The sequence below is a fragment of the Scyliorhinus torazame genome, chromosome 11 (genome assembly GCF_047496885.1).
Source record: "Scyliorhinus torazame isolate Kashiwa2021f chromosome 11, sScyTor2.1, whole genome shotgun sequence".
NCBI classification, from domain to species: Eukaryota; Metazoa; Chordata; class Chondrichthyes; order Carcharhiniformes; family Scyliorhinidae; genus Scyliorhinus; species Scyliorhinus torazame.
Genome location: NC_092717.1, coordinates 251,754,712 through 251,821,911, shown reverse-complemented (window position 1 = coordinate 251,821,911; position 67,200 = coordinate 251,754,712). Strand labels below are relative to the sequence as shown.

Here is a 67,200-nt window from a genome sequence, read left to right as displayed (position 1 = left end):
CTCTTTAGTTTTGCTGGCATTGAGGGAGAGATTATTGTCGCTACACCACTCCACTAGGTTCTCTGTCTCCCACCTGTATTCGGACTCATCGTTATTCGAGATCCGGCCCACTATGGTCGTATCGTCAGCAAACTTGGAGATGGAGTTGGAAACAAGTTTTGCCACGCAGTCGTGTGTGTACAGGGAGTAGAGTAGGGGGCTAAGTACGCAGCCTTGCGGGGCCCCGGTGTTGAGGACTATTGTGGAGGAGGTGTTGTTGTTCATTCTTACTGATTGTGGTCAGATGGTCAGAAAATCGAGGATCCAGTTGCAGAGTGGGGAGCCAAGTCCTAGGTTTTGGAGCTTTGATATGAGCTTGGCTGTGATTACAGTGTTGAAGGCGGAGCTGTAGTCAATAAATAGGAGTCTGATGTAGGAGACCTTGTTTTCGAGATGCTCTAGGGATGAGTGTAAGGCCAGGGAAATGGCGTCTAATGTGGACCGGTTGCAACGGTATGCGAATTGCAGTGGATCAAGGCGTTCGGTATGCGAATTGCAGTGGATCAAGGCGTTCTGGGAGTATGGAGGTGATGCGCTTCATTTTTTAAAAAATAATATTTTATTGAAAATTTTTGGTCAACCAACACAGTACATCGTGCATCCTTTACACAACATTGTAACAATACAGATAATAATGACCTTTTTTATTTAAACAAAAACAACAACAAATAAATAAATATTAAATAACAAAAAATAAAAACTAGCCCTAATTGGCAACTGCCTTGTCTCAGGCCACACACCCCCCCCATCCCCCCCCATCCCTCCCCCCCACCCCCCAAATCCTGGGCCGCTGCTGCTGCCTTCTTTGTTTTCCCCCATCTATCTTTCCGCAAGATATTCAACGAACGGTTGCCACCGCCTAGTAAACCCTTGAGCCGACCCCCTTAGGACGAACTTAATCCGCTCTAACTTTATGAACCCCGCCATATCATTTATCCAGGTCTCCACCCCCGGGGGCTTGGCTTCTTTCCACATTAGCAATATTCTGCGCCGGGCTACTAGGGACGCAAAGGCCAAAACATCGGCCTCTTTCGCCTCCTGCACTCCCGGCTCTTGTGCAACCCCAAATATAGCCAACCCCCAGCTGGTTCGACCCGGACCCCCACTACTTTCGAAAGCACCTTTGTCACCCCCATCCAAAACCCCTGTAGTGCCGGGCATGACCAAAACATATGGGTATGATTCGCTGGGCTTCTCGAGCACCTCGCACACCTATCCTCCACCCCAAAAAATTTACTGAGCCGTGTTCCAGTCATATGTGCCCTGTGTAATACCTTGAACTGAATCAGGCTTAGCCTGGCGCACGAGGACGACGAGTTTACCCTGTTTAGGGCATCTGCCCACATCCCCTCCTCAATCTCCTCCCCTAGCTCTTCTTCCCATTTCCCTTTTAGTTCGTCCATCATAGTCTCCCCTTCGTCTCTCATTTCCCTATATATATCCGACACCTTACCGTCCCCCACCCATTTCTTTGAGATGACTCTGTCCTGCACCTCTTGTGTCGGGAGCTGCGGGAATTCCCTCACCTGTTGCCTCGCAAAAGCCCTCAATTGCATGTACCTGAATGCATTCCCTTGGGGCAACCCATATTTCTCGGTCAGCGCTCCCAGACTCGCAAACTTCCCATCCACAAATAGATCTTTCAATTGCGTTATACCTGCTCTTTGCCACATTCCATATCCCCCATCCATTCCCCCCGGGGCAAACCTATGGTTGTTTCTTATCGGGGACCCCCCCAGTGCTCCGGTCTTTCCCCTATGTCGTCTCCACTGTCCCCAAATCTTCAGTGTAGCTACCACCACCGGACTCGTGGTATAGTTCCTTGGTGAGAACGGCAATGGGGCTGTCACCATAGCCTGCAGGCTGGTCCCCCTACAGGACGCCCTCTCTAATCTCTTCCACGCCGCTCCTTCCTCCTCTCCCATCCACTTACTCACCATTGAAATATTAGCGGCCCAATAATACTCACTTAGGCTCGGTAGTGCCAGCCCCCCCCTATCCCTACTACGCTGTAAGAATCCCTTCCTCACTCTCGGAGTCTTCCCGGCCCAAACAAAACCCCATGATACTCTTTTCTATCCTTTTGAAAAAAGCCTTCGTGATCACCACCGGGAGACACTGAAACACAAAGAGGAATCTCGGGAGGACCACCATCTTAACCGCCTGCACCCTCCCTGCCATTGACAATGCTACCATATCCCATCTCTTGAAATCTTCCTCCATCTGTTCCACCAACCGCGTCAAATTTAGCCTGTGCAATGTGCCCCAATTCTTAGCTATCTGGATCCCCAGGTAACGAAAGTCTCTTGTTACCTTCCTCAACGGTAGGTCTTCTATTTCCCTACTCTGCTCCCCTGGATGCACCACAAACAGCTCACTCTTCCCCATGTTCAATTTATACCCTGAAAAATCCCCAAACTCCCCAAGTATCCGCATTATTTCTGGCATCCCCTCCACTGGATCCGCCACATATAGTAGCAGATCATCCGCATATAAAGATACCCGGTGTTCTTCTCCTCCCCTAAGTATTCCCCTCTATCCCTTGGAACCTCTCAGCGCTATCGCCAGGGGCTCAATCGCCAGTGCAAACAATAATGGGGACAGAGGACATCCCTGCCTTGTCCCTCTATGGAGCCGAAAATATGCCGATCCCCGTCCATTCGTGACCACACTCGCCACTGGGGCCCTATACAACAGCTGCACCCATCTAACATACCCCTCTCCGAACCCAAATCTCCTCAACATCTCCCACAGATAATCCCACTCCACTCTATCAAATGCTTTCTCGGCATCCATCGCCACTACTATCTCCGTTTCACCCTCTGGTGGGGCCATCATCATTACCCCTAACAACCTCCGTATGTTCGTGTTCAGCTGTCTCCCCTTCACAAACCCAGTTTGGTCCTCATGAACCACCCCCGGGACCCATTCCTCTATTCTCATTGCCATTACCTTGGCCAAGACCTTGGCATCTACATTGAGGAGGGAGATTGGTCTGTAGGACCCGCATTGTAGCGGATCCTTTTCCTTCTTTAAAAGAAGCGATATCGTTGCTTCTGACATAGTCGGGGGCAGTTGTCCCCTTTCCTTTGCCTCGTTAAAGGTCCTCGTCAGTAGCGGGGCGAGCAAGTCCAAATATTTTCTGTAAAATTCAACTGGGAATCCGTCCGGTCCCGGAGCCTTTCCCGTCTGCATGTTCCTAATTCCTTTCACCACTTCTTCTACCGTGATCTGTGCTCCCAATCCCATCCTTTCCTGCTCTTCCACCTTGGGAATTTCCAGCCGATCCAAAAACTCCATCATTCTCTCCCTCCCATCCGGGGGTTGAGCTTCATACAATTTTTTATAAAATGTCTTAAACACTTCATTCACTCTCTCCGCTCCCCGCTCCGTCTCTCCATCTTCGACTCTCACCCCCCCTATTTCCCTCGCTGCTCCCCTTTTCCTCAATTGGTGTGCCATCAATCTGCTCGCCTTCTCTCCATATTCATACTGTACACCCTGCGCCTTCCTCCATTGTGCCTCTGCAGTGCCTGTGGTCAGCAAGTCAAATTCCACATGCAGCCTTTGCCTTTCCCTATACAGTCCCTCCTCCGGTGCTTCCGCATACTGTCTGTCCACCCTCAAAAGTTCTTGTAACAACCGCTCCCGTTCCTTACTCTCCTGCTTCCCTTTATGTGTCCTTATTGATATCAGCTCCCCCCTAACCACCGCCTTCAACGCCTCCCAGACCACTCCCACCTGAACCTCCCCATTGTCATTGAGTTCCAAGTACTTTTCAATGCATCCCCTCACCCTTAAGCACACCCCCTCATCCGCCATTAGTCCCATGTCCATTCTCCAGGGTGGACGCCCTCTTGTTTCCTCCCCTATCTCCAAGTCTACCCAGTGTGGGGCATGATCCGAAATGGCTATAGCCGTATATTCCGTTCCCCTCACCCTCGGGATCAATGCCCTACCCAACACAAAAAAGTCTATGCGTGAATAGACTTTATGGACATAGGAGAAAAACGAGAACTCCTTACTCCTCGGTCTACTGAATCTCCACGGGTCCACCCCTCCCATCTGCTCCTTAAAATCCTTAAGCACCTTGGCTGCTGCCGGCCTCCTACCAGTCCTGGACTTCGACCTATCCAGCCTTGGTTCCAACACCGTGTTAAAGTCTCCCCCCATTATCAGCTTTCCGGTCTCTAGGTCTGGGATGCGTCCTAGCATTCGCCTCATAAAATTGGCATCGTCCCAATTCGGGGCATACACGTTTACCAACACCACCATCTCTCCCTGTAATTTGCCACTCACCATCACGTATCTGCCCCCGTTATCCGCCACTATAGTCTTTGCCTCGAACATTACCCGCTTCCCCACTAATATAGCCACCCCCCTGTTTTTTCGCATCCAGCCCCGAATGGAACACCTGCCCTACCCATCCTTTGCGCAACCTAACCTGATCTATCAGTTTCAGGTGCGTTTCCTGTAACATGACCACATCTGCTTTAAGTTTCTTAAGGTGTGCGAGTACTCGTGCCCTCTTTATCGGCCCGTTAAGCCCCCTCACGTTCCACGTGATCAGCCGAGTTGGGGGGCTTCCCCCCCCCCCCCCCCCCCTTGCCGGTTAGCCATCATCTTTTTCCAGCTTCTCGCCCAGTTCCCACGCAGCTGTATTTCTCCCAGACGGTGCCCCCCCCGCCCATCCTTTCCCGTACCCACTCCCCCCTTTCCCCAGCAGCAGCAACCCAGTAATTCCCCCCTCCCCCCCCCCCCCCCGCTAGACCCCCCGCTAGCGTAATTACTCCCCCCATGTTGCTCCCAGAAGTCAGCAAACTCTGGCTGACCTCGGCTTCCCCCCGTGATCACGGCTCGCCCCGTGCGGCGCCCCCTCCTTCCTGCTTCTCTATTCCCGCCATAATTATCATAGCGCGGGAACCAAGCCCGCGCCTCTCCCTCGGCCCCGCCTCCCATGGCCAACGCCCCATCTCCTCTCCCTCCCCACCTCCCCCCATCACCACCTGTGGGAGAAAGAAAAGTTACCATACCGCAGGATTAATCATACAATCCCTCTTCGCCCCCCCCCAACTCGTCCCACCACTTTGTCCAAACGTTCATTTTCGTAGTCCAATCATTCCAATTTTTCTTCTACAATAAAAGTCCACGCTTCATCCGCCGTCTCAAAGTAGTGGTGCCTCCCTTGATATGTGACCCACAGTCTTGCCGGTTGCAGCATTCCAAACTTTATCTTTTTTTTGTGAAGTACCGCTTTGGCCCGATTAAAGCTCGCCCTCCTTCTCGCCACCTCCGCACTCCAATCTTGATAGACGCGGATCACCGCGTTCTCCCATTTACTACACCGAGTTTTCTTCGCCCATCTAAGGACCATTTCTCTATCCTTAAAACGGAGAAATCTCACCACTATGGCTCTGGGAGCTTCTCCTGCTCTCGATCCTCGCACCATAACTCGGTATGCTCCCTCCACCTCCAACGGACCCGTCGGGGCCTCCACTCCCATTAACGAGTGCAGCATCGTGCTCACATATGCCCCGACGTCCGCCCCCTCCACACCTTCAGGAAGGCCAAGAATCCTCAAGTTGTTCCTCCTTGCGTTATTTTCCAGTGCCTCCAACCTCTCCACAGATCGTTTCTGGTGTGCCTCCTGTATCTCCGACTTCACCACCAGGCCCTGTATATCGTTTTCATTCTCTGCTGCTTTCGCCTTCACGACCCGAAGCTCCTGTTCCTGGGTCTTTTGTTCCTCTTTCAGCCCTTCAATCGCCTGTAATATCGGGGCCAACAACTCTTTCTTCATTTCCTTTTTTATCTCCTCCACGCAGCGTTTCAAAAACTCTTGTTGTTCAGGGCCCCATATGAAACTGCCACCTTCCGACGCCATCTTGGTTTCTGCTTGCCTTCCTTGCCGTTGTTCCAAAGGATCCGCTGCAATCCGGCCACTTTCCTCTCCTTTTTCCATCCGTGTCCAGGGGGAACACCCTTCTGGTTTACCGCACGGTGTTTTCAGCCGTTAAAATTGCCGTTGGGGCTCCTATCAAGAGCCCAAAAGTCCGTTTCACAGGGAGCTGCCGAAACGTGCGACTCAGCTGGTCATCGCCGCACCCGGAAGTCGGTGTCGAGCTTCTTGAGTGTTGTTGGAGCCGCACTCATCCAGGCAAGTGGGGAGTATTCCATCACACTCCTGACTTGTCCCTTGTAGATGATGGACAGGCTTTGTGGAGTCAGGAGGTGAGTTACTCACCGCAGGAATCCCAGCCTCCCGGCCATATTATGGTCTGCACTGCCTGAGACTGATGGAGGCAGGTTCAATCAAAGCTTTTCGAAGGGAATTAGACTTTGATATTGAAAGACTGGATGTGCAGGATGATGGGAGAAGGCAGGAGAATGGACCATATGATTTGCTCATTCAGAGAGCCAGGACAGACATGCTGGGCCAAAAGGCCTCCTGTGCTGGAACGTTTCTGACTCATAGCATTTACAGTGCAGAAGGAGGCCATTCGGCCCATCGAGTCTACACTGATCCTCTGAAAGATCCCACCTAGGGCCAATCCACCTAACCTGCACATCTTTGGTCTGTGGGAGGAAACCGGAGCACCCGGAGGAAACCCACGCTGACACGGGGAGGATGTGCAGACTCCGCACAGTCACCCAAGGTGGGAATGGAACCCAGATCCCGGGCGCTGTGAGGCAGCAGAGCTAACCACTGTGCCACCCCTGATTCTGTGACATTTTACTGCAGCTGTACAGGACAGCAGTGAGACGGCACCTGGAATATTGTGAATGGTCGTGATCTCATTGTAAAAAAAGTATTGCGTTTGAAGCAGTACAGAGAAGGTTTACTTGACTCATTCCAGGGGTAAAGGTCTTTTCCCAAGAAGAAATTGATTAATCCTATCCCACTGCTCATTCCCAGGTCTAGAACAGCTGCTCCCTGGTTGGTTCTAGAATGTACGGCTCTAGAACGTACGGCTGTAATAATTTCTCCTGCCTACACTCTGAACTCACATTCCAGCTCCCTTTGCAACTGTGACCCCCACGGCGGGTCAGAGAATCGCCGGGGGGGGGGGGGGGGGGGGGGGGGGGGGGGGGGGCGCGAGAATCAGGCCACGCCCGCCCACCGATTCTCCGGCGCCGATTCTCAGGCGCCCGCGGGATCGCCTCCGCGCCGGTCGGGGGCCATTGAAAGCCCCCGACGGGGGCCCCGGCCATTCTTCGGGCAGAGTCCCCTCCGGTGTGGGTTACGTATGTTCCCGGAGTTCTGTCTGCGGGGGCCGTCCTGGTGGGGGGGGATCCGACCCCTGGGGGGGGGCCTCCACGGTGGCCTGGCTCGCGATCGGGACCAACCGATCGGCCGGCGGGCTAGTTCCGTGGGGGGCATATGTTCTTCCGCGCTGGGCCCCTGTGGGGCTCCGCCATATTGCCCGGGGGCCGGCGAGACGGGAACCCACGCGCGTGCACGGACTCGCGTCGGCTGTGGCGCACCGGCTTTCGGGCGTCGGAGCTGCGGACACCGCTGCGGCGCCATACTAGCCCCCGAGGAAGGGGTGAATACCTGCCACTGGAGGCCCGTTGTTGCCGGAGTGGCTCGCGCCACTTTTCACGCTGGCATCAAACCATGGCCGCGGGATTGGAGAATCCCGCCTATATCTTTTGAGCTAAGGTCATTTCTCATTCCTGTACCAATGACACGGCGACGAGGGCGGCACGGTGGGGGAGTGGACCTAGGTAGAGTGCTCTTTCAGAGGGTGCAGACCCGATGGGCCGAATGGCCTCCTCCTGCACAGCAGGGATTCTACGAACCCTATCCTGAGGAACGTGACTGCCGCTGCCCTGTGTTCAGCTGGTGTCTGTGCCCATCCCACCCCCCACTGTCCACTCCAATAGAGAGCAGCACATCCTGGAAACAGTCACTTTCTTATTGAGCTGCTAACTTTGATTTTTCAGTTTCTTTTTAACCCAATCCTGGCTCAGTCCTGAAAGGGACACTTCATCCAGTGAAACATCAAAGTGTCTCCTGATAAGGGCAGCACGATGGCGCAGTGGGTTAGCACTGCTGCCTCACGGCGCTGAGGAGCGGGTTCGATCCTGGCCCTGGGTCTCTGTCCGTGTGGGGTTTGCACATTCGCCCCGTGTCTGCGTGGGTCTCACCCCCACAACCCAAAGATGTGCAGCGTAGGTGGATTGGCCACGCTAAATTGCCCCTTAATTGGAAAAGAGAATTGGGTTCTCTAAATTTATGGAAAAAAAGTGTCTGCTGATGGAGACAGATTGAGCTGTTAATCTCAGTTACACCAGAGTTTTCCGTTATTCGTTTTTATAAATTTAACGCCCCCAATTCTTTGTTTTCCAATTGAGGGGCAATTTAGCGTGACCAATCCACCTACCCTGCACATCTTTGTGTTGTGGGGGCGAAGCCCACGCAGACACGGGGAGAATGTGCAAACTCCACGCGGACAGCAGCCTGGGACCTCGGCGCCGTCAGGCAGCAAGAGGTTTTCTTTATAACAACGCATTGGCTGTTCCGAGTTGGGATCCGCTCCGGATGGGGGTTCGCTCCGGATGGGGGTTCGCTCCGGATAGGGGTCCTCTCCGGATGGGGATCCGGTCCGGATGGGGACCCCCTCCGGGTGGGGGTCCGGTCCAGATAGGGATCCGCTCCGGATGGGGTTCCGGTCCAGATGGGGGACCACTCCGGATGGAGGTCCTCTCTGGTTGGGGGTTCGCTCCGGATGCGCGCCCGCTCCGGATGGAGGTCTGCTCCGGATGGGGGTCCGCTCCAGTTGGGGGTTTGCTGCGGATGGAGGTCTGCTCCGGATGGGGGACCGCTCCAGTTGGGGATCCGCTCCGGTTGGGGGTTCGCTCCGGATGGGGGTCTGCTCCGGATGGGGGCCCGCTCCGGTTGGGGGTTTGCTCCGGAGGGGGTCCGCTCCGAAGGGGGTCCGCTCCGGAGGGGGTTGACAGTACCTCAGACAGCTTTCCAGGGGTTATAATCCAGCACAAAACTGCCACCGTGACTGCGAAAAGCCACATATGGCTGTAATGAAGAGAGGCTTCAATGAGCAGTGGAAGCGACAGGGGAGCGACTCAGGATAACACTGGGGTTACAGAGACTGGGGTAGGGTTACAGAGACTGGGGTAGGGTTACAGAGACTGGGGTAGGGTTACAGAGACTGTCCCAATCAGGGTCTGCACACCACACAGATCCCGGGAGCAGGCACTTTACCAACTCAATTAATCCTTTCACCATCTACCTTCAGTCCACAAGAATTGTGTATTGCTCTTATATAAAAAGGTATCTGATGGGGACAGGGTAGAGGGAGCTTTACTCTGTATCTAATCCCGTGCTGTACCTGTCCTGGGAGTGTTTGATGGGGACAGTGAAGAGGGAGCTTTACTCTGTATCTCACCCCGTGCTGTACCTGTCCTGGGAGTGTTTGATGGGGACAGTGTAGAGGGAGCTTTACTCTGTATCTAATCCCGTGCTGTACCTGTCCTGGGAGTGTTTGATGGGGACAGTGTAGTGGGTGCTTTACTCTGTATTTCTAACCTTGTGCTGCACCTGTCCTGGGAATGTTTGATGGGGACAGTGTAGAGGGAGCTTTACTCTGTATCTAACCCCGTGCTGTACCTGTCCTGGGAGTGTTTGATGGGGACAGTGCAGAGGGACCTTTATTCTGTATCTAACCCCGTGCTGTACCTGTCCTGTGAGTGTTTGATGGGGACAGTGTAGAGGGAGCTTTACTCTGTATCTAACCCCGTGCTGTACCTGTCCTGGGAGTGTTTGATGGGGACAGTGTAGAGGGAGCTTTACTCTGTATCTAACCCTGTGCTGTACCAGTCCTGGGAGTGTTTGATGGGGACAGTGTAGAGGGAGCTTGACTCTGTATCTAACCCCGTGCTGTACCTGTCCTGGGAGTGTTTGATGGGGACAGTGTAGAGGGAGCTTTACTCTGTATCTAACCCTGTGCTGTACCTGTCCTGGGAGTGTTTGATGGGGACAGTGTAGAGGGAGCTTTACTCTGTATCTAACCCCGTGCTGTACCTGTCCTGGGAGTGTTTGATGGGGACAGTGCAGAGGGAGCTTTACTCTGTATCTAACCCCGTGCTGTACCTGTCCTGGGAGTGTTTGATGGGGACAGTGTAGAGGGAGCTTTACTCTGTATCTAACCGCATGCTGTACCTGTCCTGGGAGTGTTTGATGGGGACAGTGCAGAGGGAGCTTTACTCTGTGTCTAACCCCGTGCTGGACCTGTCCTGGGAGTGTTTGATGGGGACAGTGCAGAGGGAGCTTTACTCTGTGTCTAACCCTGTGCTGTACCTGTCCTGGAAGTGTTTGATGGGGACAGTGTAGAGGGAGCTTTACTCTGTATCTAACCCCGTGCTGTACCTGTCCTGGGAGTGTTTGATGGGGACAGTGTAGAGGGAGCTTTACTCTGTATCTAACCCCATGCTGTACCTGTCCTGGGAGTGTTTGATGGGGACAGTGTGGAGGGAGCTTTACTCTGTATCTAACCCCGCGCTGTACCTGTCCTGGGAGTGTTTGATGGGGACAGTGTAGAGGGAGCTTTACTCTGTATCTAACCCCGTGCTGTACCTGTCCTGGGAGTGTTTGATGGGGACAGTGTAGAGGGAGCTTTACTCTGTATCTATCCCCGTGCTGTACCTGTCCTGGGAGTGTTTGATGGGGACAGTGTAGAGGGAGCTTTACTCTGTATCTAACCCTGTGCTGTACCTGTCCTGGGAGTGTTTGATGGGGACAGTGTAGAGGGAGCTTTACTCTGTATCTAACCGCATGCTGTACCTGTCCTGGGAGTGTTTGATGGGGACAGTGCAGAGGGAGCTTTACTCTGTGTCTAACCCCGTGCTGGACCTGTCCTGGGAGTGTTTGATGGGGACAGTGCAGAGGGAGCTTTACTCTGTGTCTAACCCTGTGCTGTACCTGTCCTGGAAGTGTTTGATGGGGACAGTGTAGAGGGAGCTTTACTCTGTATCTAACCCCGTGCTGTACCTGTCCTGGGAGTGTTTGATGGGGACAGTGTAGAGGGAGCTTTACTCTGTATCTAACCCCATGCTGTACCTGTCCTGGGAGTGTTTGATGGGGACAGTGTGGAGGGAGCTTTACTCTGTATCTAACCCCGCGCTGTACCTGTCCTGGGAGTGTTTGATGGGGACAGTGTAGAGGGAGCTTTACTCTGTATCTAACCCCGTGCTGTACCTGTCCTGGGAGTGTTTGATGGGGACAGTGTAGAGGGAGCTTTACTCTGTATCTATCCCCGTGCTGTACCTGTCCTGGGAGTGTTTGATGGGGACAGTGTAGAGGGAGCTTTACTCTGTATCTAACCCTGTGCTGTACCTGTCCTGGGAGTGTTTGATGGGGACAATGTAGAGGGAGCTTTACTCTGTATCTAACCCTGTGCTGTACCTGTCCTGGGAGTGTTTGATGGGGACTGTGTAGAGGGAGCTTTACTCTGTATCTAACCCCGTGCTGTACCTGTCCTGGGAGTGTTTGATGGGGACAGTGCAGAGGGAGCTTTACTCTGTATCTAACCGCATGCTGTACCTGTCCTGGGAGTGTTTGATGGGGACAGTGTAGAGGGAGCTTTACTCTGTATCTAACCCCGTGCTGTACCTGTCCTGGGAGTGTTTGATGGGGACAGTGTAGAGGGAGCTTTACTCTGTATCTAACCGCATGCTGTACCTGTCCTGGGAGTGTTTGATGGGGACAGTGCAGAGGGAGCTTTACTCTGTGTCTAACCCCGTGCTGGACCTGTCCTGGGAGTGTTTGATGGGGACAGTGCAGAGGGAGCTTTACTCTGTGTCTAACCCTGTGCTGTACCTGTCCTGGAAGTGTTTGATGGGGACAGTGTAGAGGGAGCTTTACTCTGTATCTAACACCGTGCTGTACCTGTCCTGGGAGTGTTTGATGGGGACAGTGTAGAGGGAGCTTTACTCTGTATCTAACCCCGCGCTGTACCTGTCCTGGGAGTGTTTGATGGGGACAGTGTAGAGGGAGTTTTACTCTGTATCTAACCCCGTGCTGTACCTGTCCTGGGAGTGTTTGATGGGGACAGTGTAGAGGGAGCTTTACTCTGTATCTATCCCCGTGCTGTACCTGTCCTGGGAGTGGTTGATGGGGACAGTGTAGAGGGAGCTTTACTCTGTATCTAACCCTGTGCTGTACCTGTCCTGGGAGTGTTTGATAGGGACAGTGTAGAGGGAGCTTTACTCTGTATCTAACCCCGTGCTGTACCTGTCCTGGGAGTGTTTGATGGGGACAGTGTAGAGGGACCTTTATTCTGTATCTAACCCCGTGCTGTACCTGTCCTGGGAGTGTTTGATGGGGACAGTGTAGAGGGAGCTTTACTCTGTATCTAACCCCGTGCTGTACCTGTCCTGGGAGTGTTTGATGGGGACAGTGTAGAGGGAGCTTTACTCTGTATCTAACCCCGTGCTGTACCAGTCCTCGGAGTGTTTGATGGGGACAGTGTAGAGGGAGCTTTAGTCTGTATCTAACCCCGTGCTGTACCTGTCCTGGGAGTGTTTGATGGGGACAGTGTAGAGGGAGCTTTACTCTGTATCTAACCCCGTGCTGTACCTGTCCTGGGAGTGTTTGATGGGGACAGTGTAGAGGGACCTTTATTCTGTATCTAACCCCGTGCTGTACCTGTCCTGTGAGTGTTTGATGGGGACAGTGTAGAGGGAGCTTTACTCTGTATCTAACCCCGTGCTGTACCTGTCCTGGGAGTGTTTGATGGGGACAGTGCAGAGGGAGCTTTACTCTGTATCTAACCCCGTGCTGTACCTGTCCTGGGAGTGTTTGATGGGGACAGTGTAGAGGGAGCTTTACTCTGTATCTAACCGCATGCTGTACCTGTCCTGGGAGTGTTTGATGGGGACAGTGCAGAGGGAGCTTTACTCTGTGTCTAACCCCGTGCTGGACCTGTCCTGGGAGTGTTTGATGGGGACAGTGCAGAGGGAGCTTTACTCTGTGTCTAACCCTGTGCTGTACCTGTCCTGGAAGTGTTTGATGGGGACAGTGTAGAGGGAGCTTTACTCTGTATCTAACCCCGTGCTGTACCTGTCCTGGGAGTGTTTGATGGGGACAGTGTAGAGGGAGCTTTACTCTGTATCTAACCCCATGCTGTACCTGTCCTGGGAGTGTTTGATGGGGACAGTGTGGAGGGAGCTTTACTCTGTATCTAACCCCGCGCTGTACCTGTCCTGGGAGTGTTTGATGGGGACAGTGTAGAGGGAGCTTTACTCTGTATCTAACCCCGTGCTGTACCTGTCCTGGGAGTGTTTGATGGGGACAGTGTAGAGGGAGCTTTACTCTGTATCTATCCCCGTGCTGTACCTGTCCTGGGAGTGTTTGATGGGGACAGTGTAGAGGGAGCTTTACTCTGTATCTAACCCTGTGCTGTACCTGTCCTGGGAGTGTTTGATGGGGACAATGTAGAGGGAGCTTTACTCTGTATCTAACCCTGTGCTGTACCTGTCCTGGGAGTGTTTGATGGGGACTGTGTAGAGGGAGCTTTACTCTGTATCTAACCCCGTGCTGTACCTGTCCTGGGAGTGTTTGATGGGGACAGTGCAGAGGGAGCTTTACTCTGTATCTAACCGCATGCTGTACCTGTCCTGGGAGTGTTTGATGGGGACAGTGTAGAGGGAGCTTTACTCTGTATCTAACCCCGTGCTGTACCTGTCCTGGGAGTGTTTGATGGGGACAGTGTAGAGGGAGCTTTACTCTGTATCTAACCGCATGCTGTACCTGTCCTGGGAGTGTTTGATGGGGACAGTGCAGAGGGAGCTTTACTCTGTGTCTAACCCCGTGCTGGACCTGTCCTGGGAGTGTTTGATGGGGACAGTGCAGAGGGAGCTTTACTCTGTGTCTAACCCTGTGCTGTACCTGTCCTGGAAGTGTTTGATGGGGACAGTGTAGAGGGAGCTTTACTCTGTATCTAACACCGTGCTGTACCTGTCCTGGGAGTGTTTGATGGGGACAGTGTAGAGGGAGCTTTACTCTGTATCTAACCCCGCGCTGTACCTGTCCTGGGAGTGTTTGATGGGGACAGTGTAGAGGGAGTTTTACTCTGTATCTAACCCCGTGCTGTACCTGTCCTGGGAGTGTTTGATGGGGACAGTGTAGAGGGAGCTTTACTCTGTATCTATCCCCGTGCTGTACCTGTCCTGGGAGTGGTTGATGGGGACAGTGTAGAGGGAGCTTTACTCTGTATCTAACCCTGTGCTGTACCTGTCCTGGGAGTGTTTGATAGGGACAGTGTAGAGGGAGCTTTACTCTGTATCTAACCCCGTGCTGTACCTGTCCTGGGAGTGTTTGATGGGGACAGTGTAGAGGGACCTTTATTCTGTATCTAACCCCGTGCTGTACCTGTCCTGGGAGTGTTTGATGGGGACAGTGTAGAGGGAGCTTTACTCTGTATCTAACCCCGTGCTGTACCTGTCCTGGGAGTGTTTGATGGGGACAGTGTAGAGGGAGCTTTACTCTGTATCTAACCCCGTGCTGTACCAGTCCTCGGAGTGTTTGATGGGGACAGTGTAGAGGGAGCTTTAGTCTGTATCTAACCCCGTGCTGTACCTGTCCTGGGAGTGTTTGATGGGGACAGTGTAGAGGGAGCTTTACTCTGTATCTAACCCCGTGCTGTACCTGTCCTGGGAGTGTTTGATGGGGACAGTGTAGAGGGACCTTTATTCTGTATCTAACCCCGTGCTGTACCTGTCCTGTGAGTGTTTGATGGGGACAGTGTAGAGGGAGCTTTACTCTGTATCTAACCCCGTGCTGTACCTGTCCTGGGAGTGTTTGATGGGGACAGTGTAGAGGGAGCTTTACTCTGTATCTAACCCTGTGCTGTACCAGTCCTGGGAGTGTTTGATGGGGACAGTGTAGAGGGAGCTTGACTCTGTATCTAGCCCCGTGCTGTACCTGTCCTGGGAGTGTTTGATGGGGACAGTGTAGAGGGAGCTTTACTCTGTATCTAACCCTGTGCTGTACCTGTCCTGGGAGTGTTTGATGGGGACAGTGTAGAGGGAGCTTTACTCTGTATCTAACCCCGTGCTGTACCTGTCCTGGGAGTGTTTGATGGGGACAGTGCAGAGGGAGCTTTACTCTGTATCTAACCGCATGCTGTACCTGTCCTGGGAGTGTTTGATGGGGAGAGTGTAGAGGGAGCTTTACTCTGTATCTAACCCCGTGCTGTACCTGTCCTGGGAGTGTTTGATGGGGACAGTGCAGAGGGAGCTTTACTCTGTGCCTAACCCCGTGCTGGACCTGTCCTGGGAGTGTTTGATGGGGACAGTGCAGAGGGAGCTTTACTCTGTGTCTAACCCTGTGCTGTACCTGTCCTGGGAGTGTTTGATGGGGACAGTGTAGAGGGAGCTTTACTCTGTATCTAACCCTGTGCTGTACCTGTCCTGGGAGTGTTTGATGGGGACAGTGTAGTGGGTGCTTTACTGTATTTCTAACCTTGTGCTGTACCTGTCCTGGGAGTGTTTGATGGGGACAGTGTAGAGGGAGCTTTACTCTGTATCTAACCCTGTGCTGTACCTGTCCTGGGAGTGTTTGATGGGGACAGTGTTGAGGGACCTGTATTCTGTGTCTAACCCCGTGCTGTACCTGTCCTGGGAGTGTTTGATGGGGACTGTGTAGAGGGAGCTTTACTCTGTATCTAACCCCGTGCTGTACCTGTCCTGGGAGTGTTTGATGGGGACAGTGTAGAGGGAGCTTTACTCTGTATCTAACCCCGTGCTGTACCAGTCCTCGGAGTGTTTGATGGGGACAGTGTAGAGGGAGCTTTACTCTGTATCTAACCCCGTGCTGTACTTGTCCTGGGAGTGTTTGATGGGGACAGTGTAGAGGGAGCTTTACTCTGTATCTAACCCTGTGCTGTACCTGTCCTGGGAGTGTTTGTTGGGGACAGTGTAGCGGGAGCTTTACTCTGTATCTAACCCCGTGCTGTACCTGTCCTGGGAGTGTTTGATAGGGACAGTGTAGAGAGAGCTTTACTCTGTATCTAACCCCTTGCTGTACCTGTCCTGGGAGTGTTTGATGGGGACAGTGCAGAGGGAGCTTTACTCTGTATCTAACCGCGTGCTGTACCTGTCCTGGGAGTGTTTGATGGGGACAGTGTAGAGGGAGCTTTACTCTGTATCTAACCCCGTGCTGTACCTGTCCTGGGAGTGTTTGATGGGGACAGTGTAGAGGGAGCTTTACTCTGTATCTAACCGCATGTGTACCTGTCCTGGGAGTGTTTGATGGGGACAGTGTAGAGGGAGCTTTACTCCGTATCTAACCCTGTGCTGTACCTGTCCTGGGAGTGTTTGACGGGGATAGTGCAGAGGGAACTTTACTCTGTGTCTAACCCTGTTCCGCTGTGGTTCGAGGGGCAGTGAATTGAAGTGACTAGTATCCACCTTTCACTCTGACTGTTCTGTGCGGTGATGACTTTCTCCCAACTGGCTCTGCTTTTCTTTCAGAAACTGAGTGTTCCAACCGGCCTTTCTGTCACCTCTCCGGAGAAGAGAGGTTGGCTCATTAATCCTCTTGGAACAAACTCGAATTTCCCCATCTGGATGATGTTTGCCAGTGTGATTCCTGCTATCCTCGTCTTTATCCTCATCTTCATGGAAACCATGATCACTACGTGAGTATCTTATAAGCACGGAGATGGTGCTCTGGTATGATTTTACCACCTAGACCTCTGTCCAGTGGATAGGGGCCAATCCCCTGCTGGTTTCACACGCACCCTCGGAAAGGATTGAGGGCCAGTTGGAACTGAGCAATATACGCTCACTCCGAGTGGCACTAACTTGTCCTGAGGTCCTGTTCTGAAAGAGAAATTTGACAAACACAGTGAGGTACATGAAGATAAAAAGATTGTTGAAGACAAATGTAGGTCCCTTACAGTCAGAAACAGGCGAATTTATAATGAGGAACAAAGAAATGGTTGAGCAATTAAATACCTACTTTTGTTCTGTCTTCACAAAGAAGTACAAAAATAACAAAGCAGAAAGGGCGGCACAGTGGTTAGCACTGCTGCCTCAGCACTCGGGACCCGGGTTCAATTCTGGCCTTGGATAACTGTGTGGAGTTTGCAGGTTTTCCCTGTGGCTGCGCGGGTTTCCTCCGGGTGCTCCGGTTTCCTCCCACAGTCCAAAGATGTGCAGTTTAGGTGGATTGGCCATGATAAATTGCCCCTAAGTGTCCAACAGCTAGGTGGGGTTACGGGGATATGGTGGGCTATGGGCCTCGGTAGGGTGTTCTTTTAGGGTGTCAGCACAGACTCCATGGGCCAAATGCCCCCTTTTGCACTGTAGGGACTCCATGATTCTATGAAATGTTGGGGAGCACAGGGTTTAATGAGAGGAAGGAACTGAAGGAGACTAGTATTGGTAGAGAAATGGTGTTGGGGAAATTGATGGGATTGAAGGCGGATAAATCCCCAGGGCCTGAGAATCTACATCCCAAGGGATTGAAGGAAGAGACTCAACAAATAGTGGATACATTGGTGGTCATCTTCCAGGATTCTATAGATTCTGGAACAGTTCCCACAGATTGGAGGGTAGCTAATTTAACTCCACTATTTAAAAAGGGAGGTAGAGAGAAAGCTGGGAATTATAGACCCGTCACCCTGACGTCGGTAGTGGGGCCAATTCTAGAATCCATTCTCAAAGATTTTATAGCAGAGCACTTAGAAATCAGTGGCAGGGCAGTGTTGCGGCTATGCCTAGGTAGGTCACACGTTCGGCAGCTCCCACTGGGAACGGACTTTTGGGCTCTTCAGAGGGGCCCCATCGGCAGTTGTTCGACGGCTTCCAGTGTGGGAAGGTGACAGCAAGGTCCCCCCGACATTATATGGATTGGACCAGGAGTGGAGCGGCTAAAAAATGATCCTGGTGCAGCGAAAAGTGCGAGGGAGGAAAAGCAAGATGGCGGCAGGTGGAGACCAACCAGCGTGGGCGCAGTGGACGCAGGAGCAGCCGGAGTTTCTTAAGCGCTGCTTTGAGGAGCTGAAGACAGAAATGCTGGCGCCAATGAAGGCGGCGATTGAGAAGCTAGTGGAGACCCAGAAGGCCCAAGTGGCGGCGATCCGGGAGGTGCGGCAAAAAGCCTCGGAGAACGAGGACGAGATCTTGGGCCTGGCGGTGAAGGTGGAGGCGCACGAGGCGCTGCACAAGAGGTGGGCGGAAAGGTTCGAGGACCTGGAGAATAGGTCGAGGAGGAAAAATCTTCGGATTCTGGGTCTCCCTGAAGGAGTGGAGGGGCCCGATGCCGGGGCATATGGGAGCACGATGCTCAATTCGCTGATGGGCGCGGGAGCTTTCCCGAGGCCCCTGGAGCTGGATGGGGCTCATCGGGTCCTGGCAAGGAGACCCAAAGCCAACGTGCCGCCAAGGGCTGTAGTGGTGAGGTTCCACCGCTTTATGGACAGAGAGTGCGTCGTGAGATGGGCCAAAAAAGAGCGGAGCAGCAGGTGGGAGAACACGGAGATCCGAATTTACCAAGACTGGAGTGTGGAGGTTGCTAAGAAGAATCATAGAATTTACAGTGCAGAAGGAGGCCATTCAGCCCATCGAGTCTGCACCGGCTCTTGGAAAGAGCACCCTACCCAAGGTCAACAAATCTACCCTAACCCCATACCCCAGTAACCCCACCTAACATTAAGGGCAATTTTGGACAATAAGGGCAATTTATCATGGCCAATCCACCTAACCTGCACATCTTTGGACTGTGGGAGGAGACCGGAGCACCCGGAGGAAACCCACGCACACACGGGGAGGATGTGCAGACTCCGCATAGACAGTGACCCAAGCCGGGAATCGAACCTGGGACCCTGGCTCTGTGAAGCAATTGTGCTAACCACTGTGCTACTGTGCTGCCCATTCCAAGAGGGCTGGTTTCAACCGGGCTAAGGCGGTGCTCCATCGGAAGGGGGTGAAGTCCGGGATGCTGCAGCCAGCGTGATTGTGGGTCACGTTCCAAGATCGGCACCACTATTTTGAAACGCCTGATGAGGCGTGGAACTTTATACAGACTGAAAAGTTGGACTCAAACTGAGGGTTTGTCGGGGGGGGGGTGTTTATGGTGTTTACTGCGTTTGGGGAATGTTCTTTTTGTTTGAGTGCTGGGTGGGGATGGGTGAATGGATTTGATGTGGGGGCTGTGGGAGAGTGTGGGCGGCAGTGTTGGAGGGGCGGGGCCCCGCGGAGGAAGAGGGGGGGTGGAGGCCCGGGGATGGGGAGTTGGGGTAAAGGCTGCAAAAAGGAGCTGCGCCAGAGGGGGCCGGGCCGGCTCAGACGGAAAGCGCGGGCTTTTTCCCGCGTTAGGGAAGGATGGGGGCGGGGCTGGGGGTGAAGGGCGGTGCTGGAGAGGAGCGCACACTGACTGCCAAGGGGTGGGGGGATTCTCACACTGGGGGGTCGATGGAATGGCGGGAGAGGCCGGGGTCAGCAGGAGTCAGCTGACTTACGGGAGTGTCATGGGGGGAGCAAAATGGCTACATGATGATCTAGCGGGCGGGAGGGGGGGAACTGGGTTGCTGCTGCATTGGCCAAAAGGGAGCTGGAAGTAGGCGAGGTAGTCGGGGCGGGGGTCCGTCACCTGGGGGACTGGAGTGTGCGGGAGGCGTGGGCACGTGGCTGGCCTAGAAAAGGAAATGGCTAGTCGGCAGAGGGGGGGGGGGGGGGGGGGGGGAGAAGTCCCCCAATCCGACTGATAACTTGGAATGTGAGGGGCCTGAACGGGCCGGTCAAGAGGGCCCGAGTGTTCGCGCACCTAAAGGGACTGAAGGCAGACACGGTTATGCTCCAGGAGACACATCTGAAGGTGGCAGATCAGGTTAGGCTGAGAAAGGGATGGGTAGGGCAGGTCTTTCATTCAGGGCTGGATGCGAAGAACAGAGGGGTTGCAATACTGGTGGGGAAGTGGGTGTCGTTCGAGGCACTGAATATTGTGGATAATGGAGGTCGATATGTGATGGTGAGTGGTAGGCTGCAGGGGGTGCGGGTGGTACTGGTAAACGTATCTGCCCCGAATTGGGATGATGCCGGATTTATGAAACGCATGCTGGGTCAGATCCCGGATCTGGAGGTAGGAAGCCTCCTATGGGGGGGGGGGGGGACTTCAACACGGTGCTGGACCCAGCATTGGATCGCTCTAGGTCCAGGACGGGTAAGAGGCCGGCTGCGGTCAAGGTGCTCAGGGGGTTTATGGACCAGATGGGGGGAGTGGATCCATGGAGGTTTGCCAGGCCGCTGGCCAGGGAATTTTCCTTCTTTTCCCACATCCATAGAGCCTCCTCCCGGATAGATTTTTTCATTTTGAGTAGGGCGCTAATCCCGAAAGTGGAGGGAACGGAGTATTCGGCCATAGCCATCTCGGACCACGCCCCGCACTGGGTGGAGCTGGAGTTGGGGGAGGAGAGGGACCAGCGCCCGCTGTGGCGCCTTGATGTGGGACTGTTGGCGGATGAGGGGGTGAGCGGGCGGGTGCGGGGGTGCATTGAAAGATACTTGGAGGCCAACGACAACGGGGAGGTGCAGGTGGGGGTAGTCTGGGAGGAGTTGAAGGCGGTGGTCAGGGGAGAGCTAATCTCCATTAGGGCCCACAGGGAGAAGAGAGAGAGGAGGGAGAGGTTGGTGGAGGAGATTTTAAGGGTGGACAGGAGGTATGCAGAGGCCCCCGAGGAGGGGCTACTTAGGGAGCGACGGAACCTCCAGACGGAGTTCGACCTGTTGACCACGAGGAAAGCAGAGGCACAGTGGAGGACAGCGCAGGGGGCGACGTATGAGTATGGGGAGAAGGCGAGTCGGATGCTGGCACATCAGCTTCGTAAGAGGGAGGCAGTGAGGGAGATTGGTGGAGTTAGGGATAGAGGGGGGAATACGGTGCGGAGTGCGGTGAGAATAAACGAGGTATTTAGGGACTCCTATGGGGATCTGTACAGGTCTGAGCCTCAGCGGGGGAGATGGGGATGAGACGATTCCTAGATCAGCTGAGGTTCCCGAGGGTGGAGGAGGAGGAGGTGGCTGGTTTGGGGGCGCCGATTGGGCTGGAGGAGCTGGTTAAAGGATTGGGGAGCATGCAGGCGGGGAAGGCCCCGGGACCGGATGGGTTCCCGGTTGTATTCTACAGGAAATACGTGTGGGCCTGTTGCTAGTGAGGACTTTTAATAAGGCGAGGGAGGGGGGGACCTTGCCCCCGACAATGTCCAGGGCGCTGATTTCTTTGATTTTGAAGCGGGACAAGGATCCATTGCAATGTGGGTTGTATAGAATGATCTCGCTCCTCAATGTTGACGCTAAGTTGCTGGCGAAGGTGCTGGCTACGAGAATTGAGGACCGTGTCCCGGGGATGATTCATGAGGACCAGACGGGATTTGTGAAGGGTAGGCAGCTAAATACGAATGTGCGGAGGCTCCTCAATGTGATCATGATGCCCTCGGTGGAGGGGGAAGCGGAGGTAGTGGCAGCTATGGACGCGGAGAAGGCCTTTGATCGGGTGGAGTGGGAGTATCTTTGGGAAGTGTTGCGGAGGTTTGGGTTCGGGGAGGGGTGCATCAGTTGGGTCAGGCTTCTATATAGAGCCCCGGTGACGAGTGTGGCTACGAACCAGCGGAGGTCGGAGTACTTTCGGCTGTACCGGGGGACGAGGCAGGGGTGCCCCTTATCCCCCTTGTTGTTTGCACTGGCAATTGAGCCGTTGGCCATGGCACAGAGGGTGTCGAGGAAATGGAGGGGACTGGTCCGGGGGCGAGAGGAACACCGGGTGTCGTTGTATGCCGATGACATGTTGTTGTATGTTGCGGATCCAGTGGAGGGGATGGCGGAGGTCATGCGGATCCTTAGGGTGTTTGGGGACTTTTCAGGTTATAAGCTCAACGTAGGGAAGAGTGAGCTCTTTGTGGTGCATTCAGGGGACCAGGGAAGGGGGATAGACGAGCTACCGCTGAAGAGGGGGGAAAGGAGCTTTCGGTACCTGGGGATCCAAGTAGCTCGGAGTTGGGGGGCCCTGCACAAGCTCAATTTGACACGGTTGGTGGAGCAGATGGAGGAGGATTTTAAAAGATGGGATATGCTGCCACTCTCACTAGCGGGTAGGGTGCAGTCGATCAAAATGACGGTCCTCCCGAGGTTTCTCTTTGTGTTCCAGTGCCTGCCCATTTTGATCCCCAAAGCCTTTTTCAAATGGGTAAGCAGGAGCATCATGGGATTTGTGTGGGCGAATAAGACCCCGAGGGTGAAGAGAGTGTTTCTGGAGCGTAGCAGGGACAGGGGGGGCTGCCGCTGCCGAATTTGTGCGGCTATTATTGGGCAGCCAATGTGGCGATGATCCATAAGTGGGTGATGGAGGGAGAGGGGTCGGCGTGGAAGAGACTAGAGATGGCGTCCTGTGTGGGCACAAGCCTGAGGGCGCTGGTGACGGCACCGCTGCCGCTCTCGCCGACAAGGTACACCACGAGTCCGGTGGTGGCGGCGACGCTGAAGATCTGGGGGCAGTGGAGGCGACACAGGGGCGAGGTGGGAGTCTCGGTTTGGTCCCCGATTGGGGAGAACCATCGGTTCGTCCGGGGAAGGATGGATGGGGGGTTTCGGAGCTGGCATCGGGCAGGAATTAGAAGAATGGAGGACCTGTTCATCGATGGGACGTTTGCGAGCCAAGGGGCGCTGGAGGAGAAGTTTGGGCTACCCCCAGGAAACCCTTTCAGGTACATGCAAGTGAGGGCGTTTGTGAGGCGGCAGGTGAGGGAATTCCCGCTGCCTCCGGCACGTGGGATTCAGGACAGGGTGATTTCGGGTGTATGGGTTGGAGAAGGCAAGGTTTCAGCGATTTACCAGGAGCTGAAGGAAGAGGAGGAGGCCTCGGTGGAGGAGTTAAAGGGCAAGTGGGAGGAGGAGCTTGGGGAGGAGATAGATGAGGGTCTGTGGGCTGATGCCCTGAGTAGGATTAATTCTTCCTCCTCTTGCACCAGGCTCAGCCTAATACAGTTCAAAGTTACTCACGGAGCGTATATGACAGGGGCGAGGTTGAGTAGGTTCTTTGGGGTGGAGGATAGATGTGGGAGGTGCTTTGGGAGCCCGGCAAATCACGTCCATATGTTCTGGTCGTGCCCGGCACTGGATGGGTTTTGGAGGGTTTTGGGAGGACTATGTCCAAGGTGGTGAACGCCCGGGTGAAGACGAGCTGGGGATTAGCATTATTTGGGGTATCGGGTGAGCCGGGAGTGCAGGAGGCGAAAGAGGCCGGTATTCTGGCCTTTGCGTCCCTGGTAGCCCGGCGGAGGATTTTGCTACTATGGAAAGATGCGAAGCCCCCTAGTGTGGAAGCTTGGATCAATGACATGGCAGGGTTCATCAAGCTGGAGAGGATAATGTTTGCCTTGCGAGGGTCTGTGCAGGGGTTCTCCAGGCGGTGGCAACCGTTCCTGGACTATCTCGCGGAGCGTTAGGAGGAGGTCAGCAGCACGGCAGCCCGGGGGGGGGGGGGGGGGGGGGGTTCTCTTGGGGTGGCGTTTGGGCGAAGGTGGGGGGTTTCCCTATTTGTGTTTTTTACTGTTATATGGGGGGTTATTGTCTCTGGGGGAAATCCAATGTATAATTTCTGCTTGTTGTGTTCTTGTTTCTTTTTGTTGGGGGGGGGCAGGTTTTGTTGAAAATTTGTTGAAAAATTTGAAAAAATATATTTAAAAAAAAAAAAAGAAAACAGAGGCTGGAATGGATAGAGTCTACAGGCGAGCTTTGACCGACTGTCTACCAGGAAGGCGGTGTACCAACTGAGACGAGTAAGGGGTGCAGTTTACGAACATGTTAGCAGGGCAGCTCCGGAGGGAAATTGTTAGCAGGGCAGCATGGGAAATTGTTCAGGTGCGGGACAGGGCAGGGAAGTTGGTGATGGCTCCGGATCTGATTAGCAAGGTTTTTGAGGAATTCCATGAGGTTGTACAGGTCAGAGCCACCTGGGGGAGACCGGGAGAGGCAGGAATTTCTAGATGGGTTGGAGTACCCGAGGTTAGGGGAGGGGGACAGGGCTACATTAGAAGGGGTGATAGTGGAGCAGGAGATAAAGGATGCGATTGAGAGGATGCAGTCGGGGAAGGTGGCAGGGCCAGATGGGTTTCCAGTGGAATATTATAAAAAATTCAAGGATAAGCTGGCACCCCTGATGGTGGGGATGTTTGAAGAGGCGATAGGGAAGGGGGTGTTGCCACAAACTTTGGGGCAGGCATCGATTTCCCTGTTGCTATAAAAAAGATAAGGATCCGACGGAGTGTGGGTCGTATCGGCCCATATCACTTCTGAATGTGGGCGCAAAAGTATTGGCGAAGGTACTGGCGGGTAGGCCGGAGGAGTGCCTCCCGAAGGTGATAGGTGAAGATCAGACGGGGTTCGTGAGAGGGAGGCAGCTCTTTTCAAACGTTAGAAGGGTACTGAACGTCGTTATGGCACCGGCAGAGGGGAAGGAAACAGAGGTGGTTGTGGCACTGGACGCTGAGAAGGCGTTTGACCGGGGAGAATGGGGGTACTTGATGGCAGTTCTGGAGCGGTTTGGGATTGGACCAAAATTTGTGAACTGGGTAAAGCTACGATATAAGGAGCCGAGGGCGAGTGTCCACACAAACAACATCAGCCCGAGATACTTTTCTCTCCACCGTGGGACTAGGCAGGGATGTCCTATGTCCCCCTTGCTGTTTGCAATCGCGATTGAGCCGTTGGCCATCGCATTAAGAAGTTTGGGGGTATGGAAAGGAATAGTGCGGGGGGGGGGGATAGAGCATAGGGTGTCCTTATATGCCGATGACTTGCTGTTATACGTGTCGGAACCGAGTGTGTCAATAGGGGGAATATTGGAGCTGCTTCGAGTGTTTGGGTCTTTCTCGGGGTACAAACTAAATCTAGACAAGAGTGAGTATTTTGTGGTGTCTCGGGCGGGGGTGGGGGCAGGGGTGGGGGGGCTGCCATTCCGTAGAGCAGGGACTCACTTTAGGCACCTGGGGGTGCATGTTGCCCGGGAGTGGGGGGGGCTCCGCAGGTACAACATTTCTAGTTTGGTGGGCAGAGTGAAAGCTGATCTGGCAAGGTGGGATGGTCTCCCTCTGTCACTGGCGGGTCGGGTACAGGTGGTTAAAATGAACGTGTTGCCGCGATTTCTGTTTATTTTTCAATGCCTGCCGTTTTTCCTGCCAAAGGCATTTTTCAGAGAGATTGAGGGAACGATTACTTTGTTCATATGGGGAGGGAAGGTGGTCAGAGTTAGAAAGGTGCAAAGGGGAAGGCAGGCAGGATTTTGGGTCTTCCGAACCTGATGTACTACTACTGGGCGGCGAATGTGGAGAAGGTGCGGAGCTGGGTCAGAGGGGTTGATTCCCAGTGGGTCAGAATGGAGGAGAGTTGTGCAGGGGGTCGGGATTGAAAGCACTAGCAACAGCGCCGCTCCCGATAGCCCCGGGGAAATACTCAGGGAGTCCGGTTACAATAGCTTCATTGAGAATTTGGAGGCAGTTTCGCCAACACTTCGGGTTGGGGGCAGGGTCAAGGAAAATGCCGATTCGGGGGAACCACAGATTTGAGCCAGGGAGGTGGGATGGAAATTTTCGGAATTGGGAGGAGAAGGGGATTAAGACGCTAAAAGATTTGTTTCTTAGGGGTCGGTTTGCAGAATTCAAGGAGCTGGAAGCGAAGTGTGGGCTGGAGCAGGGGAAAATGTTTAGATACATGCAGGTTCGAGACTTTGCCAGAAAGGAGATACAGAGCTTCCCGGTGGAGCCGGCCTCCACATTGCTGGAGGAGGTGCTGACGACAGGGGGATTGGAGAAGGGGTTAGTATCGGCGGTGTACGGAGCTATTTTGGAAGAGGAGAAGGCGCCGCTAGAAGGGATCAAGGCAAAGTGGGAGGAAGAGCTGGGAGAGGGTATGGAGGAGGGGGTCTGGTGTGAGGTGCTCCGGAGAGTGAATGCCTCCACCTCGTGCGTGAGGTTGGGGCTGATACAGCTGAAGGTGGTATACAGAGCACACCTCGCGAGGGCGAGGATGAGCCGATTCTTTGAAAGTGTAGAAGATGTGTGTGAACGTTGCGGGGGGTGCCCCGCTAGTCACGTTCATATATTTCGGTCTTGTCCAAAGCTAGAGGATTACTGGAAGGAGGTTTCTAGGGTAATTTCTAAAGTGACGCATGTGAAACTGGACCCTCGCCCCTGGGAGGCCATATTCGGGGTGTAGGACCAGCCAGGGTTGGAAACGGGTGCAGAGGCAGATGTAGCCTTTGCCTCGTTGATCGCCCGAAGGCGGATCCTGATAGGTTGGAGAGCAACCTCTCCACCCTGTGCCCTGGCGTGGCGGGGGGACCTGCTGGAATTCTTAACGCTTGAAAAGCTCAAATTTGAACTGAGGGGAAGGATGGAGGGGTTCCACAATTCAGGGGCATTATTCATTATGCACTTTCGAGAATTAGATCACATCGAACATTAGGGGGGGTTGGGGACTGGGAGGGTTGAGGGGAGGGGGGGGCGATGTGTGTTAATGGTGACTGTGGGTGATCCCTGATTCCTTTTTGTCATTTGTTTATGTTAACATGCGGGCTAATGTTTGGGGTTTGGTGGGAGGATGGGACCGTTGTTATTGATATGGGGATTGACATATTTGTTACTGATTATTGTTTATTGTTGGGTGTAAATTTGGGAGAAAATGTGAAAAAGGAGAATAAAAATATGTTTTTTAAAAAAGGAATGGACAGAGCATAGATTTCTGAAGGGAAAATCTACTGGAATTCATCGAGGATGTAACGAGTAGAGTTGATGAAGAGGAGCCAGTGGATGTGATTTATTTGGACTTTCAGAGGACTTTTGTCCAAGTCCCACATAAGAGATTACCGTGTAAATTTAAACTGCATGGGATTGGGGGGAGTGTACTGAGATGAATAGAAAACTGGTTGGCCGAGTAGGAATAAGTGGGTCTCTTTCCAAGTAACAGGCAGTAACCAGTGGGATACCGCAGGGATCGGTGCTGGGACCCCAGCAGTGACCAGTGGGATACCGCAGGGATCGGTGCTGGGACCCCAGCAGTGACCAGTGGGATACCGCAGGGATCGGTGCTGGGACCCCAGCAGTGACTAGTGGGGTACCGCAGGGATCGGTGCTGGGACCCCAGCAGTGACTAGTGGGATACCGCAGGGATCGGTGCTGGGACCCCAGCAGTGACTAGTGGGGCACCGCAGGGATCGGTGCTGGGACCCCAGCAGTGACTAGTGGGGTACCGCAGGGATCGGTGCTGGGACCCCAGCAGTGACTAGTGGGGTACCGCAGGGATCGGTGCTGGGACCCCAGCAGTGACCAGTGGGGTACCGCAGGGATCGGTGCTGGGACCCCAGCAGTGACTAGTGGGGTATCGCAGGGATCGGTGCCTAGACCCCAGCAGTGACTGGGGGGGTACCGCAGGGATCGGTGCTGGGACCCCAGCAGTGACTGGGGGGGTACCGCAGGGATCGGTGCTGGGACCCCAGCAGTGACTAGTGGGGTACCGCAGGGATCGGTGCTGGGACCCCAGCAGTGACTAGTGGGGTACCGCAGGGATCGGTGCGGGGACCCCAGCAGTGACTAGTGGGGTACCGCAGGGATCGGTGCTGGGACCCCAGCAGTGACTAGTGGGGTACAGCAGGGATCGGTGCTGGGACCCCAGCAGTGACTGGGAGGGTACCGCAGGGATCGGTGCTGGGACCCCAGCAGTGACTAGTGGGGTACCGCAGGGATCGGTGCTGGGACCCCAGCAGTAACTGGGGGGGTACCGCAGGGATCGGTGCTGGGACCCCAGCAGTAACTGGGGGGTACCGCAGGGATCGGTGCCTAGACCCCAGCAGTGACTGGGGGGGTACCGCAGGGATCGGTGCTGGGACCCCAGCAGTGACTAGTGGGGTACCGCAGGGATCGGTGCTGGGACCCCAGCAGTGACTAGTGGGGTACCGCAGGGATCGGTGCGGGGACCCCAGCAGTGACTAGTGGGGTACCGCAGGGATCGGTGCGGGGACCCCAGCAGTGACTAGTGGGGTACCGCAGGGATCGGTGCTGGGACCCCAGCAGTGACTGGGAGGGTACCGCAGGGATCGGTGCTGGGACCCCAGCAGTGACTAGTGGGGTACCGCAGGGATCGGTGCTGGGACCCCAGCAGTGACTAGTGGGGTACCGCAGGGATCGGTGCCTAGACCCCAGCAGTGACTAGTGGGGTACCGCAGGGATCGGTGCTGGGGCCCCAGCAGTGACTAGTGGGGTAACGCAGGGATCGGTCCTGGGACCCCAGCAGTGACTAGTGGGGCACCGCAGGGATCGGTGCTGGGACCCCAGCAGTGACTAGTGGGGTATCGCAGGGATCAGTGCTGGGACCCCAGCAGTGACTAGTAGGGTACCGCAGGGATCGGTGCGGGGACCCCAGCAGTGACTAGTGGGGTACCGCAGGGATCGGTGCTGGGACCCCAGCAGTGACTAGTGGGGTACCGCAGGGATCGGTGCTGGGACCCCAGCAGTGACCAGTGGGGTACCGCAGGGATCGGTGCTGGGACCCCAGTTATTCACAATATATATTAATGATTCAGATGAGGGAACAAAATGTAATCTCTCCACATTTCTGGATGACACCAAGCTGGGTGGGAGGGTGAGCTGTGAGGAGGATGCAGAGATGCTTCAGTGTGATTTGGACAGGCTGAGTGAGTGGGTACATGAATGGCAGATGCGGTATAATGTGGATAAATGAGAGATTATTCACTTTGGTAGCAAAAGCAGGAAGGCAGATTATTATCTGAATGGCCATAAATTAGGAGTGACGCAGTGATACAGACTGGGGGAGGGTATGTGCAGTGATACAGACTGGGGGAGGGCATGTGCAGTGATACAGACTGGGGGAGGGCATGTGGAGTGATACAGACTGGGGGAGGGCATGTGCAGTGATACAGACTGGGGGAGGGCATGTGGAGTGATACAGACTGGGGGAGGGCATGTGGAGTGATACAGACTGGGGGAGGGCATGTGGAGTGATACAGACTGGGGGAGGGCATGTGGAGTGATACAGACTGGGGGAGGGCATGTGGAGTGATACAGACTGGGGGAGGGCATGTGCAGTGATACAGACTGGGGGAGGGCATGTGGAGTGATACAGACTGGGGGAGGGCATGTGGAGTGATACAGACTGGGGGAGGGCATGTGCAGTGATATAGACTGGGGGAGGGCATGTGGAGTGATACAGACTGGGGGAGGGTATGTGCAGTGATACAGACTGGGGGAGGGCATGTGGAGTGATACAGACTGGGGGAGGGCATGTGCAGTGATACAGTGTCTGATTAGTGGTGATAGGTTTGGTGTTTTCTCCTGCACCCGGGGGTGTCTGGCGAGTGTGATCTGCACCCTGGGGTGTCTGGCGGGTATGATCTGCACCCTGGGGTGTCTGGCGGGTGTGATCTGCACCCTGGGGTGTCTGGCGGGTATGATCTGCACCCTGGGGTGTCTGGCGGGTGTGATCTGCACCCTGGGGTGTCTGGCGGGTGTGATCTGCACCCTGGGGTGTCTGGCGGGTGTGATCACCTTGGGGTGTCTGGCGGGTGTGATCTGCACCCTGGGGTGTCTGGCGGGTGTGATCTGCACCCTGGGGTGTCTGGCGGGTGTGATCTGCACCCTGGGGTGTCTGGCGGGTGTGATCTGCACCCTGGGGTGTCTGGCGGGTGTGATCTGCACCCTGGGGTGTCTGGCGGGTGTGATCTGCACCCTGGGGTGTCTGGCATGTGTGATCTGCACCCTGGGGTGTCTGGCGGGTGTGATCTGCACCCTGGGGTGTCTGGCGGGTGTGATCTGCACCCTGGGGTGTCTGGCGGGTGTGATCTGCACCCTGGGGTGTCTGGCGGGTGTGATCTGCACCCTGGGGTGTCTGGCGGGTGTGATCTGCACCCTGGGGTGTCTGGCGGGTGTGATCTGCACCCTGGGGTGTCTGGCGGGTGTGATCTGCACCCTGGGGTGTCTGGCGGGTGTGATCACCTTGGGGTGTCTGGCGGGTGTGATCTGCACCCTGGGGTGTCTGGCAGTTGTGATCTGCACCCTGGGGTGTCTGGCGGGTGTGATCTGCACCCTGGGGTGTCTGGCGGGTGTGATCTGCACCCTGGGGTGTCTGGCGGGTCTGACCTGCACCCTGGGGTGTCTGGCGGGTGTGATCTGCACCCTGGGGTGTCTGGCGGGTGTGATCTGCACCCTGGGGTGTCTGGCGGGTCTGACCTGCACCCTAGGGTGTCTGGCGGGTCTGACCTGCACCCTGGGGTGTTTGGCGGGTGTGATCTGCACCCTGGGGTGTCTGGCGGGTGTGATCTGCACCCTGGGGTGTCTGGCGGGTGTGATCTGCACCCTGGGGTGTCTAACTGGTGTAATCTGCACCCTGGGGTGTCTGGCGGGTGTGATCTGCACCCTGGGGTGTCTGGCGGGTGTGATCTGCACCCTGGGGTGTCTGGCGGGTGTGATCTGCACCCTGGGGTGTCTGGCGGGTGTGATCTGCACCCTGGGGTGTCTGGCGGGTGTGATCTGCACCCTGGGGTGTCTGGCGGGTCTGATCTGCACCCTGGGGTGTCTGGCAGGTGTGATCTGCACCCTGGGGTGTCTGGCAGATGCGATCTGCACCCTGGGGTGTCTGGCAGATGTGATCTGCACCCTGGGGTGTCTGGCAGATGTGATCTGCACCCTGGGGTGTCTGGCAGGTGTGATCTGCACCCTGGGGTGTCTGGCAGATGTGATCTGCACCCTGGGGTGTCTGGCGGGTGTGATCTGCACCCTGGGGTGTCTGGCAGATGCGATCTGCACCCTGGGGTGTCTGGCAGATGTGATCTGCACCCTGGGGTGTCTGGCGGGTGTGATCTGCACCCTGGGGTGTCTGGCAGATGCGATCTGCACCCTGGGGTGTCTGGTGGGTGTGATCTGCACCCTGGGGTGTCTGGCGGGTGTGATCTGCACCCTGGGGTGTCTGGCATGTGTGATCTGCACCCTGGGGTGTCTGGCAGGTGTGATCTGCACCCTGGGGTGTCTGGCGGGTGTGATCTGCACCCTGGGGTGTCTGGCGGGTATGATCTGCACCCTGGGGTGTCTGGCATGTGTGATCTGCACCCTGGGGTGTCTGGCGGGTGTGATCTGCACCCTGGGGTGTCTGGCGGGTGTGATCTGCACCCTGGGGTGTCTGGCGGGTGTGATCTGCACCCTGGGGTGTCTGGCGGGTGTGATCTGCACCCTGGGGTGTCTGGCGGGTGTGATCTGCACCCTGGGGTGTCTGGCGGGTGTGATCTGCACCCTGGGGTGTCTGGCGGGTGTGATCTGCACCCTGGGGTGTCTGGCGGGTGTGATCTGCACCCTGGGGTGTCTGGCGGGTGTGATCTGCACCCTGGGGTGTCTGGCGGGTGTGATCTGCACCCTGGGGTGTCTGGCGGGTGTGATCTGCACCCTGGGGTGTCTGGCAGTGCCAGGTCAGTTGACATTTTCCTAACTCGATCTCCCCGCCCACTTTTCCTGCAGACTAATAATCAGTAAGAAAGAGCGGATGCTGACTAAAGGCTCCGGATTTCACTTGGACCTTCTGATCATCGTGGCATCAGGGGGTGTGGCTGCCCTATTCGGCCTCCCCTGGCTGGCTGCGGCCACTGTCAGGACGGTTACCCACGTGAACGCGCTGACCGTCATGAGCAAGTCCGTGGCACCCGGTGACAAACCCAAAATCCAGGAGGTAAAGGAGCAGCGGGTAACTGGGCTGGTCGTCGCGGTCTTGGTGGGTAAGTGACCGTCAACACTCTCTCCATCAGCCCCGCTGTCTCTCTCAATCACCCCCGCTGTCTCTCTCTCTCCATCACCCCCGCTGTCTCTCTCAATCACCCCCGCTGTCTCTCTCTCCATCACCCCCGCTATCTCTCTCTCTCCATCACCCCCGCTGTCTCTCTCTCTCCATCAGCCCCGCTGTCTCTCCATCACCCCCGCTGTCTCTCTCTCCATCACCCCCGCTGTCTCTCTCAATCACCCCCGCTGTCTCTCTCTCCATCACCCCCGCTATCTCTCTCTCTCCATCACCCCCGCTGTCTCTCTCTCCATCAGCCCCGCTATCTCTCTCTCTCCATCACCCCCGCTGTCTCTCTCTCTCCATCAGCCCCGCTATCTCTCTCTCTCCATCACCCCCGCTGTCTCTCTCCATCACCCCCACTGTCTCTCTCTCTCCATCACCCCCGCTGTCTCTCCATCACCCCCGCCGTCTCACTCTCTCCATCACCCCCGTTGTCTCTCTCTCTCCATCACCCCCACTGTCTCTCTCTCCATCACCCCCGCTGTCTCTCTCTCTCACTCCATCACCCCCACTGTCTCTCTCTCTCTCTCCATCACCCCCGCTGACTCTCTCTCTCCATCACCCCCGCTCTCTCTCTCTCTCCATCACTCACGCTGTCTCTCTCTCTCCATCACCCCCGCTGTCTCTCTCTCCATCACTCCCGCTGTCTCACTCTCTCTATCACCCCCGCTGTCTCTCTCTCCATCACTCCCGCTGTCTCTCTCTCTCCATCACCCCCGCTGTCTCTCTCTCTCCATCATCCCCGCTGTCTCTCTCCATCACCCCCACTGACTCTCTCTCTCCATCACCCCCGCTCTCTCTCTCTCCATCACTCCCGCTGTCTCTCTCTCTCCATCACCCCCGCTGTCTCTCTCTCTCCATTACCCCCGCTGTCTCTCTCTCCAACACCCCCGCTGTCTCTCTCTCCAACACCCCCGCTGTCTCTCTCTCCATCACTCCCACTGTCTCTCTCTCTCTCTCTCCATCACCCCCGCTGTCTCTCTCTCCATCACCCCCGCTATCTCTCTCTCCATCACCCCCGCCATCTCTCTCTCTCCATCACCCCCGCCGTCTCTCTCTCTCCATCAACCCCGCCGTCTCTCTCTCCCCATCACCCCCGCCGTCTCTCTCTCTCCATCACCCCCGCTGTCTCTCTCTCTCTCCATCACTCCCGCTCTCTCTCTCTCCATCACTCCCGCTGTCTCTCTCTCTCCATCACCCCCGCTGTCTCCCTCTCCATCACTCCCGCTGTCTCTCTCTCTCCATCACCCCCGCTGTCTCTCTCTCTCCATTACCCCCGCTGTCTCTCTCTCCAACACCCCCGCTGTCTCTCTCTCCAACACCCCCGCTGTCTCTCTCTCCATCACTCCCACTGTCTCTCTCTCTCTCTCCATCACCCCCGCTGTCTCTCTCTCCATCACCCCCGCTATCTCTCTCTCCATCACCCCCGCCATCTCTCTCTCTCCATCACCCCCGCCGTCTCTCTCTCTCCATCAACCCCGCCGTCTCTCTCTCCCCATCACCCCCGCCGTCTCTCTCTCTCCATCACCCCCGCTGTCTCTCTCTCTCCATCACTCCCGCTCTCTCTCTCTCTCCATCACTCCCGCTGTCTCTCTCTCTCCATCACCCCCGTCGTCTCTCTCTCTCCATCACCCCCGCTGTCTCTCTTTCTCCATCCACCCTCTGTCTCTCTCTCCATCACTCCCGCTGTCTCTCTCTCCATCAACCCCGCTGTCTTTCTCTCTCCATCACTCCCGCTGTCTCTCTCTCTCCATCAACCCTGCTGTCACTCTCTCTCCATCAACCACGCTGTCACCTCTCTCTCCATCACCCCCGCTGTCTCTCTCTCTCCCTCCATCACCCCCGCCGTCTCTCTCTCTCCATCACCCCCGCTGTCTCTCTCTCTCCATCAACCCCGCTGTCCCACTCTCTCCATCAACCCCGCTGTATCTCTCTCTCTCTCCATCACCCTCGCTGTCTCTCTCTCTCTCTCTCTCTCCATCACCCCCTCCGTCTCTCTCTCTCTCCATCACCCCCGCCGTCTCTCTCTCTCCATCACCCCGCTGTCTCACTCTCCATCACCCCCGCTGTCTCTCTCTCTCCATCACCTCCACTGTCTCTCTCTCCATCACCCCCACTATCTCTCTCTCTCCATCACCCCCGCCGTCTCTCTCTCTCCATCAACCCCGCCGTCTCTCTCTCTCTCCATCACCCCCGCTGTCTCACTCTCTCCATCACCCCCGCTGTCTCTCTCTCTCCATCACCCCCGCTGTCTCTCTCTCTCCATTACCCCCGCTGTCTCTCTCTCCAACACCCCCGCTGTCTCTCTCTCCATCACTCCCACTGTCTCTCTCTCTCTCCCCATCAACCCCGCCGTCTCTCCCTCCCCATCACCCCCGCCGTCTCTCTCTCTCCATCACCCCCGCTGTCTCTCTCTCCATCACCCCCGCTGTCTCACTCTCTCCATCACCCCCGCTGTCTCTCTCTCTCCATCACCCCCGCTGTCTCTCTCTCTCCATTACCCCCGCTGTCTCTCTCTCCAACACCCCCGCTGTCTCTCTCTCCATCACTCCCACTGTCTCTCTCTCTCTCCCCATCAACCCCGCCGTCTCTCCCTCCCCATCACCCCCGCTGTCTCTCTCTCTCCATCACCCCCGCTGTCTCTCTCCATCACCCCCGTCGTCTCTCTCTCTCCATCACCCCCGCTGTCTCTCTTTCTCCATCCACCCTCTGTCTCTCTCTCCATCACTCCCGCTGTCTCTCTCTCCATCAACCCCGCTGTCTCTCTCTCTCCATCAACCCTGCTGTCTCTCTCTCTCCATCAACCCCGCTGTCTCTCTCTCTCCATCACCCCCGCTGTCTCTCTCTCTCCCTCCATCACCCCCGCCGTCTCTCTCTCTCCATCACCCCCGCTGTCTCTCTCTCTCCATCACCCCCGCTGACACTCTCTCTCCATCAACCCCGCTGTCCCACTCTCTCCATCAACCCCGCTGTATCTCTCTCTCTCTCCATCACCCTCGCTGTCTCTCTCTCTCTCTCTCTCCATCACCCCCTCCGTCTCTCTCTCTCTCCATCACCCCCGCCGTCTCTCTCTCTCCATCACCCCGCTGTCTCACTCTCCATCACCCCCGCTGTCTCTCTCTCTCCATCACCTCCACTGTCTCTCTCTCTCCATCACCCCCGCTATCTCTCTCTCTCCATCACCCCCGCCGTCTCTCTCTCTCCATCAACCCCGCCGTCTCTCTCTCTCTCCATCACCCCCGCTGTCTCACTCTCTCCATCACCCCCGCCGTCTCTCTCTCTATCACCCCTGCTGTCTCTCTCTCTCCATCAACCCCGCTGTCTCTGTCCCTCCATCACGCCCGCTGTCTCTCTCTCTCTCTCTCCATCACCCCCGCCGTCTCTCTCTCTCCATCACCCCCGCCGTCTCTCTCTCTCCATCAACCCCGCCGTCTCTCTCTCTCTCCATCACCCCCGCTGTCTCACTCTCTCCATCAACCCCGCCGTCTCTCTCTCTCTCCATCACCCCCGCTGTCTCTCTCCATCAACCCCGCTGTCTCTGTCCCTCCATCACCCCCGCTGTCTCTCTCTCTCTCTCCATCACCCCCGCCGTTTCTCTCTCTCCATCACCACCGCTTTCTCTCTCTCTCCATCACCCCCGCTGTCTCTCTCTCTCCATCAACCCCGCTGTCTCTCTCTCTCCATCAACCCCGCTGTCTCTCTCTCTCCATCACCCCCGCTGTCTCTGTCTCTCTCTCCATTACCCCCGCTGTCTCTCTTTCTCTCAATCACCCCCCCCCCGTCTCTCTCTCTCCATCACCCCCGCCGTCTCTCTCTCTCCATCACCCCGCTGTCTCACTCTCCATCACCCCCGCTCTCTCTCTCTCCATCACCCCCGCTGTCTCTAACTCTCACCATCACCCCCGCTGTCCCTCTCTCCATCACCCCCGCTGTCTCTCTCCATCAACCCCGCTGTCTCTCTCTCCATCAACCCCGCTGTCTCTGTCCCTCCATCACCCCCGCTGTCTCTCTCTCTCTCTCCATCACCTCCGCCGTCTCTCTCCATCACCCCCGCTGTCTCTCTCTCTCCATCACCCCCGCTGTCTCTCTCTCTCCATCAACCCCGCTGTCTCTCTCTCTCCATCACCCCCGCTGTCTCTGTCTCTCTCTCTCCATCACCCCCACTGTCTCTCTCTCTCTCTCCATCACCGCCGCCGTCTCTCTCTCTCCATCACCCCTCTGTCTCACTCTCCATCACCCCCGCTGTCTCTCTCTCTCCATCACCCCCGCTGTCTCTCTCTCTCCATCACCCCCGCTGTCTCTCTCTCCATCACCCCCGCTGTCTCTCTCTCTCCATCACCCCCGCTGTCTCTCTCTCTCCATCACCCCCACTGTCTCTCTCTCCATCAGCCCCACTGTCTCTCTCTCCATCAACCCCACCGTCTCTCTCTCTCTCCATCACCCCCGCTGTGTCTCTCTCTCCATCACCCCCGCTGTCTCCCTCTCCATCACTCCCGCTGTCTCTCTCTCTCCATCACCCCCGCTGTCTCTCTCTCTCCATTACCCCCGCTGTCTCTCTCTCCAACACCCCCGCTGTCTCTCTCTCCAACACCCCCGCTGTCTCTCTCTCCATCACTCCCACTGTCTCTCTCTCTCTCTCCATCACCCCCGCTGTCTCTCTCTCCATCACCCCCGCTATCTCTCTCTCCATCACCCCCGCCATCTCTCTCTCTCCATCACCCCCGCCGTCTCTCTCTCTCCATCAACCCCGCCGTCTCTCTCTCCCCATCACCCCCGCCGTCTCTCTCTCTCCATCACCCCCGCTGTCTCTCTCTCTCCATCACTCCCGCTCTCTCTCTCTCTCCATCACTCCCGCTGTCTCTCTCTCTCCATCACCCCCGTCGTCTCTCTCTCTCCATCACCCCCGCTGTCTCTCTTTCTCCATCCACCCTCTGTCTCTCTCTCCATCACTCCCGCTGTCTCTCTCTCCATCAACCCCGCTGTCTTTCTCTCTCCATCACTCCCGCTGTCTCTCTCTCTCCATCAACCCTGCTGTCACTCTCTCTCCATCAACCACGCTGTCACCTCTCTCTCCATCACCCCCGCTGTCTCTCTCTCTCCCTCGATCACCCCCGCCGTCTCTCTCTCTCCATCACCCCCGCTGTCTCTCTCTCTCCATCAACCCCGCTGTCCCACTCTCTCCATCAACCCCGCTGTATCTCTCTCTCTCTCCATCACCCTCGCTGTCTCTCTCTCTCTCTCTCTCTCCATCACCCCCTCCGTCTCTCTCTCTCTCCATCACCCCCGCCGTCTCTCTCTCTCCATCACCCCGCTGTCTCACTCTCCATCACCCCCGCTGTCTCTCTCTCTCCATCACCTCCACTGTCTCTCTCTCCATCACCCCCACTATCTCTCTCTCTCCATCACCCCCGCCGTCTCTCTCTCTCCATCAACCCCGCCGTCTCTCTCTCTCTCCATCACCCCCGCTGTCTCACTCTCTCCATCACCCCCGCTGTCTCTCTCTCTCCATCACCCCCGCTGTCTCTCTCTCTCCATTACCCCCGCTGTCTCTCTCTCCAACACCCCCGCTGTCTCTCTCTCCATCACTCCCACTGTCTCTCTCTCTCTCCCCATCAACCCCGCCGTCTCTCCCTCCCCATCACCCCCGCCGTCTCTCTCTCTCCATCACCCCCGCTGTCTCTCTCTCCATCACCCCCGCTGTCTCACTCTCTCCATCACCCCCGCTGTCTCTCTCTCTCCATCACCCCCGCTGTCTCTCTCTCTCCATTACCCCCGCTGTCTCTCTCTCCAACACCCCCGCTGTCTCTCTCTCCATCACTCCCACTGTCTCTCTCTCTCTCCCCATCAACCCCGCCGTCTCTCCCTCCCCATCACCCCCGCTGTCTCTCTCTCTCCATCACCCCCGCTGTCTCTCTCCATCACCCCCGTCGTCTCTCTCTCTCCATCACCCCCGCTGTCTCTCTTTCTCCATCCACCCTCTGTCTCTCTCTCCATCACTCCCGCTGTCTCTCTCTCCATCAACCCCGCTGTCTCTCTCTCTCCATCAACCCTGCTGTCTCTCTCTCTCCATCAACCCCGCTGTCTCTCTCTCTCCATCACCCCCGCTGTCTCTCTCTCTCCCTCCATCACCCCCGCCGTCTCTCTCTCTCCATCACCCCCGCTGTCTCTCTCTCTCCATCACCCCCGCTGACACTCTCTCTCCATCAACCCCGCTGTCCCACTCTCTCCATCAACCCCGCTGTATCTCTCTCTCTCTCCATCACCCTCGCTGTCTCTCTCTCTCTCTCTCTCCATCACCCCCTCCGTCTCTCTCTCTCTCCATCACCCCCGCCGTCTCTCTCTCTCCATCACCCCGCTGTCTCACTCTCCATCACCCCCGCTGTCTCTCTCTCTCCATCACCTCCACTGTCTCTCTCTCTCCATCACCCCCGCTATCTCTCTCTCTCCATCACCCCCGCCGTCTCTCTCTCTCCATCAACCCCGCCGTCTCTCTCTCTCTCCATCACCCCCGCTGTCTCACTCTCTCCATCACCCCCGCCGTCTCTCTCTCTATCACCCCTGCTGTCTCTCTCTCTCCATCAACCCCGCTGTCTCTGTCCCTCCATCACGCCCGCTGTCTCTCTCTCTCTCTCTCCATCACCCCCGCCGTCTCTCTCTCTCCATCACCCCCGCCGTCTCTCTCTCTCCATCAACCCCGCCGTCTCTCTCTCTCTCCATCACCCCCGCTGTCTCACTCTCTCCATCAACCCCGCCGTCTCTCTCTCTCTCCATCACCCCCGCTGTCTCTCTCCATCAACCCCGCTGTCTCTGTCCCTCCATCACCCCCGCTGTCTCTCTCTCTCTCTCCATCACCCCCGCCGTTTCTCTCTCTCCATCACCACCGCTTTCTCTCTCTCTCCATCACCCCCGCTGTCTCTCTCTCTCCATCAACCCCGCTGTCTCTCTCTCTCCATCAACCCCGCTGTCTCTCTCTCTCCATCACCCCCGCTGTCTCTGTCTCTCTCTCCATTACCCCCGCTGTCTCTCTTTCTCTCAATCACCCCCCCCCCGTCTCTCTCTCTCCATCACCCCCGCCGTCTCTCTCTCTCCATCACCCCGCTGTCTCACTCTCCATCACCCCCGCTCTCTCTCTCTCCATCACCCCCGCTGTCTCTAACTCTCACCATCACCCCCGCTGTCCCTCTCTCCATCACCCCCGCTGTCTCTCTCCATCAACCCCGCTGTCTCTCTCTCCATCAACCCCGCTGTCTCTGTCCCTCCATCACCCCCGCTGTCTCTCTCTCTCTCTCCATCACCTCCGCCGTCTCTCTCCATCACCCCCGCTGTCTCTCTCTCTCCATCACCCCCGCTGTCTCTCTCTCTCCATCAACCCCGCTGTCTCTCTCTCTCCATCACCCCCGCTGTCTCTGTCTCTCTCTCTCCATCACCCCCACTGTCTCTCTCTCTCTCTCCATCACCGCCGCCGTCTCTCTCTCTCCATCACCCCTCTGTCTCACTCTCCATCACCCCCGCTGTCTCTCTCTCTCCATCACCCCCGCTGTCTCTCTCTCTCCATCACCCCCGCTGTCTCTCTCTCCATCACCCCCGCTGTCTCTCTCTCTCCATCACCCCCGCTGTCTCTCTCTCTCCATCACCCCCACTGTCTCTCTCTCCATCAGCCCCACTGTCTCTCTCTCCATCAACCCCACCGTCTCTCTCTCTCTCCATCACCCCCGCTGTGTCTCTCTCTCCATCACCCCCGCTGTATCTCTCTCCATCACCCTCACTGTCTCTCTCTCTCCATCACCCCCGCTGTCTCTCTCTCCATCACCCCCACTGTCTCTCTGTCTCCTTCAGCCCCACTGTCTCTCTCTCCATCACCCCCGCTGTCTCTCTCTCTCCATCACCCCCGCTGTCGCTCTCACTCCATCACCCCCGCTGTCTCTCCATCACCCCCGCTGTCTCTCTCTCTCCATCACCCCCGCTGACACTCTCTCTCCATCAACCCCGCTGTCCCACTCTCTCCATCAACCCCGCTGTATCTCTCTCTCTCTCCATCACCCTCGCTGTCTCTCTCTCTCTCTCTCTCCATCACCCCCTCCGTCTCTCTCTCTCTCCATCACCCCCGCCGTCTCTCTCTCCATCACCCCGCTGTCTCACTCTCCATCACCCCCGCTGTCTCTCTCTCTCCATCACCTCCACTGTCTCTCTCTCCATCACCCCCGCTATCTCTCTCTCTCCATCACCCCCGCCGTCTCTCTCTCTCCATCAACCCCGCCATCTCTCTCTCTCTCCATCACCCCCGCTGTCTCACTCTCTCCATCACCCCCGCCGTCTCTCTCTCTATCACCCCTGCTGTCTCTCTCTCTCCATCAACCCCGCTGTCTCTGTCCCTCCATCACGCTAGCTGTCTCTCTCTCTCTCTCTCCATCACCCCCGCCGTCTCTCTCTCTCCATCACCCCCGCTGTCTCACTCTCTCCATCACCCCCGCCGTCTCTCTCTCTCCATCACCCCCGCTGTCTCTCTCCATCAACCCCGCTGTCTCTGTCCCTCCATCACCCCCGCTGTCTCTCTCTCTCTCTCCATCACCCCCGCCGTTTCTCTCTCTCCATCACCCCCGCTTTCTCTCTCTCTCCATCACCCCCGCTGTCTCTCTCTCTCCATCAACCCCGCTGTCTCTCTCTCTCCATCACCCCCGCTGTCGCTGTCTCTCTCCATTACCCCCGCTATCTCTCTTTCTCTCAATCACCCCCCCGTCTCTCTCTCTCCATCACCCCCGCCGTCTCTCTCTCTCCATCACCCCGCTGTCTCACTCTCCATCACCCCCGCTCTCTCTCTCTCCATCACCCCCGCTGTCTCTAACTCTCACCATCACCCCCGCTGTCCCTCTCTCCATCACCCCCGCTGTCTCTCTCCATCAACCCCGCTGTCTCTCTCTCTCCATCAACCCCGCTGTCTCTGTCCCTCCATCACCCCCGCTGTCTCTCTCTCTCTCTCCATCACCTCCGCCGTCTCTCTCCATCACCCCCGCTGTCTCTCTCTCTCCATCACCCCCGCTGTCTCTCTCTCTCCATCAACCCCGCTGTCTCGCTCTCTCCATCACCCCCGCTGTCTCTGTCTCTCTCTCTCCATCACCCCCACTGTCTCTCTCTCTCTCTCCATCACCCCCCCGTCTCTCTCTCTCTCCATCACCGCCGCCGTCTCTCTCTCTCCATCACCCCTCTGTCTCACTCTCCATCACCCCCGCTGTCTCTCTCTCTCCATCACCCCCGCTGTCTCTCCCTCTCCATCACCTCTGCTGTCTCTCTCCATCACCCCCACTGTCTCTCTCTCTCCATCACCCCCACTGTCTCTCTCTCTCCATCACCCCCGCTGTCTCTCTCTCCATCACCCCCGCTGTCTCTCTCTCTCCATCACCCCCACTGTCTCTCTCTCCATCAGCCCCACTGTCTCTCTCTCCATCAACCCCACCGTCTCTCTCTCTCTCCATCACCCCCGCTGTGTCTCTCTCTCCATCACCCCCGCTGTATCTCTCTCCATCACCCTCACTGTCTCTCTCTCTCCATCACCCCCGCTGTCTCTCTCTCCATCACCCCCACTGTCTCTCTGTCTCCATCAGCCCCACTGTCTCTCTCTCCATCACCCCCGCTGTCTCTCTCTCTCCATCACCCCCGCTGTCGCTCTCACTCCATCACCCCCGCTGTCTCTCCATCACCCCCGCTGTCTCTCTCTCTCCATCACCCCCGCTGTCTCTCTCTCTCCATCACCCCCGCTGTCTCTCTCACTCCATCACCCCCGCTGTCTCTCTCTCCATCAGCCCCATTGTCTCTCTCTCTCCATCAACCCCACCGTCTCTCTCTCTCCATCGCCCCCGCTGTCTCTCTCTCCATCACCCCCGCTGTCTCTCTCTCTCCATCACCCCCGCTGTCTCTCTCTCTCCATTGCCCCCGCTGTCTCTCTCTCTCCAACACCTCCACTATCTCTCCTACTCTCTCTCCTCACCATCATTGCTCTCTCTCTTTCTCCATTATTGTCACCGCCTTCTCTCAATCACTATCTTTTTTAAATTTTCCAATTCAGGGGCAATTTGGCCTGGCCAATCAGCAACCTGCACAGCTGTGTGTTGTGTGGGTGAGACCCAGGCAGACCCGGGGAGAATGTGCAAACCCCACACGGACAGTACCCGGGTCCTCGACGCCGTGAGGCAGCAGTGCTAACCACTCTGCCACAGTGCCACCCCCTTAATTTTGTTTTTGAATGTTAATGTTGAATCTGCTACCACCCCCTTAGAGAGGAGTTATATAATGCCACCTCTTCCCTCCTCTTTCTTTCTAATTTCTTTCTTTTTTTCTTTCATTCCTTCTTTGTTACCTTCCTTTATTTCTCCCCTCCCTTTTAGTTATTCCCACCTCTTTCTGAAGTGAACACTATGGGACCTTCTATTTTCTAGGCCTGTCCATTGTAATTGGCGACCTCCTTCGAAAGATCCCGCTGGCTGTGCTGTTTGGGATCTTCCTCTACATGGGGGTAACCTCGCTGAACGGTATCGAGTTCTATGAGCGCCTGCAACTGCTGCTGATGCCTTCAAAGCATCATCCGGATCATGTGTATGTCCAGAAGGTGAGTGAAACCCCAGCGAAGCTCGGTATGGGGTTAGTATTGAGGGGTTGAGACAAGGTGGGGGAAGGTCGGGGCCGTGTGTGTAACAGTGTTTTCCTGATTACAGGTCAAGACCCTTCGGATGCACTTGTTCACCATTATTCAGGTCTTCTGCCTGGCAGTTCTCTGGGCTGTGATGTCGACTGTCGCCTCTCTCGCTTTCCCCTTCGTGCTAATCTTGACTGTTCCTTTGAAGGTTTTTGCATTAACCAGAATCTTCACAGATCGAGAGATGAAATGTGTAAGTATTCTTCAGGAGATATTGAACTTGACTTACTGAGAGTATTCAGGGCACCTTGCTCCATCCACGAGTGTCATTAACTTTCAGTCAGACTCCCACCGCTGATCCCAACTGGCTTTTGTAATAAACAGATTTTGATTTATTGTCACGCGCACCGAGGTACGGTGAAAAGTATTGTTCTGTGTACAGTCCAGACAGATCATTCTGTACATAAAAAACATTGGACATACATAAATACGCAATGTAAATACAGAGACACAGGCATCGGGTGAAGCATACTGAGTGTAGTATTACTCAGTTCAGTTAATAAGAGGGTCTTTCAGGAGTCTGGTGACAGTGGGGAAGAAGCTGTTTTTGAGTCTGTTCGTGCGTGTTCTCAGACTTCTGTATCTCCTGCCCGATGGAAGAAGTTGGAAGAGTGAGTAAGCCGGGTGGGAGGGATCTTTGATTATGCTGCCCGCTTTCCCCAGGCAGCGAGAGGCGTAGAGAGAGTCAATGGATGGGAGGCAGGTTCGTTGATGGACTGGGCTGTGTCCACGAGCCTGTTAGCAACTCTTTTATCCAGTTTCCCCCAGAACTCAGTCATGGCACCACAACGGGGCAGCACAGTAGCACAGTGGTTAGCACTGCTGCCTCACAGCTCCAGGGTCTCAGGTTCGATTCCCGGCTTGGGTCACTGTCTGTGCGGAGTCTGCACGTTCTCCCCGTGTCTGCGTGGGTTTCCTCCGGGTGCTCCGGTTTCCTCCCACAGTCCAAAGATGTGCAGGTTAGGTGGATTGGCCGTGATAAATTGCCACTTAGTGACCAAAAAACTAGATGTTGACAAAATCCATGGAAATAAAATCACTTGTCCTTAGGAGAATGGGAATGGGGGGCGGTAAAAGGGAAATGGGCACAGGCGAGTAAGTAATGGTTTTTCCTCGGGACAGGTGAAGCACCTACCTCGCAACTCTTCATCGTCCAGTCCATACTGTCACTCTCAACTCTCCATCGTCCAGTCCATACTGTCCCTCAACTCTCCATCGTCCAGTCCATACAGTCCTTCAACTCTCCATCGTCCAGTCCATACTGTCCCTCTCAGCTCTCCATCGTCCAGACCATACTGTCCCTCAACTCTCCATCGTCCAGACCATACTGTCCCTCAACTCTCCATCGTCCAGTCCATACTGTCCCTCTCAGCTCTCCATCGTCAAGGCCATACTGTCCCTCAACTCTCCATCATCCAGACCATACTGTCCCTCAACTCTCCATCGTCCAGTCCATACTGTCCCTCTCAGCTCTCCATCGTCAAGACCATACTGTCCCTCAACTCTCCATCGTCCAGACCATACTGTCCCTCTCAACTCTCCATCGTCCAGTCCATACAGTCCTTCAACTCTCCATCGTCCAGTCCATACTGTCCCTCTCAGCTCTCCATCGTCCAGACCATACTGTCCCTCAACTCTCCATCGTCCAGTCCATACTGTCCCTCAACTCTCCATCGTCCAGACCATACTGTCCCTCTCAACTCTCCATCGTCCAGTCCATACTGTCCCTCAACTCTCCATCGTCCAGTCCATACTGTCCCTCAACTCTCCATCGTCCAGTCCATACAGTCCTTCAACTCTCCATCGTCCAGTCCATACTGTCCCTCAACTCTCCATCGTCCAGTCCATACTGTCCCTCAACTCTCCATCGTCCAGTCCATACAGTCCCTCAACTCTCCATCGTCCAGTCCATACTGTCCCTCAACTCTCCATCGTCCAGACCATACTGTCCCTCTCAACTCTCCATCGTCCAGTCCATACTGTCCCTCAACTCTCCATCGTCCAGTCCATACTGTCCCTCAACTCTCCATCGTCCAGTCCATACAGTCCTTCAACTCTCCATCGTCCAGTCCATACTGTCCCTCAACTCTCCATCGTCCAGTCCATACTGTCCCTCAACTCTCCATCGTCCAGTCCATACAGTCCCTCAACTCTCCATCGTCCAGTCCATACTGTCCCTCAACTCTCCATCGTCCAGTCCATACAGTCCTTCAACTCTCCATCGTCCAGTCCATACTGTCCCTCAACTCTCCATCGTCCAGTCCATACAGTCCCTCAACTCTCCATCGTCCAGTCCATACTGTCCCTCAACTCTCCATCGTCCAGTCCATACTGTCCCTCAACTCTCCATCGTCCAGTCCATACAGTCCCTCAACCCTCCATCGTCCAGTCCATACTGTCCCTCAACTCTCCATCGTCCAGTCCATACAGTCCTTCAACTCTCCATCGTCCAGTCCATACTGTCCCTCAACTCTCCATCGTCCAATCCATACTGTCCCTCAACTCTCCATCGTCCAGTCCATACAGTCCCTCAACTCTCCATCGTCCAGTCCATACTATCCCTCGACTCTCCATCGTCCAGTCCATACTGTCCCTCAACTCTCCATCGTCCAGTCCATACTGTCCCTCAACTCTCCATCGTCCAGTCCATACTGTCCCTCAACTCTCCATCGTCCAGTCCATACTGTCCCTCAACTCTCCATCATCCAGTCCATACAGTCCTTCAACTCTCCATCGTCCAGTCCATACAGTCCCTCAACTCTCCATCGTCCAGTCCATACTGTCCCTCAACTCTCCATCGTCCAGTCCATACTGTCCCTCAACTCTCCATCGTCCAGTCCATACTGTCCCTCAACTCTCCATCGTCCAGTCCATACTGTCCCTCAACTCTCCATCGTCCAGTCCATACTGTCCCTCAACTCTCCATCGTCCAGTCCATACTGTCCCTCAACTCTCCATCGTCCAGTCCATACAGTCCTTCAACTCTCCATCGTCCAGTCCATACAGTCCCTCAACTCTCCATCGTCCAGTCCATACTGTCCCTCAACTCTCCATCGTCCAGTCCATACTGTCCCTCTCAACTCTCCATCGTCTAGTCCATACCGTCCCCCTCAACTCTCCATCATCCAGTCCATACTGTCCCTCAGCTCTCCATCGTCCAGACCATACTGTCCCTCACCTCTCCATCATCCAGACCATACTGTCCCTCAACTCTCCATCGTCCAGTCCATACTGTCCCTCACCTCTCCATCGTCCAGTCCATACTGTCCCTCAACTCTCCATCGTCCAGTCCACACTGTCCCTCAACTCTCCATCGTCCAGTCCATACTGTCCCTCAACTCTCCATCGTCCAGTCCATACTGTCCCTCAACTCTCCATCGTCCAGTCCATACTGTCCCTCTCAACTCTCCATCGTCCAGTCCATACTGTCCCTCAACTCTCCATCGTCCAGTCCATACAGTCCCTCAACTCTCCATCGTCCAGTCCATACTGTCCCTCTCAACTCTCCATCGTCCAGTCCATACTGTCCCTCTCAACTCTCCATCGTCCAGTCCATACTGTCCCTCAACTCTCCATCGTCCAGTCCATACAGTCCCTCAACTCTCCATCGTCCAGTCCATACTGTCCCTCTCAACTCTCCATCGTCCAGTCCATACCGTCCCCCTCAACTTTCCATCGTCCAGTCCATACTGTCCCTCAACTCTCCATCGTCCAGTCCATACTGTCCCTCAGCTCTCCATCGTCCAGACCATACTGTCCCTCACCTCTCCATCATCCAGTCCATACTGTCCCTCAACTCTCCATCGTCCAGTCCATACTGTCCCTCACCTCTCCATCATCCAGTCCATACTGTCCCTCAACTCTCCATCGTCCAGTCCATACTGTCCCTCAACTCTCCATCGTCCAGTCCATACTGTCCCTCAACTCTCCATCGTCCAGTCCATACTGTCCCTCAACTCTCCATCGTCCAGTCCATACTGTCCCTCAACTCTCCATCGTCCAGACCATACTGTCCCTCAACTCTCCATCGTCCAGTCCATATGTCCCTCAACTCTCCATCGTCCAGACCATACAGTCCCTCAACTCTCCATCATCCAGTCCATACAGTCCCTCAACTCTCCATCGTCCAGTCCATACAGTCCCTCAACTCTCCATCGTCCAGTCCATACTGTCCCTCAACTCTCCATCGTCCAGACCATACAGTCCCTCAACTCTCCATCGTTCAGTCCATACAGTCCCTCAACTCTCCATCGTCCAGTCCATACTGTCCCTCAACTCTCCATCGTCCAGTCCATACAATCCCTCAACTCTCCATCATCCAGTCCATACTGTCCCTCAACTCTCCATCGTCCAGTCCATACAGTCCCTCAACTCTCCATCGTCCAGACCATACTGTCCCTCAACTCTCCATCGTCCAGTCCATACTGTCCCTCAACTCTCCATCGTCCAGTCCATACTGTCCCTCAACTCTCCATCGTCCAATCCATACTGTCCCTCAACTCTCCATCGTCCAGTCCATACTGTCCCTCAACTCTCCATCGTCCAGTCCATACTGTCCCTCAACTCTCCATCGTCCAGTCCATACTGTCCCTCAACTCTCCATCGTCCAGTCCATACAGTCCCTCTCAACTCTCCATCGTCCAGTCCATACTGTCCCTCAACTCTCATCGTCCAGTCCATACTGTCCCTCAACTCTCCATCGTCCAGTCCATACTGTCCCTCAACTCTCCATCGTCCAGTCCATACTCTCCCTCTCAACTCTCCATCGTCCAGTCCATACAGTCCCTCAACTCTCCATCGTCCAGTCCATACTGTCCCTCTCAACTCTCCATCGTCCAGACCATACTGTCCCTCAACTCTCCATCGTCCAGTCCATACTCTCCCTCTCAACTCTCCATCGTCCAGTCCATACAGTCCCTCAACTCTCCATCGTCCAGTCCATACTGTCCCTCTCAACTCTCCATCGTCCAGACCATACTGTCCCTCAACTCTCCATCGTCCAGTCCATACTGTCCCTCAACTCTCCATCGTCCAGTCCATACTGTCCCTCAACTCTCCATCGTCCAATCCATACTGTCCCTCAACTCTCCATCGTCCAGTCCATACAGTCCCTCAACTCTCCATCGTCCAGTCCATACTGTCCCTCAACTCTCCATCGTCCAGTCCATACTGTCCCTCAACTCTCCATCGTCCAGTCCATACTGTCCCTCAACTCTCCATCATCCAGACGATACTGTCCCTCAACTCTCCATCGTCCAGTCCATACTGTCCCTCAACTCTCCATCGTCCAGTCCATACTGTCCCTCAACTCTCCATCGTCCAGTCCATACTGTCCCTCAACTCTCCATCGTCCAGTCCATACTGTCCCTCAACTCTCCATCGTCCAGTCCATACTGTCCCTCAACTCTCCATCGTCCAGTCCATACTGTCCCTCTCAACTCTCCATCGTCCAGTCCATACTCTCCCTCTCAACTCTCCATTGTCCAGTCCATACTGTCCCTCTCAGCTCTCCATCGTCCAGTCCATACTGTCCCTCAAATCTCCACCTTCCAGTCCATACTGTCCCTCAACTCTCCATCGTCCAGTCCATACTGTCCCTCAACTCTCCATCGTCCAGTCCATACTGTCCCTCAACTCTCTATCGTCCAGTCCATACTGTCCCTCAACTCTCCATTGTCCAGTCCATACAGTCCCTCAACTCTCCATCGTCCAGTCCATACTGTCCCTCTCAACTCTCCATCATCCAGTCCATACTGTCCCTCAACTCTCCATCGTCCAGACCATACTGTCCCTCTCAACTCTCCATCGACCAGTCCATACAGTCCCTCAACTCTCCATCGTCCAATCCATACTGTCCCTCAACTGTCCATCGTCCAGTCCATACTGTCCCTCTCAACTCTCCATCGTCCAGTCCATACTGTCCCTCTCAACTCTCCATCGTCCAGACCATACAGTCCCTCAACTCTCCATCATCCAGTCCATACTGTCCCTCAGCTCTCCATCGTCCAGTCCATACTGTCGCTCAACTCTCCATCGTCCAGACCATACAGTCCCTCAACTCTCCGTCGTCCAGACCATACAGTCCCTCAACTCTCCATCGTCCAGACCATACAGTCCCTCAACTCTCCATCGTCCAGTCCATACTGTCCCTCAACTCTCGATCGTCCAGTCCATACTGTCCCTCAACTCTCCATCGTCCAGTCCATACTGTCCCTCAACTCTCCATCGTCCAGTCCATACAGTCCCTCAACTCTCCATCGTCCAGTCCATACTGTCCCTCAACTCTCCATCGTCCAGACCATACTGTCCCTCTCAACTCTCCATCGTCCAGTCCATACTGTCCCTCAACTCTCCATCGTCCAGTCCATACTGTCCCTCAACTCTCCATCGTCCAGTCCATACAGTCCTTCAACTCTCCATCGTCCAGTCCATACTGTCCCTCAACTCTCCATCGTCCAGTCCATACTGTCCCTCAACTCTCCATCGTCCAGTCCATACAGTCCCTCAACTCTCCATCGTCCAGTCCATACTGTCCCTCAACTCTCCATCGTCCAGTCCATACAGTCCTTCAACTCTCCATCGTCCAGTCCATACTGTCCCTCAACTCTCCATCGTCCAGTCCATACAGTCCCTCAACTCTCCATCGTCCAGTCCATACTGTCCCTCAACTCTCCATCGTCCAATCCATACTGTCCCTCAACTCTCCATCGTCCAGTCCATACAGTCCCTCAACTCTATCGTCCAGTCCATACTATCCCTCGACTCTCCATCGTCCAGTCCATACTGTCCCTCAACTCTCCATCGTCCAGTCCATACTGTCCCTCAACTCTCCATCGTCCAGTCCATACTGTCCCTCTCAACTCTCCATCGTCCAGTCCATACTGTCCCTCACCTCTCCATCGTCCAGTCTATACTGTCCCTCAACTCTCCATCGTCCAGTCCACACTGTCCCTCAACTCTCCATCGTCCAGTCCATACTGTCCCTCAACTCTCCATCGTCCAGTCCATACTGTCCCTCAACTCTCCATCGTCCAGTCCATACTGTCCCTCTCAACTCTCCATCGTCCAGTCCATACTGTCCCTCAACTCTCCATCGTCCAGTCCATACAGTCCCTCAACTCTCCATCGTCCAGTCCATACTGTCCCTCTCAACTCTCCATCGTCCAGTCCATACTGTCCCTCTCAACTCTCCATCGTCCAGTCCATACTGTCCCTCAACTCTCCATCGTCCAGTCCATACAGTCCCTCAACTCTCCATCGTCCAGTCCATACTGTCCCTCTCAACTCTCCATCGTCCAGTCCATACCGTCCCCCTCAACTTTCCATCGTCCAGTCCATACTGTCCCTCAACTCTCCATCGTCCAGTCCATACTGTCCCTCAGCTCTCCATCGTCCAGACCATACTGTCCCTCACCTCTCCATCATCCAGTCCATACTGTCCCTCAACTCTCCATCGTCCAGTCCATACTGTCCCTCACCTCTCCATCATCCAGTCCATACTGTCCCTCAACTCTCCATCGTCCAGTCCATACTGTCCCTCAACTCTCCATCGTCCAGTCCATACTGTCCCTCAACTCTCCATCGTCCAGTCCATACTGTCCCTCAACTCTCCATCGTCCAGTCCATACTGTCCCTCAACTCTCCATCGTCCAGACCATACTGTCCCTCAACTCTCCATCGTCCAGTCCATATGTCCCTCAACTCTCCATCGTCCAGACCATACAGTCCCTCATCTCTCCATCATCCAGTCCATACAGTCCCTCAACTCTCCATCGTCCAGTCCATACAGTCCCTCAACTCTCCATCGTCCAGTCCATACTGTCCCTCAACTCCCATCGTCCAGACCATACAGTCCCTCAACTCTCCATCGTCCAGTCCATACAGTCCCTCAACTCTCCATCGTCCAGTCCATACTGTCCCTCAACTCTCCATCGTCCAGTCCATACAGTCCCTCAACTCTCCATCATCCAGACCATACTGTCCCTCAACTCTCCATCGTCCAGTCCATACAGTCCCTCAACTCTCCATCGTCCAGTCCATACTGTCCCTCAACTCTCCATCGTCCAGTCCATACTGTCCCTCTCAACTCTCCATCGTCCAGTCCATACTGTCCCTCAACTCTCCATCGTCCAGTCCATACTGTCCCTCAACTCTCCATCGTCCAGTCCATACAATCCCTCAACTCTCCATCGTCCAGTCCATACAGTCCCTCAACTCTCCATCATCCAGACCATACTGTCCCTCAACTCTCCATCGTCCAGTCCATACAGTCCCTCAACTCTCCATCGTCCAGTCCATACTGTCCCTCAACTCTCCATCGTCCAGTCCATACTGTCCCTCAACTCTCCATCGTCCAGTCCATACTGTCCCTCAACTCTCCATCGTCCAATCCATACTGTCCCTCAACTCTCCATCGTCCAGTCCATACTGTCCCTCAACTCTCCATCGTCCAGTCCATACTGTCCCTCAACTCTCCATCGTCCAGTCCATACTGTCCCTCAACTCTCCATCGTCCAGTCCATACAGTCCCTCTCAACTCTCCATCGTCCAGTCCATACTGTCCCTCAACTCTCATCGTCCAGTCCATACTGTCCCTCAACTCTCCATCGTCCAGTCCATACTGTCCCTCAACTCTCCATCGTCCAGTCCATACTCTCCCTCTCAACTCTCCATCGTCCAGTCCATACAGTCCCTCAACTCTCCATCGTCCAGTCCATACTGTCCCTCTCAACTCTCCATCGTCCAGACCATACTGTCCCTCAACTCTCCATCGTCCAGTCCATACTCTCCCTCTCAACTCTCCATCGTCCAGTCCATACAGTCCCTCAACTCTCCATCGTCCAGTCCATACTGTCCCTCTCAACTCTCCATCGTCCAGACCATACTGTCCCTCAACTCTCCATCGTCCAGTCCATACTGTCCCTCAACTCTCCATCGTCCAGTCCATACTGTCCCTCAACTCTCCATCGTCCAATCCATACTGTCCCTCAACTCTCCATCGTCCAGTCCATACAGTCCCTCAACTCTCCATCGTCCAGTCCATACTGTCCCTCAACTCTCCATCGTCCAGTCCATACTGTCCCTCAACTCTCCATCGTCCAGTCCATACTGTCCCTCAACTCTCCATCGTCCAGTCCATACTGTCCCTCAACTCTCCATCGTCCAGTCCATACTGTCCCTCAACTCTCCATCGTCCAGTCCATACTGTCCCTCAACTCTCCATCGTCCAGTCCATACTGTCCCTCAACTCTCCATCGTCCAGTCCATACTGTCCCTCTCAACTCTCCATCGTCCAGTCCATACTCTCCCTCTCAACTCTCCATTGTCCAGTCCATACTGTCCCTCTCAGCTCTCCATCGTCCAGTCCATACTGTCCCTCAAATCTCCACCTTCCAGTCCATACTGTCCCTCAACTCTCCATCGTCCAGTCCATACTGTCCCTCAACTCTCCATCGTCCAGTCCATACTGTCCCTCAACTCTCTATCGTCCAGTCCATACTGTCCCTCAACTCTCCATTGTCCAGTCCATACAGTCCCTCAACTCTCCATCGTCCAGTCCATACTGTCCCTCTCAACTCTCCATCATCCAGTCCATATTGTCCCTCAACTCTCCATCGTCCAGACCATACTGTCCCTCTCAACTCTCCATCGACCAGTCCATACAGTCCCTCAACTCTCCATCGTCCAATCCATACTGTCCCTCAACTGTCCATCGTCCAGTCCATACTGTCCCTCTCAACTCTTCATCGTCCAGTCCATACTGTCCCTCTCAACTCTCCATCGTCCAGACCATACAGTCCCTCAACTCTCCATCATCCAGTCCATACTGTCCCTCAGCTCTCCATCGTCCAGTCCATACTGTCGCTCAACTCTCCATCGTCCAGACCATACAGTCCCTCAACTCTCCGTCGTCCAGACCATACAGTCCCTCAACACTCCATCGTCCAGACCATACAGTCCCTCAACTCTCCATCGTCCAGTCCATACTGTCCCTCAACTCTCGATCGTCCAGTCCATACTGTCCCTCAACTCTCCATCGTCCAGTCCATACTGTCCCTCAGCTCTCCATCGTCCAGTCCATACTGTCCCTCAACTCTCCATCGTCCAGTCCATACTGTCCCTCAACTCTCCATCGTCTAGACCATACTGTCCCTCTCAACTCTCCATCGACCAGTCCATACAGTCCCTCAACTCTCCATCGTCCAATCCATACTGTCCCTCAACTGTCCATCGTCCAGCCCATACTGTCCCTCTCAACTCTCCATCGTCCAGTCAATACTGTCCCTCTCAACTCTCCATCGTCCAGACCATACAGTCCCTCAACTCTCCATCGTCCAGACCATACAGTCCCTCAACTCTCCATCATCCAGTCCATACTGTCCCTCAGCTCTCCATCGTCCAGTCCATACTGTCGCTCAACTCTCCATCGTCCAGACCATACAGTCCCTCAACTCTCCGTCGTCCAGACCATACAGTCCCTCAACTCTCCATCGTCCAGACCATACAGTCCCTCAACTCTCCATCGTCCAGTCCATACTGTCCCTCAACTCTCGATCGTCCAGTCCATACTGTCCCTCAACTCTCCATCGTCCAGTCCATACTGTCCCTCAGCTCTCCATCGTCCAGTCCATACTGTCCCTCAACTCTCCATCGTCCAGTCCATACTGTCCCTCAACTCTCCATCGTCTAGACCATACTGTCCCTCTCAACTCTCCATCGACCAGTCCATACAGTCCCTCAACTCTCCATCGTCCAATCCATACTGTCCCTCAACTGTCCATCGTCTAGCCCATACTGTCCCTCTCAACTCTCCATCGTCCAGTCCATACTGTCCCTCTCAACTCTCCATCGTCCAGACCATACAGTCCCTCAACTCTCCATCGTCCAGACCATACTGTCCCTCAACTCTCCATCGTCCAGTCCATACTGTCCCTCAACTCTCCATCGTCCAGTCCATACTGTCCCTCAACTCTCCATCGTCCAGTCCATACTGTCCCTCAACTCTCCATCGTCTAGACCATAGTGTCCCTCTCAACTCTCCATCGACCAGTCCATACAGTCCCTCAACTCTCCATCGTCCAATCCATACTGTCCCTCAACTGTCCATCGTCCAGTCCATACTGTCCCTCTCAACTCTCCATCGTCCAGTCCATACTGTCCCTCAACTCTCCATCGTCCAGACCATACTGTCCCTCAGCTCTCCATCGTCCAGTCCATACTGTCGCTCAACTCTCCATCGTCCAGTCCATACAGTCCCTCAACTCTCCATCGTCCAGTCCATACTGTCGCTCAACTCTCCATCGTCCAGTCCATACTGTCGCTCAGCTCTCCAGTGTCCAGTCCATACTGTCCCTCAGCTCTCCATCGTCCAATCCTACTGTCCCTCAACTCTCCATCGTCCAGTCCATACTGTCGCTCAGCTCTCCAGTGTCCAGTCCATACTGTCCCTCAGCTCTCCATCGTCCAGTCCATACTGTCGCTCAGCTCTCCATCGTCCAGTCCATACTGTCCCTCAACTCTCCATCGTCCAGACCATACAGTCCCTCAACTCTCCGTCGTCCAGTCCATACAGTCCCTCAACTCTCCATCGTCCAGACCATACAGTCCCTCAACTCTCCGTCGTCCAGACCATACAGTCCCTCAACTCTCCATCGTCCAGACCATACAGTCCCTCAACTCTCCATCGTCCAGTCCATACTGTCCCTCAACTCTCGATCGTCCAGTCCATACTGTCCCTCAACTCTCCATCGTCCAGTCCATACTGTCCCTCAGCTCTCCATCGTCCAGTCCATACTGTCCCTCAACTCTCCATCGTCCAGTCCATACTGTCCCTCAACTCTCCATCGTCTAGACCATACTGTCCCTCTCAACTCTCCATCGACCAGTCCATACAGTCCCTCAACTCTCCATCGTCCAATCCATACTGTCCCTCAACTGTCCATCGTCCAGCCCATACTGTCCCTCTCAACTCTCCATCGTCCAGTCCATACTGTCCCTCTCAACTCTCCATCGTCCAGACCATACAGTCCCTCAACTCTCCATCGTCCAGTCCATACTGTCCCTCAGCTCTCCAGTGTCCAGTCCATTCTGTCCCTCAGCTCTCCATCGTCCAGTCCATACTGTCCCTCAACTCTCCATCGTCCAGTCCATCCTGTCCCTCAACTCTCCATCGTCTAGACCATAGTGTCCCTCTCAACTCTCCATCGACCAGTCCATACAGTCCCTCAACTCTCCATCGTCCAATCCATACTGTCCCTCAACTGTCCATCGTCCAGTCCATACTGTCCCTCTCAACTCTCCATCGTCCAGTCCATACTGTCCCTCAACTCTCCATCGTCCAGACCATACTGTCCCTCAGCTCTCCATCGTCCAGTCCATACTGTCGCTCAACTCTCCATCGTCCAGTCCATACAGTCCCTCAACTCTCCATCGTCCAGTCCATACTGTCGCTCAACTCTCCATCGTCCAGTCCATACTGTCGCTCAGCTCTCCAGTGTCCAGTCCATACTGTCCCTCAGCTCTCCATCGTCCAATCCTACTGTCCCTCAACTCTCCATCGTCCAGTCCATACTGTCGCTCAGCTCTCCAGTGTCCAGTCCATACTGTCCCTCAGCTCTCCATCGTCCAATCCTACTGTCCCTCAACTCTCCATCGTCCAGTCCATACTGTCGCTCAGCTCTCCAGTGTCCAGTCCATACTGTCCCTCAGCTCTCCATCGTCCAGTCCATACTGTCGCTCAGCTCTCCATCGTCCAGTCCATACTGTCCCTCAACTCTCCATCGTCCAGACCATACAGTCCCTCAACTCTCCATCGTCCAGTCTATACAGTCCCTCAACTCTCCATTGTCCAGACCATACTGTCCCTCTCAGCTCTCCATCGTCCAGTCCATACTGTCCCTCAGCTCTCCATCGTCCAGTCCATACTGTCCCTCAGCTCTCCATCGTCCAGTCCATACTGTCCCTCAGCTCTCCATCGTCCAGTCCATACTGTCCCTCAACTCTCCATCGTCCAGACCATACAGTCCCTCAACTCTCCATTGTCCAGACCATACTGTCCCTCTCAACTCTCCATCGTCCAGTCCATACTGTCCCTCAACTCTCCATCGTCCAGTCCATACTGTCCCTCAACTCTCCATCGTCCAGTCCATACTGTCCCTCAACTCTCCATCGTCCAGTCCATACCGTCCCCCTCAACTCTCCATCGTCCAGACCATACAGTCCCTCAGCTCTCCAGTGTCCATTCCATGCAGACACACTCGGTTTTCCTCCTGATATGTGCCTGGCCCACGCGGTATGTTTGTTGTCAATGCTGATGTCCTGATTCCTGTGCTCATCATTCTGCTGACTCGTGTTCTCTTCCTGCAGCTCGATGCTGTTGATGCTCAGCCTACCTTTGATGAAAAGGACGGTCTGGATGAGTATGATGAGCTTTCAATGCCAGTGTGAGTGCGCACTGCGGCCTTAGGACACTCCAGCATCGAACGATGGAGTGAGGGCCAGCAGCCAATGCTGGTGCCTAATAAACATCTGGCATCATCAACATCTGTCACTATTCATGTCAGTCTGGGTCAGAATGTGTCAGTATCAATATCTGTTTTCTTTTGCATCTGTCTGTATCAGCATCCAACTTGATCAGCTTTTCTTCGATGAGAGAAGAGGATGAGTTGGGTCCAAACTCTGTGGCATTAGTAGCAGTAGAAACCATGGTCCACAAATTTGCCATGGATTTAGGTACTGATGCTTTCAAACTCTGTAATCAAAAGAGAAAAACTACAAAGTAAGCCATGCCAGTGTTCCAGAAACTTCTGTGAAGGTCATTAAAATACCAAAGACAGTCTGCTCGCTTTATTCTTTAACTTCTTTCAGTGTAAAGCAGGTGGAGAGTTGACGAACGGTGTCAATTTCTCGAGACGTGAGCTGCTTGTGTGCTGGATGAGCCAGTTACAGTCCAGTTACCGCTCCGAGTGTTTGCAGCACTCCTCCTACCCAATCGGTGACCGTCTACCATCGAGGTATTGTCAGACTATCAGTCCATGAGTTCAGCGTCCACACAAAGTTCCTCATTCAGCAACAGTCGAAAAGCTCGTTGGGTTTCTGTGTAATCCCAGGACCCCAAGAGGCCAAAATCAAAGATAGGTCAAGGATAATGGCTGGCTTCGGACTGAATGATAACTTAATCAAACTCTCAGTGTGTCCACATCACGTCTCCAGCCTAAAAATGTTTGTTTCCTACACTCGAACCCAATTCGCTGTTTGGAATATTCCACTGGGATCCGCTCTGAACAGTCGGACAGCGGCTGAGTGCCTCTACCACAGAGCACGTTCGCTCCCTCAGGTACTGCTGCTGCCCAGGCCCCGCTGCTTCAGGAGCTAAAAGGGCAGCTTCTGAGACTTGTCTTCAGATCCCATATCAGGGCAGCACGATGGCGCAGAGGCTAGCACTGCTACCTTACGCCACCGAGGACCCGGGTTTGACCCTGGCCTCGGGACATGTCTCTGTGGGATTTGCACATTCTCCCCGTGTCTGCGTGGGTCTCACCCCCGCAATCCAAAGATGTGCAGAGAAGGTGGATTGGCCACGCCAAATTGCCCCTTAATTGGGAAAAAAAAAGAATTGGGTACTGTAAATTACTTTTAAAAATCCAAATCAGGGTCTGGGTTCCAAATGCCCAGCTCAGATTGAAATAATCTCCTCTGCTCGCTCGAAAAATTGGATGCAAAATGTGCTGGCAGTTTTATTCCAGTGTCTACTGTGTTTGAGTCACAGAGTGACACCATTTAACATCTTAATGGTAAATCAGAGGGAGCTTTACTCTGTATCTAACCCCGTGCTGTACCTGTCCTGGGAGTGTTTGAGGGGGACAGTGTAGAGGGAGCTTTACTCTGTATCTAACCCCGTGTGTACCTGTCCTGGGAGTGTTTGATGGGGACAATGTAGAGGGAGCTTTACTCTGTATCTAACCCCGTGCTGTAACCGTCCTGGGAGTGTTTGATGGGTCAGTGTAGAGGGAGCTTTACTCTGTATCTAACCCCGTGTGTACCTGTCCTGGGAGTGTTTGATGGGGACAGTGTAGAGGGAGCTTTACTCTGTATCTAACCCCATGCTGTACCTGTCCTGGGAGTGTTTGATGGGGACAGTGTAGAGGGAGCTTTAGTCTGTATCAAACCCCATGCTGTACCTATCCTGGGAGTGTTTGATGGGGACAGTGTAGAGGGAGCTTTACTCTGTATCAAACCCCATGCTGTACCTATCCTGGGAGTGTTTGATGGGGACAGTGTAGAGGGAGCTTTACTCTGTATCTAACCCCGTGCTGTACCTGTCCTGGGAGTGTTTGATGGGGACAGTGTAGAGGGAGCTTTACTCTGTATCTAACCCCATGCTGTACCTGTCCTGGGAGTGTTTGATGGGGACAGTGTAGAGGGAGCTTTACTCTGTATCTAACCCCGTGCTGTACCTGTCCTGGGAGTGTTTGAGGGGGACAGTGTAGAGGGAGCTTTACTCTGTATCTAACCCCGTGCTGTACCTGTCCTGGGAGTGTTGGATGGGGACAGTGTAGAGGGAGCTTTACTCTGTATCTAACCCCGTGCTGTACCTGTCCTGGGAGCGTTTGATGGGGACAGCGTGGAGGGAGCTTTACTCTGTATCTAACCCCGTGCTGTACCTGTGCTGGGAGTGTTTGATGGGGACAGTGTAGAGGGAGCTTTACTCTGTATCCAACCCCGTGCTGTACCTGTCCTGGGAGTGTTTGATGGGGACAGTGTAGAGGGAGCTGTACCCTGTATCTAACACCGTGCCGTACCTGTCCTGGGAGTGTTTGATGGGGACAGTGTAGAGGGAGCTTTACTCTGTATCTAACACCGTGCCGTACCTGTCCTGGGAGTGTTTGATGGGGACAGTGTAGAGGGAGCTTTACTCTGTATCTAACCCCGTGCTGTACCTGTCCTGGGAGTGTTTGATGGGGACAGTGTAGAGGGAGCTGTACCCTGTATCTAACACTGTGCCATACCTGTCCTGGGGGTGTTTGATGGGGACAGTGTAGAGGGAGCTTTACTCTGTATCTAACCCCGTGCTGTATCTGTCCTGGGAGAGTTTGATGGGGACAGTGTAGAGGGAGCTTTACTCTGTATCAAACCCCATGCTGTACCTATCCTGGGAGTGTTTGATGGGGACAGTGTAGAGGGAGCTTTACTCTGTATCAAACCCCATGCTGTACCTATCCTGGGAGTGTTTGATGGGGACAGTGTAGAGGGAGCTTTACTCTGTATCTAACCCCGTGCTGTACCTGTCCTGGGAGTGTTTGATGGGGACAGTGTAGAGGGAGCTTTACTCGGTATCTAACCCCATGCTGTACTTGTCCTGGGAGTGTTTGATGGGGATAGTGTAGAGGGAGCTTTACTCTGTATCTAACCCCGTGCTGTACCTGTCCTGGGAGTGTTTGAGGGGGACAGTGTAGAGGGAGCTTTACTCTGTATCCTACCCCGTGCTGTACCTGTCCTGAGAGTGTTGGATGGGGACAGTGTAGAGGGAGCTTTACTCTGTATCTAACCCCGTGCTGTACCTGTCCTGGGAGCGTTTGATGGGGACAGCGTGGAGGGAGCTTTACTCTGTATCTAACCCCGTGCTGTACCTGTGCTGGGAGTGTTTGATGGGGACAGTGTAGAGGGAGCTTTACTCTGGATCCAACCCCGTGCTGTACCTGTCCTGGGAGTGTTTGATGGGGACAGTGTAGAGGGAGCTGTACCCTGTATCTAACACCGTGCCGTACCTGTCCTGGGAGTGTTTGATGGGGACAGTGTAGAGGGAGCTTTACTCTGTATCTAACACCGTGCCGTACCTGTCCTGGGAGTGTTTGATGGGGACAGTGTAGAGGGAGCTTTACTCTGTATCTAACCCCGTGCTGTACCTGTCCTGGAAGTGTTTGATGGGGACAGTGTAGAGGGAGCTGTACCCTGTATCTAACACTGTGCCATACCTGTCCTGGGAGTGTTTGATGGGGACAGTGTAGAGGGAGCTTTACTCTGTATCTAACCCCGTGCTGTATCTGTCCTGGGAGAGTTTGATGGGGACAGTGTAGAGGGAGCTTTACTCTGTCTCTAACCCCGTGCTGTATCTGTCCTGGGAGAGTTTGATGGGGACAGTGTAGAGGGAGCTTTACTCTGTATCTAACCCCATGCTGTACCTGTCCTGGGAATGTTTGATGGGGACAGTGTAGAGCGAGCTTTACTCTGTATCTCACCCGGTGCTGTACCTGCCCTGGGAGTGTTTGATGGCGACAGTGTAGAGGGACCTTTACTCTGTATCTATCCCCGTGCTGTCCCTGTCCTGGGAGTGTTTGATGGGGACAGTGTAGAGGGAGCTTTACTCTGTCTCTAACCCCGTGCCGTACCTGTCCTTGGAGTGTTTGATGGGGACAGTGTAGAGGGAGCTTTACTCTGTATCTAACCCCGTGCTGTACCTGTCCTGGGAATTTTTGATTGAAGCAGTGTAGAGGGAGCTTTACTCTGTATCTAACCCCGTGCTGTACCTGTCCTGGGAGTGTTTGATGGGGACAGTGTAGAGGGAGCTTTACTCTCTATCTAACCCCGTGCTGTACCTGTCCTGGCAGTGTTTGATGGGGACAGTAGAGGGAGCTTTACTCTGTACCTAACCCAGTGCTGTACCTGTCCTGGCAGTGTTTGATGGGGACAGTGTAGAGGGAGCTTTACTCTGTACCTAACCCAGTGCTGTACCTGTCCTGGGAGTGTTTGATGGGGACAGTGTGGAGGGAGCTTTACTCTGTCTCTAACCCGTGCTGTACCTGTCCTGGGAGTGTTTGATGGGGACAGTGTAGAGGTAGCTTTACTCTGTATCTAACCCCGTGCTTTATCTGTCCTGGGAGTGTTTGATGGGGACAGTGTAGAGGGAGCTTTACTCTGTATCTAACCCCGTGCTGTACCTGCCCTGGGAGTGTTTGATGGCGACAGTGTAGAGGGAGCTTTACTCTGTATCTAACCCCGTGCTGTACCTGTCCTGGGAGTGTTTGATGGGGACAGTGTAGAGGGAGCTTTACTCTGTATCTAACCCCGTGCTGTACCTGTCCTGGGAGTGTTTGATGGGGACAGTGTGGAGGGAGCTTTACTCTGTCTCTAACCCGTGCTGTACCTGTCCTGGGAGTGTTTGATGGGGACAGTGTAGAGGTAGCTTTACTCTGTATCTAACCCCGTGCTTTATCTGTCCTGGGAGTGTTTGATGGGGACAGTATAGAGGGAGCTTTACTCTGTATCTAACCCCGTGCTGTACCTGTCCTGGGTGTGTTTGTTGGGGACGGTGGAGAGGGAGCTTTACTCTGTCTCTAACCCCGTGCTGTACCTGTCCTGGGAGTGTTTGATGGGGACAGTGTAGAGGGAGCTTTACTCTGTATCTAACTCCGTGCTGTACCTGTCCTGGGAGTGTTTGATGGGGACAGTGCAGAGGGAGCTTTACTCTGTATCTAACTCCGTGCTGTAACTGTCCTGGGAGTGTTTGATGGGGACAGTGCAGAGGGAGCTTTACTCTGTATCTAACGCCGTGCTGTACCTGTCCTGGGAGTGTTTGATGGGGACAGTGTAGAGGGAGCATTACTCTGTATCTAACCCCATGCTGTACCTGTCCTGGGAGTGTTTGACGGGGACAGTGTAGAGGGAGCTTTACTCTGTATCTAACCCCGTGCTGTACCTGTCCTGGGAGTGTTTGATGGGGACAGTGTAGAGGGAGCTTTACTCTGTATCTAACCCCGTGCTGTACCTGTCCTGGGAGTGTTTGATGGGGACAGTGTAGAGGGAGCTTTACTCTTTATCTAACCCCGTGCTGTACCTGTCCTGGGAGTGTTTGATGGGGACAGTGTGGAGGGAGCTTTACTCTGTCTCTAACCCGTGCTGTACCTGTCCTGGGAGTGTTTGATGGGGACAGTGTAGAGGTAGCTTTACTCTGTATCTAACCCCGTGCTTTATCTGTCCTGGGAGTGTTTGATGGGGACAGTGTAGAGGGAGCTTTACTCTGTATCTAACCCCGTGCTGTACCTGTCCTGGGAGTGTTTGATGGGGACAGTGTAGAGGGAGCTTTACTCTGTATCTAACCCCGTGCTGTACCTGTCCTGGGAGTGTTTGATGGGGACAGTGTAGAGGGAGCTTTACTCTGTATCTAACCCCGTGCTGTACCTGTCCTGGGAGTGTTTGATGGGGACAGTGTGGAGGGAGCTTTACTCTGTCTCTAACCCGTGCTGTACCTGTCCTGGGAGTGTTTGATGGGGACAGTGTAGAGGTAGCTTTACTCTGTATCTAACCCCGTGCTTTATCTGTCCTGGGAGTGTTTGATGGGGACAGTGTAGAGGGAGCTTTACTCTCTATCTAACCCCGTGCTGTACCTGTCCTGGCAGTGTTTGATGGGGACAGTGTAGAGGGAGCTTTACTCTGTACCTAACCCAGTGCTGTACCTGTCCTGGCAGTGTTTGATGGGGACAGTGTAGAGGGAGCTTTACTCTGTACCTAACCCAGTGCTGTACCTGTCCTGGGAGTGTTTGATGGGGACAGTGTAGAGTGAGCTTTACTCTGTATCTAACCCCGTGCTGGACCTGATCTGGGAGTGTTTGATGGGGACAGTGTAGAGGGAGCTTTACTCTGTATCTAACCCCGTGCTGTACCTGTCCTGGGAGTGTTTGATGGGGACAGTGCAGAGGGAGCTTTACTCTGTATCTAACCCCGTGCTGTACCTGTCCTGGGAGTGTTTGATGGGGACAGTGTAGAGGGAGCTTTACTCTGTCTCTAACGCCGTGCCGTACCTGTCCTGGGAGTGGTTGATGGGGACAGTGTAGAGGGAGCTTTACTCTGTATCTAACCCCGTGCTGTACCTGTCCTGGGAGTGTTTGATGGGGACAGTGTAGAGGGAGCTTTACTCTGTATCTAACCCCGAGCTGTACCTGTCCTGGCTGTGTTTGATGGGGACAGTGTAGAGGGACCTTTACTCTGTATCTAACCCCGTGCTGGACCTGTCCTGGGAGTGTTTGATGGGGACAGTGTAGAGGGAGCTTTACTCTGTCTCTAACCCCGTGCTGTACCTGTCCTGGGAGTGTTTGATGGGGACAGTGTAGAGGGAGCTTTACTCTGTATCTAACTCCGTGCTGTACCTGTCCTGGGAGTGTTTGATGGGGACAGTGCAGAGGGAGCTTTACTCTGTATCTAACTCCGTGCTGTAACTGTCCTGGGAGTGTTTGATGGGGACAGTGCAGAGGGAGCTTTACTCTGTATCTAACGCCGTGCTGTACCTGTCCTGGGAGTGTTTGATGGGGACAGTGTAGAGGGAGCATTACTCTGTAATCAACCCCATGCTGTACCTGTCCTGGGAGTGTTTGACGGGGACAGTGTAGAGGGAGCTTTACTCTGTATCTAACCCCGTGCTGTACCTGTCCTGGGAGTGTTTGATGGGGACAGTGTAGAGGGAGCTTTACTCTGCATCTAACCCCGTGCTGTACCTGTCCTGGGAGTGTTTGATGGGGACAGTGTAGAGGGAGCTTTACTCTGTATCTAACCCCGTGCTGTACCTGTCCTGGGAGTGTTTGATGGGGACAGTGTGGAGGGAGCTTTACTCTGTCTCTAACCCGTGCTGTACCTGTCCTGGGAGTGTTTGATGGGGACAGTGTAGAGGTAGCTTTACTCTGTATCTAACCCCGTGCTTTATCTGTCCTGGGAGTGTTTGATGGGGACAGTGTAGAGGGAGCTTTACTCTGTATCTAACACCGTGCTGTACCTGTCCTGGGAGTGTTTGATGGGGACAGTGTAGAGGGAGCTTTACTCTGTATCTAACCCCGTGCTGTACCTGTCCTGGGAGTGTTTGATGGGGACAGTGTGGAGGGAGCTTTACTCTGTCTCTAACCCGTGCTGTACCTGTCCTGGGAGTGTTTGATGGGGACAGTGTAGAGGTAGCTTTACTCTGTATCTAACCCCGTGCTTTATCTGTCCTGGGAGTGTTTGATGGGGACAGTATAGAGGGAGCTTTACTCTGTATCTAACCCCGTGCTGTACCTGTCCTGGGTGTGTTTGTTGGGGACGGTGTAGAGGGAGCTTTACTCTGTCTCTAACCCCGTGCTGTACCTGTCCTGGGAGTGTTTGATGGGGACAGTGTAGAGGGAGCTTTACTCTGTATCTAACTCCGTGCTGTACCTGTCCTGGGAGTGTTTGATGGGGACAGTGCAGAGGGAGCTTTACTCTGTATCTAACCCGGTGCTGTACCTGTCCTGGGAATTTTTGATTGAAGCAGTGTAGAGGGAGCTTTACTCTGTATCTAACCCCGTGCTGTACCTGTCCTGGGAGTGTTTGATGGGGACAGTGTAGAGGGAGCTTTACTCTCTATCTAACCCCGTGCTGTACCTGTCCTGGCAGTGTTTGATGGGGACAGTGTAGAGGGAGCTTTACTCTCTATCTAACCCCGTGCTGTACCTGTCCTGGCAGTGTTTGATGGGGACAGTGTAGAGGGAGCTTTACTCTGTACCTAACCCAGTGCTGTACCTGTCCTGGGAGTGTTTGATGGGGACAGTGTGGAGGGAGCTTTACTCTGTCTCTAACCCGTGCTGTACCTGTCCTGGGAGTGTTTGATGGGGACAGTGTAGAGGTAGCTTTACTCTGTATCTAACCCCGTGCTTTATCTGTCCTGGGAGTGTTTGATGGGGACAGTGTAGAGGGAGCTTTACTCTGTATGTAACCCCGTGCTGTACCTGTCCTGGGAGTGTTTGATGGGGACAGTGTAGAGGGAGCTTTACTCTGTATCTAACCCCGTGCTGTACCTGTCCTGGGAGTGTTTGATGGGGACAGTGTAGAGGGAGCTTTACTCTGTATCTAACCCCGTGCTGTACCTGTCCTGGGAGTGTTTGATGGGGACAGTGTGGAGGGAGCTTTACTCTGTCTCTAACCCGTGCTGTACCTGTCCTGGGAGTGTTTGATGGGGACAGTGTAGAGGTAGCTTTACTCTGTATCTAACCCCGTGCTTTATCTGTCCTGGGAGTGTTTGATGGGGACAGTGTAGAGGTAGCTTTACTCTGTATCTAACCCCGTGCTTTATCTGTCCTGGGAGTGTTTGATGGGGACAGTATAGAGGGAGCTTTACTCTGTATCTAACCCCGTGCTGTACCTGTCCTGGGTGTGTTTGTTGGGGACGGTGTAGAGGGAGCTTTACTCTGTCTCTAACCCCGTGCTGTACCTGTCCTGGGAGTGTTTGATGGGGACAGTGTAGAGGTAGCTTTACTCTGTATCTAACCCCGTGCTTTATCTGTCCTGGGAGTGTTTGATGGGGACAGTGTAGAGGGAGCTTTACTCTGTATCTAACCCCGTGCTGTCCCTGTCCTGGGAGTGTTTGATGGGGACAGTGTAGAGGGAGCTTTACTCTGTATCTAACCCCGTGCTGTACCTGACCTGGGAGTGTTTGATGGGGACAGTGTAGAGGGAGCTTTACTCTGTATCTAACCCCGTGCTGTACCTGTCCTGGGAGTGTTTGATGGGGACAGTGTGGAGGGAGCTTTACTCTGTCTCTAACCCATGCTGTACCTGTCCTGGGAGTGTTTGATGGGGACAGTGTAGAGGTAGCTTTACTCTGTATCTAACCCCGTGCTTTATCTGTCCTGGGAGTGTTTGATGGGGACAGTATAGAGGGAGCTTTACTCTGTATCTAACCCCGTGCTGTACCTGTCCTGGGTGTGTTTGTTGCGGACGGTGTAGAGGGAGCTTTACTCTGTCTCTAACCCCGTGCTGAACCTGTCCTGGGAGTGTTTGATGGGGACAGTGTAGAGGGAGCTTTACTCTGTATCTAACTCCGTGCTGTACCTGTCCTGGGAGTGTTTGATGGGGACAGTGCAGAGGGAGCTTTACTCTGTATCTAACTCCGTGCTGTAACTGTCCTCGGAGTGTTTGATGGGGACAGTGCAGAGGGAGCTTTACTCTGTATCTAACGCCGTGCTGTACCTGTCCTGGGAGTGTTTGATGGGGACAGTGTAGAGGGAGCATTACTCTATATCTAACCCCATGCTGTACCTGTCCTGGGAGTGTTTGACGGGGACAGTGTAGAGGGAGCTTTACTCTGTATCTAACCCCGTGCTGTACCTGTCCTGGGAGTGTTTGATGGGGACAGTGTAGAGGGAGCTTTACTCTGTATCTAACCCCGTGCTGTACCTGTCCTGGGAGTGTTTGATGGGGACAGTGTAGAGGGAGCTTTACTCTGTATCTAACCCCGTGCTGTACCTGTCCTGGGAGTGTTTGATGGGGACAGTGTGGAGGGAGCTTTACTCTGTCTCTAACCCGTGCTGTACCTGTCCTGGGAGTGTTTGATGGGGACAGTGTAGAGGTAGCTTTACTCTGTATCTAACCCCGTGCTTTATCTGTCCTGGGAGTGTTTGATGGGGACAGTGTAGAGGGAGCTTTACTCTGTATCTAACCCCGTGCTGTACCTGTCCTGGGAGTGTTTGATGGGGACAGTGTAGAGGGAGCTTTACTCTGTATCTAACCCCATGCTGTACCTGTCCTGGGAGTGTTTGATGGGGACAGTGTAGAGGGAGCTTTACTCTGTATCTAACCCCGTGCTGTACCTGTCCTGGGAGTGTTTGATGGGGACAGTGTGGAGGGAGCTTTACTCTGTCTCTAACCCGTGCTGTACCTGTCCTGGGAGTGTTTGATGGGGACAGTGTAGAGGTAGCTTTACTCTGTATCTAACCCCGTGATTTATCTGTCCTGGGAGTGTTTGATGGGGACAGTATAGAGGGAGCTTTACTCTGTATCTAACCCCGTGCTGTACCTGTCCTGGGTGTGTTTGTTGGGGACGGTGTAGAGGGAGCTTTACTCTGTCTCTAACCCCGTGCTGTCCCTGTCCTGGGAGTGTTTGATGGGGACAGTGTAGAGGGAGCTTTACTCTGTATCTAACCCCGTGCTGACCCTGTCCTGGGAGTGTTTGATGGGGGCAGTGTAGAGGGAGCCTTACTCTGTATCTAACCCCATGCTGTACCTGTCCTGGGAGTGTTTGATGGGGACAGTGCAGAGGGAGCTTTACTCTGTATCTAACCCCGTGCTGTCCCTGTCCCGGGAGTGTTTGATGGGGACAGTGTAGAGGGAGCTTTACTCTGTATCTAACCCCGTGCTGTACCTGTCCTGGGAGTGTTTGATGGGGACGGTGTAGAGGGAGCTTTACTCTGTATCTAACCCCGTGCTGTACCTGTCCTGGGAGTGTTTGATGGGGACAGTGTAGAGGGAGCTTTACTCTGTATCTAACCCCGTGCTGTACCTGTCCTGGGAGTGTTTGATGGGGACAGTGTGGAGGGAGCTTTACTCTGTCTCTAACCCGTGCTGTACCTGTCCTGGGAGTGTTTGATGGGGACAGTGTAGAGGTAGCTTTACTCTGTATCTAACCCCGTGCTTTATCTGTCCTGGGAGTGTTTGATGGGGACAGTGTAGAGGGAGCTTTACTCTGTATCTAACCCCGTGCTGTACCTGTCCTGGGAGTGTTTGATGGGGACAGTGTAGAGGGAGCTTTACTCTGTATCTAACCCCGTGCTGTACCTGTCCTGGGAGTGTTTGATGGGGACAGTGTAGAGGGAGCTTTACTCTGTATCTAACCCCGTGCTGTACCTGTC

At 54.7% G+C, this 67,200-nt stretch overlaps 1 protein-coding gene across 1 annotated transcript; it reads left to right on the top strand.

Moving 5' to 3' along the window:
• The first annotated feature begins 16,535 nt into the window (after positions 1–16,535).
• On the top strand, positions 16,536–56,414 carry LOC140385921 (anion exchange protein 2-like). Its single transcript, XM_072468566.1, has 5 exons — positions 16,536–16,700; positions 31,575–31,828; positions 42,321–42,490; positions 42,597–42,770; positions 55,943–56,414. The coding sequence occupies exons 1-5, from the start codon at positions 16,630–16,632 to the stop codon at positions 56,021–56,023; spliced, it is 750 nt and encodes a 249-aa protein (XP_072324667.1). The 5' UTR covers positions 16,536–16,629; the 3' UTR covers positions 56,024–56,414.
• The last annotated feature ends 10,786 nt before the right edge of the window (positions 56,415–67,200 follow it).

Excerpts from the sequence above, each read along its gene's own strand:
- LOC140385921 (XM_072468566.1), top strand. The coding sequence starts at position 16,630 with ATGATGTTTGCCAGTGTGATTCCTGCTATCCTCGTCTTTATCCTCATC. Across the intron at positions 16,701-31,574 it reads ATGGAAACCATGATCACTAC|ACTAATAATCAGTAAGAAAG; the intron begins GTGAGTATCTTA and ends CTTTTCCTGCAG. Across the intron at positions 31,829-42,320 it reads GGTCGTCGCGGTCTTGGTGG|GCCTGTCCATTGTAATTGGC; the intron begins GTAAGTGACCGT and ends TCTATTTTCTAG.